Consider the following 72,089-nt stretch of genomic DNA (forward strand, 5'->3'; position numbering starts at 1 on the left):
ATGTGGAATAGAATTAAACAAATTGTACAATTAGTACAACAGAGTGTTGTGATGCAGGGTTACTATAGCAACAGAGTGTTGTGATGCAGGGTCACTATAGCAACAGAGTGTTGTAATGCAGGGTGACTATAGCAACAGAGTGTTGTGATGCAGGATCACTATAGCAACATATTGTTGTGATGATGTCACGTTCTGACCTTAATTCTTTTGTATTTTTCTTTGTTTAAGTATGGTCAGGGAGTTGGCTGGGTTATCTATGTTTTGTTTAAGTATGGTCAGGGCGTGAGTTGGCTGGGTTATCTATGTTTTGTTTAAGTATGGTCAGGGAGTTGGCTGGGTTATCTATGTTTTGTGTTTCTATGTTGGGTTTTCATTTGGCCTGATATGGTTGTCAATCAGAGGCAGTGTTAGTCATTGTCTCTGATTTGGAACCATATTTAGGTAGCCTGTTTTCTGTTGGGTTTTGTGGGTGGTTGGAGGAGGAGGTGTCTGTGTGTTCCACATGGAACTGTTTCGGTTTTCGTTCGTTCAGTTTATTGTTCTGTATTTCAGTGTTCAGTTTATTGTTCTGTGTTCAGTGTTCAGTTTATTGTTCTGTATTTCAGTGTTCAGTTTATTGTTCTGTATTTCAGTGTTCAGTTTATTGTTCTGTGTTCAGTGTTCAGTTTATTGTTCTGTATTTCAGTGTTCAGTTTATTGTTCTGTGTTCAGTGTTCAGTTTGTTCTATTAAAGTTTCATCATGAACACTTACCACGCTGCGCTTTGGTCCTCCTCTCTTTCTCCCAAAGAAGATCGTTACAGATGAAGGGTCACTATAGCAACAGAGTGTTGTGATGCAGGGTCACTATAGCAACAGAGTGTTGTGATGCAGGGTCACTGTAGCAACAGAGTGTTGTGATGCAGGGTCACTATAGCAACAGAGTGGTGTAATGCAGGGCCCCGGTGGAATCTCTCCAGACCAGAGGAACCCTGTGACGTCATCAACAGAGAGGGAGATTCTAGACACACAGATCTCTCTCTGCTCTCTGCTCACTGCTGAATCTGCTCTCTCTGCTCAATTCAATTCAAGGGCTTTATTGGCATGGGAAACATGTGTTAACATGGCCAAAGCAAGTGAGGTAGATAATATATAAAGTGAATATATAAAGTGAAATAAACAATAAAAATTAACAGTAAACATTACACATACAGAAGTTTCAAAACAATAAAGACAAATGTCATATTATATATACAGTGTTTTAACAATGTACAGATGGTTAAAGGACACAAGATAAATAAATAAGCATAAATATGGGTTGTATTTACAATGGTGTTTGTTCTTCACTGGTTGCCCTTTTCTCGTGGCAACAGGTCACAAATGTTGCTGCTGTGATGTCACACTGTGGAATTTCACCCAGTAGATATGGGAGTTGATCAAAATTGGATTTGTTTTAAAATTCTTTGTGGATCTGTGTCACCTGAGAGAAATATGTCTCTCTAATATGGTCATACATTGGGCAGGAGGTTAGGAAGTGCAGCTCAGTTTCCACCTCATTTTGTGGGCAGTGAGCACATAGCCTGTCATCTCTTGAGAGCCATGTCTGCCTACGGCGGCCTTTCTCAATAGCAAGGCTATGCTCACTGAGTCTGTACATAGTCAAAGCTTTCCTTAATGTTGGGTCAGTCACAGTGGTCAGGTATTCTGCCGCTGTGTACTCTCTGTTTAGGGCCAAATAGCATTCCAGTTTGCTCTGTTTTTTTAAATTCTTTCCAACGTGTCAAGTATTTATCTTTTTGTTTTCTCATGATTTGGTTGGGTCTAATTGTGCTGCTGTCCTGGGGCTCTGTAGGGTGTGTTTGTGTTTGTGAACAGAGCCCCAGGACCAGCTTGCTTAGGGGACTCTTCTCCAGGTTCACCTCTCTGTAGGTGATGGCTTTGTTATGGAAGGTTTGGGAATCGTTTCCTTTTAGTTGGTTATAGAATTTAACGGCTCTTTTCTCGATTTTGATAATTAGTGGGTATCGGCCTAATTCTGCTCTGCATGCATTATTCGGTGCTCTCTTTCTCTGATCTCTCTCTCTGCTCTCTGCTCCCTCTCTCTGCTCTCTCTCTATTCTATCTGCTTTCTTCTCACTCTGCTGAATCTGCTCTCTCTCTCTTTCTCTCTCTGCTGTCTCGGCTCTCTCTCTCTGCCCTCTGCGCCCTCTCTCTGCTCTCTCTGGTATCTCTCTGCTCTGCTCTCTCTCTCTGCTCTGCTCTCTCTGCTCTCTGCTCTCTCTGGTTTCTCTCTCTCTGCTTTCTCTGCTCTCTCTGCTCTTCTCGCTCTCTCTGCTATCCCTGCTCTCTCTGTTATCTGGTCTCTCTGGTATCTGTCTCTCTGCTCTCTCTCTCTACTCTCTCTCTGCTCTCTCTCTACTCTCACTCTGATCTCTCTTCTCGCTGCTCTCTCTCTCTGCTCCCTCTCTCTGATTTCTGCTCTCTCTCTCTCTACTATCTCTGCCTGCTCTCTGTTCTCTCTCTGCTCTCTACTGTCTCTGCTCTCTCTCAGCTCTCTCTGCTATCTCGCTCTACTATCTCTCTGCTCTCTCTCTCTCTGATGTCTCTGCTCTCTCTCTCTCTGCATTCTCTCTCTGCTGTCTCTGCTCTCTGATCTCTCAGCTCTCTCTGCTCCATCTCTCTACTCTCTCTGCTTTGCCAGCTCTCTGCTCTCTCTGGTATCTTTCTGCTCTCTCTGCTTTTCTCGCTCTCTCTGCTTTCCCTGCTCTCTCTGGCAACTCTATCTCTGCTCTCTCTGCTTTCCCTGCTCTCTGCTCTCTCTGGTATCTGTCTATCTGCTCTCTCTGCTCTCTCTCTGCTCTCTCTTCTCTCTCTCTGCTCTCTTTCTGATTTCCCTGCTCTCTCTGCTCTCTCTGGTATCTCTCTGCTCTCTGCTCTTCTCTCTCTGCTCTCTGCTTTCCGTGCTCAATCTGGTCTCTCTGGTACCGCTCTCTCTGCTCTCTCTCTGCTTTCCCTGCTCAATCTGGTATCTCTCTCTTTACTCTCTGCTTTCCCTGTTCTCTCTGCTCTCTCTGGTATCTCGCTCTCTGCTCTCTCTCTCGACTCTCTCCGCTCTCTCTCTGTTCTCTCTCTCGACTCTCTCCGCTCTCTCTCTGTTCTCTCTCTGATCTCTGCTGCTGTCTCTGCTCTCTCTCTGCACTCTCAGCTCTCTCTGCTCTCTCTCTGCTCATTCTCTGCTCTCTCTGCTCTTTCTCTGCTCTCTCTACTCTCTCTCTGCTCTTTCTGCTCACTCTCTCTGATCTCTAACTCTCTCTGCACTCAGCTCTCTGCCTCTGCTCTCTCTCTCTCTCTGTCCTTGCTCTCTCTCTGTCCTCTGCTCTCTCGCTCTGCTCTCTCTGCTCTGCTCTTCTGCTCTATCTGCTTTCCCTGCTCTCTGCTCTCTCTCTGGCATCTCTATCTCTGCTCTCTCTGCTCTCTCTGCTTTCCTGCTCTCTCTGGTAACTCTCTGCTCTCTCTGGTATCTGTCTCTCTCTCTCTCTCTCTCTCTCTCTGCTCTCTCTCTCTGCTCTCTCTCTCTGCTCTCTCTCTCTGCTCTCTCTCTGCTCTCTCTCTACTCTCTCTGCTCGCTCTCTCTGATCTCTGTTTTCTCTCTGCTCACTCTCTCTCTCTGCTCACTCTCTCGCTCTCTCTCGCTCTCTCTGCTCTCTCTGCACTCTCTGTTCTCTCTCTGCTCTCTATGTTCTCTCTGCTCTCTCTCTGCTGGCTCTCTGCTGTCTCTGCTGTCTGCTGTCTCTCTGCTCTCTCTGTTCTCTCTGCTCTCTCTCTGTTCACTCTCTGCTCTCTCTCTCTGCTGTCTCTTCGCTCTGGTCTCTCTCTCTGCTCTCTCTGCTTGCCCTCTGCTCTTTCTGCTCTCTGTTCTCTCTGCTGTCTCACTCTCTGCTCTCTTTCTTCTCTCTCTGCTCTCTCTGTTCTCTCTGTTTTCTCTCTGCTCTCTGTTCTCTCTGCTGTCTCTCTGCTGTCTCTCTGCTCTCTGTTCTCTCGGTTCACTCTCTGCTCTCTCTGTTCTCTCTGCTCTCTCTGTTCACTCTCTGCTCGCTCTGGTCTCTCTCTCTGCCCTCTCTGCTTGCTCTCTCTGCTCTCTCTGTTCTCTCTGCTGTCTCACTCTCTGCTCTCTCTCTTCTCTCTCTGCTCTCTCTCTGCTGTCTCTGTTCTCTGCTGTCTCTCGCTCTGCTCTCTCTCTCTGCTCGCTCTCTCTGATCTATCTGCTCTCTGTTCTCTCTCTGCCCTCTCTCTGCTCTCTCTCTTTCTGCTCTCTGCTCTTGCTCTGCTATCTTGCTCCCTCTCTTCTCTCTGCTCTCTGCTGTCTTTCTCTGCTCTAGTCTCTCTCTGGTCTCTCTGCTTTCCCTGCTCACTCTGCTCTCTACTTTCCCTGCTCTCTGCTGTCTTTCTCTGCTCTAGTCTCTCTGATCTGCTCTCTCTGGTCTCTCTGCTTTCCCTGCTCTCTCTGCTGTTTCCATCTCTCTCCCCCCAATCTCTCTCTTTTTATATCTGAACAAGGGTGCATTTTGGACAATCTCCACTTGATGGCAGTGTTAAACCAGAAGTGATGAAAACAACATCACTGGATCGAGACAGAGAGAGAGAGAGTCTAATATACTGATATACAGGGCATTCAGAAAGTATTCAGACCCCTTGACTTTTTCCACATTTTGTCATGTCACGCTACAGCCTTATTCTAAAATGGATTAAATTGTTTTTTTCCCCCTCAATCTACACACAATACCCCATAATTACAAAGCAAAAACTGTTTATTTTATGTGAGAGAGAATAAAGTAGACGAGGCACGTCAAACGTTTGATTTATGGCCCTATGTCATGATGACGTGTGCGTGCCCATATTTGGGCATACGGTCAGGACAAATCAAATGTTATTGGTCACATACACATGGTTAGCAGATGTTAATGCGAGTGTAGCGAAATGCTTGTGGTTCTAGTTCCGACTATGCAGTAATAACTAACATCCCTTTCCTGGCGGGAAGGGATCACGTGGTTATGCCCTTATATGGGCATCCTTTTCCTGTTCTCACGCCTTAGAGTGAGTGCTATGTTAGCGTTATGCCCTTATATGGGCATCCTCTTCCTGTTCTCACGCCTTAGAGTGAGTGCTATGTTAGCGTTATGCCCTTATATGGGCATCCTCTTCCTGTTCTCACGCCTTAGAGTGAGTGCTATGGAGTTTCCTTCTCTGACCACCACCACATATTATTTGCACTACAAGCTCGAGGTTCCTATCGGCTCTGACGGAAACATTTGACTGAACAAGTCGTTCTAGCAGGGCTATAAATTGTTCCAGATCTGCTTCATCGTTGGGTAAAATAAGAGATACCGTGCTATGCATGTCTCCACAAATTTCCAACTGTAAGACATCATGTGGTTCGCCATAATCTCTAGCCCTGTCTAACAGTTCGTTCAAAGTGTCCAAAATCATTACGTAAAACACAGCAGAGTCAAGATTCTGATTCACCCATGCGAAATTGAAAAACTGTTGAATCTCTGTATTGTTGAATTGATTTCGGTACACAACACGTACACTTCTATCAAGACTGTACCCCTCCTGATTGGTTAGACAATTTTCCAACTGCTCAAAAACATCGTATTGCATTTCAGACTCTTCAGACATGGCTTAGAGGTGTTGCAGCATTAGACCTTTGGCTCTCGTTCATCTGGGTAATATGAGGGTGTTACGGTTTTCTTCCTTCGAAAGAGAGTCGGACCAAAATGCAGCGTGGTTAATACGATACATGTTTAATGGCGAATAAAGACGACAATACAAAAACAACAAACGGAACGTGAAAACCTATGCAGCCTATCTGGTGACAACTAACACAAAGACAGGAACAATCACCCACGAAACACTCAAAGAATATGGCTGCCGAAATATGGTTCCCAATCAGAGACAACGAGAATCACCTGCCTCTGATTGAGAACCGCCTCAGGCAACCATAGACTTTGCTAGACAACCCCACTAAGCCACAATCCCAAAACCTACGAAAAACCCCCATACATAAACACACCACATAATAAACCCATGTCACACCCTGGCCTGACCAAATAAATATAGACAACATAATAAACCCATGTCACACCTGGCCTGACCAAATAAATATAGACACCACATAATAAACCCATGTCACACCCTGGCCTGACCTATAGACAACACATAATAAAAACACCCTGGCCTGACCAGACACCACATAATAAACCCATGTCACACCCTGGCCTGACCAAATAAATATAGACACCACATAATAAACCCATGTCACACCCTGGCCTGACCAAATAAATATAGACACCACATAATAAACCCATGTCACACCCTGGCCTGACCAAATAAATATAGACACCACATAATAAACCCATGTCACACCCTGGCCTGACCAAATAAATATAGACACACATAATAAACCCATGTCACCCTGGCCTGACCAAATAAATATAGACACCACATAATAAACCCATGTCACACCTGGCCTGACCAAATAAATATAGACACCACATAATAAACCCATGTCACACCCTGGCCTGACCAAATAAATATAGACACCACATAATAAACCCATGTCACACCCTGGCCTGACCAAATAAATATAGACACCACATAATAAACCCATGTCACACCCTGGCCTGACCAAATAAATAAAGAAAACACATAATAAACCCATGTCACACCCTGGCCTGACCAAATAAATAAAGACAACACAAAATACTAAGACCAGGGCGTGACAGGGGCGGCAGGGTAGCCTAGTGGTTAGAGCGTTGGACTAGTAACCGGAAGGTTGCGAGTTCAAACCCCCGAGCTGACAAGGTACAAATCTGTCGTTCTGCCCCTGAACAGGCAGTTAACCCACTGTTCCTAGGCCGTCATTGAAAATAAGAATTTGTTCTTAACTGACTTGCCTGGTTAAATAAAGGTAAAAAAAAAAAAAAACAGAGGCCTTCTGGAATCTGTGATAACAGGTTTTCATCGGACGGCCCTGACTCATTCATACGATGAATCATTTCTAAGAGTTCGGGGAATCTGTGATAATATGTTTTCATCTATCGGCATTATGTCTGTTACCCCCGCATCATATGGCTTGGAGTTCTGGCGGTATCTGGGATAAGAGGTCTTCAACTGTCTCCTAAGTCTTGGAGTTCTGGCGGTATCTGGGATAAGAGGTTTTTAACTGTCTCCTAGGTCTTGGAGTTCTGGCGGTATCTGGGATAAGAGGTCTTCAACTGTCTCCTAGGTCTTGGAGTTCTGGCGGTATCTGGGATAAGAGGTCTTCAACTGTCTCCTAGGTCTTGGAGTTCTGGCGGTATCTGGGATAAGAGGTCTTCAACTGTCTCCTAGGTCTTGGAGTTCTGGCGGTATCTGGGATAAGAGGTCTTCAACTGTCTCCTAGGTCTATTGGATCCGCCATTTGGATTATTAAGGATGTGTTGTGTTATTCTGGAAGGATCCGTGTTACATAGATGCTTTTAACGCCTGTATTTGCGCTGTTTAATCTGATTGTTGTTTAACCTACGTGGAATCGCTCTACGACAGAATGATATATCCTGACGGTTTTGACGCTCCAGTAAAAACACCCGTCTGTGGAGCAAAACACTTCGGGATTTTAAACCCTTTGAAAAGGCTTGTTCTATTTCAGAACCGTCTGTTGCCTCCACGAAATTGGCAGAATCAAGAAGGTTGGCCGCTTCACATCACATCAAATCGTCTACCTCGGAAATGTCATTTAAAACTTTGAAATCATCCGGCTTCGTTGTTTTATTGGTGATGTCCTGGGCGCTGAAATACTCTGCGTGCTCTCTGTGTGTGGTCTTCTGTGCCGTTATACACCAGAGAGGAGTCTGAAATACTGCTCTGCTGTGGTCTTCTGTGCCGTTATACACCAGAGAGGAGTCTGAAATACTCTGCTGTGGTCTTCTGTGCCGTTATACACCAGAGAGGAGTCTGAAATACTCTGCTGTGGTCTTCTGTGCCGTTATACACCAGAGAGGAGTCTGAAATACTCTGCTGTGGTCTTCTGTGCCGTTATACACCAGAGAGGAGTCTGAAATACTCTGCTGTGGTCTTCTGTGCCGTTATACACCAGAGAGGAGTCTGAAATACTCTGCTGTGGTCTTCTGTGCCGTTATACACCAGAGAGGAGTCTGAAATACTCTGCTGTGGTCTTCTGTGCCGTTATACACCAGAGAGGAGTCTGAAATACTCTGCTGTGGTCTTCTGTGCCGTTATACACCAGAGAGGAGTCTGAAATACTCTGCTGTGGTCTTCTGTGCCGTTATACACCAGAGAGGAGTCTGAAATACTCTGCTGTGGTCTTCTGTGCCGTTATACACCAGAGAGGAGTCTGAAATACTCTGCTGTGGTCTTCTGTGCCGTTATACACCAGAGAGGAGTCTGAAATACTCTGCTGTGGTCTTCTGTGCCGTTATACACCAGAGAGGAGTCTGAAATACTCTGCTGTGGTCTTCTGTGCCGTTATACACCAGAGAGGAGTCTGAAATACTCTGCTGTGGTCTTCTGTGCCGTTATACACCAGAGAGGAGTCTGAAATACTCTGCTGTGGTCTTCTGTGCCGTTATACACCAGAGAGGAGTCTGAAATACTCTGCTGTGGTCTTCTGTGCCGTTATACACCAGAGAGGAGTGAAATACTCTGCTGTGGTCTTCTGTGCCGTTATACACCAGAGAGGAGTCTGAAATACTCTGCTGTGGTCTTCTGTGCCGTTATACACCAGAGAGGAGTCTGAAATACTCTGCTGTGGTCTTCTGTGCCGTTATACACCAGAGAGGAGTCTGAAATACTCTGCTGTGGTCTTCTGTGCCGTTATACACCAGAGAGGAGTCTGAAATACTCTGCTGTGGTCTTCTGTGCCGTTATACACCAGAGAGGAGTCTGAAATACTCTGCTGTGGTCTTCTGTGCCGTTATACACCAGAGAGGAGTCTGAAATACTCTGCTGTGGTCTTCTGTGCCGTTATACACCAGAGAGGAGTCTGAAATACTCTGCTGTGGTCTTCTGTGCCGTTATACACCAGAGAGGAGTCTGAAATACTCTGCTGTGGTCTTCTGTGCCGTTATACACCAGAGAGGAGTCTGAAATACTCTGCTGTGGTCTTCTGTGCCGTTATACACCAGAGAGGAGTCTGAAATACTCTGCTGTGGTCTTCTGTGCCGTTATACACCAGAGAGGAGTCTGAAATACTCTGCTGTGGTCTTCTGTGCCGTTATACACCAGAGAGGAGTCTGAAATACTCTGCTGTGGTCTTCTGTGCCGTTATACACCAGAGAGGAGTCTGAAATACTCTGCTGTGGTCTTCTGTGCCGTTATACACCAGAGAGGAGTCTGAAATACTCTGCTGTGGTCTTCTGTGCCGTTATACACCAGAGAGGAGTCTGAAATACTCTGCTGTGGTCTTCTGTGCCGTTATACACCAGAGAGGAGTCTGAAATACTCTGCTGTGGTCTTCTGTGCCGTTATACACCAGAGAGGAGTCTGAAATACTCTGCTGTGGTCTTCTGTGCCGTTATACACCAGAGAGGAGTCTGAAATACTCTGCTGTGGTCTTCTGTGCCGTTATACACCAGAGAGGAGTCTGAAATACTCTGCTGTGGTCTTCTGTGCCGTTATACACCAGAGAGGAGTCTGAAATACTCTGCTGTGGTCTTCTGTGCCGTTATACACCAGAGAGGAGTCTGAAATACTCTGCTGTGGTCTTCTGTGCCGTTATACACCAGAGAGGAGTCTGAAATACTCTGCTGTGGTCTTCTGTGCCGTTATACACCAGAGAGGAGTCTGAAATACTCTGCTGTGGTCTTCTGTGCCGTTATACACCAGAGAGGAGTCTGAAATACTCTGCTGTGGTCTTCTGTGCCGTTATACACCAGAGAGGAGTCTGAAATACTCTGCTGTGGTCTTCTGTGCCGTTATACACCAGAGAGAGTCTGAAATACTCTGCTGTGGTCTTCTGTGCCGTTATACACCAGAGAGGAGTCTGAAATACTCTGCTGTGGTCTTCTGTGCCGTTATACACCAGAGAGGAGTCTGAAATACTCTGCTGTGGTCTTCTGTGCCGTTATACACCAGAGAGGAGTCTGAAATACTCTGCTGTGGTCTTCTGTGCCGTTATACACCAGAGAGGAGTCTGAAATACTCTGCTGTGGTCTTCTGTGCCGTTATACACCAGAGAGGAGTCTGAAATACTCTGCTGTGGTCTTCTGTGCCGTTATACACCAGAGAGGAGTCTGAAATACTCTGCTGTGGTCTTCTGTGCCGTTATACACCAGAGAGGAGTCTGAAATACTCTGCTGTGGTCTTCTGTGCCGTTATACACCAGAGAGGAGTCTGAAATACTCTGCTGTGGTCTTCTGTGCCGTTATACACCAGAGAGGAGTCTGAAATACTCTGCTGTGGTCTTCTGTGCCGTTATACACCAGAGAGGAGTCTGAAATACTCTGCTGTGGTCTTCTGTGCCGTTATACACCAGAGAGGAGTCTGAAATACTCTGCTGTGGTCTTCTGTGCCGTTATACACCAGAGAGGAGTCTGAAATACTCTGCTGTGGTCTTCTGTGCCGTTATACACCAGAGAGGAGTCTGAAATACTCTGCTGTGGTCTTCTGTGCCGTTATACACCAGAGAGGAGTCTGAAATACTCTGCTGTGGTCTTCTGTGCCGTTATACACCAGAGAGGAGTCTGAAATACTCTGCTGTGGTCTTCTGTGCCGTTATACACCAGAGAGGAGTCTGAAATACTCTGCTGTGGTCTTCTGTGCCGTTATACACCAGAGAGGAGTCTGAAATACTCTGCTGTGGTCTTCTGTGCCGTTATACACCAGAGAGGAGTCTGAAATACTCTGCTGTGGTCTTCTGTGCCGTTATACACCAGAGAGGAGTCTGAAATACTCTGCTGTGGTCTTCTGTGCCGTTATACACCAGAGAGGAGTCTGAAATACTCTGCTGTGGTCTTCTGTGCCGTTATACACCAGAGAGGAGTCTGAAATACTCTGCTGTGGTCTTCTGTGCCGTTATACACCAGAGAGGAGTCTGAAATACTCTGCTGTGGTCTTCTGTGCCGTTATACACCAGAGAGGAGTCTGAAATACTCTGCTGTGGTCTTCTGTGCCGTTATACACCAGAGAGGAGTCTGAAATACTCTGCTGTGGTCTTCTGTGCCGTTATACACCAGAGAGGAGTCTGAAATACTCTGCTGTGGTCTTCTGTGCCGTTATACACCAGAGAGGAGTCTGAAATACTCTGCTGTGGTCTTCTGTGCCGTTATACACCAGAGAGGAGTCTGAAATACTCTGCTGTGGTCTTCTGTGCCGTTATACACCAGAGAGGAGTCTGAAATACTCTGCTGTGGTCTTCTGTGCCGTTATACACCAGAGGAGTCTTAAATACTCTGCTGTGGTCTTCTGTGCCGTTATACACCAGAGAGGAGTCTGAAATACTCTGCTGTGGTCTTCTGTGCCGTTATACACCAGAGAGGAGTCTGAAATACTCTGCTGTGGTCTTCTGTGCCGTTATACACCAGAGAGGAGTCTGAAATACTCTGCTGTGGTCTTCTGTGCCGTTATACACCAGAGAGGAGTCTGAAATACTCTGCTGTGGTCTTCTGTGCCGTTATACACCAGAGAGGAGTCTGAAATACTCTGCTGTGGTCTTCTGTGCCGTTATACACCAGAGAGGAGTCTGAAATACTCTGCTGTGGTCTTCTGTGCCGTTATACACCAGAGAGGAGTCTGAAATACTCTGCTGTGGTCTTCTGTGCCGTTATACACCAGAGAGGAGTCTGAAATACTCTGCTGTGGTCTTCTGTGCCGTTATACACCAGAGAGGAGTCTGAAATACTCTGCTGTGGTCTTCTGTGCCGTTATACACCAGAGAGGAGTCTGAAATACTCTGCTGTGGTCTTCTGTGCCGTTATACACCAGAGAGGAGTCTGAAATACTCTGCTGTGGTCTTCTGTGCCGTTATACACCAGAGAGGAGTCTGAAATACTCTGCTGTGGTCTTCTGTGCCGTTATACACCAGAGAGGAGTCTGAAATACTCTGCTGTGGTCTTCTGTGCCGTTATACACCAGAGAGGAGTCTGAAATACTCTGCTGTGGTCTTCTGTGCCGTTATACACCAGAGAGGAGTCTGAAATACTCTGCTGTGGTCTTCTGTGCCGTTATACACCAGAGAGGAGTCTGAAATACTCTGCTGTGGTCTTCTGTGCCGTTATACACCAGAGAGGAGTCTGAAATACTCTGCTGTGGTCTTCTGTGCCGTTATACACCAGAGAGGAGTCTGAAATACTCTGCTGTGGTCTTCTGTGCCGTTATACACCAGAGAGGTGTCTGAAATACTCTGCTGTGGTCTTCTGTGCCGTTATACACCAGAGAGGAGTCTGAAATACTCTGCTGTGGTCTTCTGTGCCGTTATACACCAGAGAGGAGTCTGAAATACTCTGCTGTGGTCTTCTGTGCCGTTATACACCAGAGAGGAGTCTGAAATACTCTGCTGTGGTCTTCTGTGCCGTTATACACCAGAGAGGAGTCTGAAATACTCTGCTGTGGTCTTCTGTGCCGTTATACACCAGAGAGGAGTCTGAAATACTCTGCTGTGGTCTTCTGTGCCGTTATACACCAGAGAGGAGTCTGAAATACTCTGCTGTGGTCTTCTGTGCCGTTATACACCAGAGAGGAGTCTGAAATACTCTGCTGTGGTCTTCTGTGCCGTTATACACCAGAGAGGAGTCTGAAATACTCTGCTGTGGTCTTCTGTGCCGTTATACACCAGAGAGTCTTAAATACTCTGCTGTGGTCTTCTGTGCCGTTATACACCAGAGAGGAGTCTGAAATACTCTGCTGTGGTCTTCTGTGCCGTTATACACCAGAGAGGAGTCTGAAATACTCTGCTGTGGTCTTCTGTGCCGTTATACACCAGAGAGGAGTCTGAAATACTCTGCTGTGGTCTTCTGTGCCGTTATACACCAGAGAGGAGTCTGAAATACTCTGCTGTGGTCTTCTGTGCCGTTATACACCAGAGAGGAGTCTGAAATACTCTGCTGTGGTCTTCTGTGCCGTTATACACCAGAGAGGAGTCTGAAATACTCTGCTGTGGTCTTCTGTGCCGTTATACACCAGAGAGTCTGAAATACTCTGCTGTGGTCTTCTGTGCCGTTATACACCAGAGAGGAGTCTGAAATACTCTGCTGTGGTCTTCTGTGCCGTTATACACCAGAGAGGAGTCTGAAATACTCTGCTGTGGTCTTCTGTGCCGTTATACACCAGAGAGGAGTCTGAAATACTCTGCTGTGGTCTTCTGTGCCGTTATACACCAGAGAGGAGTCTGAAATACTCTGCTGTGGTCTTCTGTGCCGTTATACACCAGAGAGTCTGAAATAAAATAATACATACAAAATAGGTTATTAACCCTAAAATATGTCAGATAACAAATGTCAAATACATTTCAGATATAATCCTATATATTAACATAAATAAAATACCTCTGCTTTTTTAACGAGGGCTGTTCTGACGAATCGCTGAAACCGGAGGAGGTTGTCTTTTGTCATCAAGAATGACTGATTCTGCCTGGCCTGTAGTGCTGGAGCCTTGTTTTAACATGTTCAAGCCTACAAATGTATAAATAATAAAATATGTCTAAATAATAATATATATATAATGGCTTCATACCATGTCCATGGAGCACCGTGTCGTGAAGCCGTAAGGTCCCTATCAGGGAGAACTGTTCTGGTTGGTTCTGAGCAATGTATTTGTGTGTCACGCCCTGGCCTTAGTATTCTGTGTTCTCTTTATTATTGTGGTTAGGCCAGGGTGTGACATGGGTGATTATGTGTTTGTCTTGTCTAGGGGTTTTGTAGATTTATGGGGTTGTGTTCAGTGTAGTATTCTAGGTAAGTCTATGGTTGCCTAGAGTGGTTCTCAATCAGAGGCAGGTGTTTATCGTTGTCTCTGATTGGGAACCATATTTAGGCAGACATATGCTTTGGGTATTTCGTGGGTGATTGTTTCCTGTCTCTGTGTTTTGCACCAGTTAGGACTGTTTAGGTTTTTCCACGTTTTCTTGTTTTGTATATGTATATTGTTCACGTTATCATCTTTATTAAAGATGTTCAACCATAACCACGCTGCATTTTGGTCCTCCTCTCCTTCGACGGAAGAATCCCGTAACATTGTGCCCTAATTGTACGTTGTTTGCTGGGGTTAGGAATGTGGTGCGAGCTGGTGGATGTTCCCGGGGGAGTTGACCAGCCGTTTAAATCCTCTGTTCTCGGTGTGTTTGAAAAAACATTCGTACAGAAAGGTAGAATTCCTCTGATGTCCTCTGATGTGTCCTCAGATGTGTCCTCTGATGTGTCCTCAGATGTGTCCTCTGATGTGTCCTCAGATGTGTCCTCTGATGTGTCCTCAGATGTGTCCTCAGAGATGTGTCCTCTGATGTGTCCTCTGATGTGTCCTCTGATGTGTCCTCTGATGTGTCCTCAGATGTGTCCTCTGATGTGTCCTCTGATGTGTCCTCAGATGTGTCCTCTGATGTGTCCTCTGATGTCCTCTGATGTGTCCTCTGATGTGTCCTCTGATGTGTCCTCAGATGTGTCCTCAGATGTGTCCTCAGATGTGTCCTCTGATGTGTCCTCAGATGTGTCCTCTGATGTGTCCTCAGATGTGTCCTCAGATGTGTCCTCTGATGTGTCCTCAGATGTGTCCTCTGATGTGTCCTCTGATGTGTCCTCAGATGTGTCCTCTGATGTGTCCTCTGATGTGTCCTCCTCAGATGTGTCCTCTGATGTGTCCTCTGATGTGTCCTCAGATGTGTCCTCTGATGTGTCCTCTGATGTGTCCTCAGATGTGTCCTCAGATGTGTCCTCTGATGTGTCCTCAGATGTGTCCTCAGATGTGTCCTCAGATGTGTCCTCTGCTCTTCTGAAGCCGTTCAGGGTCCATATGGAGCCCGTTATCCTTCTTGGCTGTATGTCAGCTGTAAACACATCAAATAACTGTTAATATAAGGTGCACACATTTCTGTTTTTAATGTATAAATAATCTTGTGTCTGGATTATTGTACTTACGTCTACAATAATGTGACGGGGTTCGGCTGCATGCGATTTGCTCCAGAGAACCAACATCTAAGGAGGTCTGTTCCAGATCGTTTATCCCTCTGAGGAGTAAATGTTGGAGACCCTACAGACGTTCGATAATAATCACGTTAGATAATATTAACTTTAGATAATAGTAACATTTTATACGTTAAGAATATAAGCATTGACCCACGTTTAAAACACATATAACTCGTGTTTAATATTACAATAATATCCTTAATGTTCAAACAATTTATGCATCCAAATCTAATATATATATTACTGTTTTTTCACGAACTCACCTTCAGAAAGATCCATTAGGAGGGATTCCCAGATGATATTTTAACTGTTCAGTAACTATTCGGGGCTGCTGTCCTGCAGGTGTTAAAACAGTGCAAACAGAGTGGACCGGTTCTCAATAGACTCGTTGAGAAGTTCGCAGCTCAAAAGTAGTTTTACAGGGTGACATCCGGGTGATAGTATATTTGATTTAGATACAAGGTAGTGGTTTCAAACAACATGGCCCCTTTTGATATCCTACATCCTCAGGGATATAACACCTAGATGCTGTGTCATATGTAAACCTATAGACAGTGATTCACTGTCTGATATCCTGACATCCTCAGGGATATAACATGAGTTTAGATGCTGTGTCATATGTAAATGAGTTTAGACAGTATTCACTGTCTGATATCCTACATCCTCAGGGATATAACACCTAGATGCTGTGTCATATGTAAACCTATAGACCGAGACAGTATTCACTGTCTGATATCCTGAATGAGTTTCAGGGATATAACACCTAGATGCTGTGTCATATGTAAACGGAATGAGACAGTATTCACTAGTCTGATATTTACAGATCCTCAGGGATATAACAATGAGATGCTGTGTCATATGATAAACCTATAGACAGTATTCACTGTCTGATATCCTACATCCTCAGGGATATAACAGTTTCTAGATGCTGTGTCATATGTAAATGAGTTTAGACAGTATTCATGTCTGATGATTTACATCCTCAGGGATATAACACCTGAGATGCAGTGTCATATGTAAACCTATGAGACAGAGACAGTATTCACTGTCTGATATCCTACATCCTCAGGGATATAACACCTAGATGCTGTGTCATATGTAAACCTAGTTGACAGAGACAGTATTCAATGAGTCTGATATCCTACAGACATCCTCAGGGATATAACACCTAGATGCTGTGTCATATGTAAACCTATAGACAGTATTCACTGTCTGATATCCTACATCCTCAGGGATATAACACCTAGATGCTGTGTCATATGTAAACCTATAGACAGTATTCACTGTTTATCCTACATCCTCAGGGATATAACACCTAGATGCTGTGTCATATGTAATCCTATTTACAGAGACAGTATTCACTGTCTGATATCCTACATCCTCAGGGGATATAACAGTTTAGATGCTGTGTCATATGTAAACCTATAGACAGTATTCACAGTCTGATATCCTAATCCTCAGGGATATAACACGGGGTGATAGTACGGAATGAGTTTACAGAGGCACGGGGTGATAGTACAGAATGAGTTTAATATAACACCTAGATGGGGTTATAGCACCTAGATGCTGTGTCATATGTAAACCTATAGACAGTATTCACTGTCTGATATCCTACATCCTCAGGGATATAACACCTAGATGCTGTGTCATATGTAAACCTATAGACAGTATTCACTGTCTGATATCCTACATCCTCAGGGATATAACACCTAGATGCTGTGTCATATGTAAACCTATAGACCGAGACAGTATTCACTGTCTGATATCCTACATCCTCAGGGATATAACACCTAGATGCTGTGTCATATGTAAACCTATAGACAGTATTCACTGTCTGATATCCTACATCCTCAGGGATATAACACCTAGATGCTGTGTCATATGTAAACCTATAGACAGTATTCACTGTCTGATATCCTACATCCTCAGGGATATAACACCTAGATGCTGTGTCATATGTAAACCTATAGACAGTATTCACTGTCTGATATCCTACATCCTCAGGGATATAACACCTAGATGCTGTGTCATATGTAAACCTATAGACAGTATTCACTGTCTGATATCCTACATCCTCAGGGATATAACACCTAGATGCTGTGTCATATGTAAACCTATAGACAGTATTCACTGTCTGATATCCTACATCCTCAGGGATATAACACCTAGATGCTGTGTCATATGTAAACCTATAGACAGTATTCACTGTCTGATATCCTACATCCTCAGGGATATAACACCTAGATGCTGTGTCATATGTAAACCTATAGACCGAGACAGTATTCACTGTCTGATATCCTACATCCTCAGGGATATAACACCTAGATGCTGTGTCATATGTAAACCTATAGACAGTATTCACTGTCTGATATCCTACATCCTCAGGGATATAACACCTAGATGCTGTGTCATATGTAAACCTATAGACAGTATTCACTGTCTGATATCCTACATCCTCAGGGATATAACACCTAGATGCTGTGTCATATGTAAACCTATAGACAGTATTCACTGTCTGATATCCTACATCCTCAGGGATATAACACCTAGATGCTGTGTCATATGTAAACCTATAGACAGTATTCACTGTCTGATATCCTACATCCTCAGGGATATAGCACCTAGATGCTGTGTTTTATGTTAAGACACTGACGGATTCTCGGCCCTCACTAGCATGAAAACGAAATCCAGGCACAGACTGTGGAAAATGAGGATGTGGAAAATGATTTAAGACTGAGACTCTCTCCAATACAACCCAACATTGCATAGTTATGTGCATCATTTCATGCACAGCTTTCCCATTAACCTGTGGTGAGTTATTCACAATTTTCGATGAACTAATTAGATGTTGTATGAAAGATGGTTAAATAAAGAGCAACATTATTGATTATTATGATATTATTATCTGTGCCCTGGTCCTATAAGAGCTCTTTGTCACTTCCCACAAACCGGGTTGTGACAAAAACTCACACTCATTGTTATGTTTAATAAATGTATCATATAGTGTGTGTATGTGTGGCAGGCTTACAATGATGGCAAAAGACAACATTTGAGAGTGTTGGTCACCCTGGTGCTAGAGGGGGTACAGGGTACGCAGCTGCAGGTTGAATGTCCCAAAAGACAACATTAGAGAGTGTTGGTCACCCTGGTGCTAGAGGGGGTACAGGGTACGCAGCTGCAGGTTGAATGTCCCAAAAGACAACATTTGAGAGTGTTGGTCACCCTGGTGCTAGAGGGGGTACAGGGTACGCAGCTGCAGGTTGAATGTCCCAAAAGACAACATTTGAGAGTGTTGGTCACCCTGGTGCTAGGGGGTACAGGGTACGCAGCTACAGGGACAACGTCACAGCTGCAGGTTGAATGTCCCAAAAAAGTTTGGGAACCACTGCCATAGACAAAAGGATTAATTTTGACTATTAAAACGGCAAGGATGAACCAAGCTAGCATACAGGCAAAGACTTAGAAGGGAGGATTTGTCACGCCCTGACCTTAGAGAGCCTTTTTATGTCTCTATTTGGTTTGGTCAGGGGGGGATTTGGGTTCATTCTATGTTTTGGCCGGGTTCTCAGTCAGGGACAGCTGTCTATCATTGTCTCATACTTAGGTAGCCCTTTTTCCCTCCTTTGATTGTGGGTAGTTGACTTTTGTTAGTGGCACTTAGCCCTGTGAGCCTCACGGTCGTTTTGTATCGTTTCTTGTTGATGTTGGCGACATTTTAATAGAAAGGAATATGTACGCTCACCACGCTGCACTTTGGTCCACTTCCTTTAACGACGGCCGTGACAGGATTAAAGTTCCCTAACATGTAATTATATCAAGAAGACTTTATAACTGCCCTGATAGGCTCTTTACCTACAACTCTAATAGGACAATTATATCAAGAAGACTTTATAACTGCCCTGATAGGCTCTTTATTGACAACTCTAATAGGACAATTATATCAAGAAGACTTTATAACTGCCCTGATTGGCTCTTTATTGACAACTCTAATAGGACAATTATATCAAGAAGACTATAACTGCCCTGATAGGCTCTTTATTGACAACTCTAATAGGACAATTATATCAAGAAGACTTTATAACTGCCCTGATAGGCTCTTTATTGACAACTCTAATAGGACAATTATATCAAGAAGACTTTATAACTGTCCTGATAGGCTCTTTTACTGACAACTCTAACAGGACAATTTGGGTCGACATGGAAGAAGAACTTAATGCCCCATTTGGAGCATCATATTATCTGAGTCAACACTTAAATGTGGGACTGCATAATCCCATAATGTCCCAAACCAAGAAATATGGAGTCAGATAAATAAGAGACAGACATCTTCACCTTTCCTGACAAGCTCTGCTTCGTTATGGAACAACCATGAATACTAATTAGGAGGAAAGGTGGTTGTCTGGAGAGAGTGGGATAGGTTTTGTTTTAGCCTCAACACTAATACATTTCACTTCTGCTTTTAGTGTCAACTTGAATTAGAGTGTGGCTGTGGAAGACTGGTCCCTTGATGATGTCTGCAAGTGTCTGAGTACCAATGATCTCCATGATTCCGTCCCATCATTCCAAGGTTCACAATCTTTCTGAAGAATGCCAACTCTATTCAATTGTCCACTTTGCCACGAGCAAACTTTCTCTGTGTCCAGACTACTCACACATATTGGCCTCTACCACCAGCATGAACCACATTTTCTAACTACCTGTGGAGTTAATGGGTGTGGGAAAACAAATAGATGTTTCAGCGTCTATCGGTCACACATCTACCAAAACCACACAGAGCTTTTAAGAGCCAACTTAGATGAGAATTGCCCTCATGATGAATTTGAGACTGGGACTGATCCCATTGAAGATGACATGAGACTGGGACTGATCCCATTGAAGATGACATGAGACTGGGACTGATCCCATTGAAGATGACATGAGACTGGGACTGATCCCATTGAAGATGACATGAGACTGGGACTGATCCCATTGAAGATGACATGAGACTGGGACTGATCCCATTGAAGATGACATGAGACTGGGACTGATCCCATTGAAGATGACATGAGACTGGGACTGATCCCATTGAAGATGACATGAGACTGGGACTGATCCCATTGAAGATGACATGAGACTGGGACTGATCCCATTGAAGATGACATGAGACTGGGACTGATCCCATTGAAGATGACATGAGACTGGGACTGATCCCATTGAAGATGACATGAGACTGGGACTGATCCCATTGAAGATGACATGAGACTGGGACTGATCCCATTGAAGATGACATGAGACTGGGACTGATCCCATTGAAGATGACATGAGACTGGGACCGATCCCATTGAAGATGACATGAGACTGGGACTGATCCCATTGAAGATGACATGAGACTGGGACTGATCCCATTGAAGATGACATGAGCGATGTAGAGAGTCTGCCAGAGGCTGAATATGTTCAAGACACAGAGATCAACACTGAGCAGCTAATTGAACGTCTCCAAAACAATATCTGTCTTGTTATTTAGTAAACCAGGAAAGAACACTGCATCCCAGCTACGGTACAGAATAACATTGTTGAGGACCTCAGAACCATGTTGATGCATTATGACCCACTACAGTCCCCTCAGGTTTCATCTGACAAATAAACTAATAAATGTGGTTGAACAGGACGATCTCAGGGACAGGGGGAGCTGATCCTAGATTATAATGAATCAGATTACATGGAGAGGTGGACCTGATCCTAGATTATAATGAATCAGATTAGATGGAGAGGGGGAGCTGATCCTAGATCATAATGAATCAGATTACATGGAGAGGGGGGACCTGATCCTATATCATAATGAATCAGATTACATGGAGAGGGGGGACCTGATCCTAGATCATAATGAATCAGATTAGATGGAGAGGTGGACCTGATCCTAGATCATAATGAATCAGATTACATGGAGAGGGGGAACTGATCCTAGAGCAACGCTCCTCCTCTGGGACACTGCCTGTATGAAACAGAACACATAGTTGTAAAGTCTAGTTACAGCAGGTGTTTACTGCCATCTAGTGGAAGATACCAATATAACACTTTATTATCAGGGTGGGGAGGCGGCTGAGCTGAAACAGAAAGTAAAGTTGTTCTTTTGTTCAGGATCCATTTTGAGACGACAGAGCAGAAAATACTATATGGAGATTATTGAAAAATAAAGTAAGTATTTCTGAACAATAATCTATTCTAATGGACAGAGTACGTGCATGAATACCTGGAATGAGATATTACTAGTTAGTAGAACTGCTACTTGAGCTGAGTTGCTGACAGACAGCAGTTTTCAAAGTGTAAACTAATCAGTAGTCCTACATGTTATCAGTAACACGTCTGGTAAAGATGGTGGAGGAGCTTTTCAATGATATGGTTTTATGTTTATCTCAGGGTTTCTCCATCCTTTTGTTCTTACCAGCACTTACACACCTGATTCAACTAATCATCATATATTTTAAGACAGTTTAATATTTGAGGCAAACAATTGAACCTTCTCAAATTAAAACCTGTTTGGTTTGTAGGCCTGTTTACAATTATTAAAGTCCTACAGTAACTCACATCTTGGAGAAAAAAAACACAGCTAAACTTGGTTTCGAGTAAATTATATGTTTATCAACAATAATGTAAGAGAGATGTCTTGAAGAAACGCGTCTGGGATTCTAACTCTGTGTCTCAGTGCCCTGCTACAGTGGGAGTGCCCTGCTATCGTTTTGCATGGCCCGGTGCTACAGGTGGGTGGACATATATTTTATGGACCAATGGAATGGTGTAAAATGCTCAAACTCTGCTCCCCCGGGGAGCCGGGCAATGCACAACTAATTCACCCAGTGACCGTTACTTTATTTCCTCATATGAAATTGAAAGTAATTTTGTAGCCGACGCAGTTCCAGAATGTCTGTTGAAACTGTGTCTCATATGGAACGTGAGAACAGTGGTGGAAACAGAACTCAGTTCCAGAATGTCTGTTGAAACTGTGTCTCATATGGAACGTTAGAACAGTGGTGGAAACAGAACTCAGTTCCAGAATGTCTGTTGAAACTGTGACTCATATGGAACGTTAGAACAGTGGTGGAAACAGAACTCAGTTCTCAAACTGGAGTAAAAGTAAAGATTCCTTCATAGAAAATTACTCAATTAAAAGTGAAAGTCACACAGTAAAATAATACTTCAGGAAAAGTCTAAAAGTATTTGGTTTGAAATATAATTAAGTATCAAAAGTAAATGTAATTGTTAAAATATACTTAAGCATCAAAAGTAAAACTAAAGTAGTAATAATTTAAAATTCCTTTTATTAAGCAAACCAGACAGCACAATGTTCTTGTTATTTTAATTCATGGATTGCCAGGGTCACATTCCAACACTCAGACATCATTTAAAAACAAAGCATTTGTGTTTAGTGAGTCTGCCAGATAAGATGCAGTAGGGATGACCAGGGATGTTCTCTTGACAATTTTCTGTCCTGCTAAGCATTCAAAATGTAACGAGTACTTTTGGGTGTCAGGGAAAATGTTCGGAGTAAAAAGTACATCATTTTCTTTATGAATGTAGTGAAGTAAAAGTAAAAGTTGTTAAAAATATAAATAGTAAAGTACAGATTCCCCCAAAAAACTACTTAAGTAGTACTTTAAAGTATTTTACTGAAGTACTTTACACCACTGTATTAGAAGACAGATAAATGTGTTGATTTGAAGGAAAGACGGGCAGATTCTGGTAGGTCGGCTACGAACTATTATAAAGTTAGGTCGTCGTCAGACATTCAACAGTCACAGTAGGTTTGAGATACAGTATGATCACTAATCATGCCGACCAACCTGATGGTCTCTGTTGGAAATGTTGTGAAAAGAATCTGGCCTCAGCTATAAATATCTGGCATTACTCATCTCATATGTATATACTGTATTCTATACAATTCTACTGTATCTTAGTCTATGCATTACTCATCTCATATGTATATACTGTATTCTATACTATTCTACTGTATCTTAGTCTATGCATTACTCATCTCATATGTATATACTGTCATCTCATATGTATATACTGTATTCTATACTATTCTACTGTATCTTAGTCTATGCATTACTCATCTCATATGTATATACTGTATTCTATACTATTCTACTGTATCTTAGTCTATGCATTACTCATCTCATATGTATATACTGTATTCTATACTATTCTACTGTATCTTAGTCTATGCATTACTCATCTCATATGTATATACTGTATTCTATACTATTCTACTGTATCTTAGTCTATGCATTACTCATCTCATATGTATATACTGTATTCTATACTATTATACTGTATCTTAGTCTATGCATTACATCTCATCTCATATGTATATACTGTATCTTATTCTATACATTCTATGTATGTACTTAGTCTATACATTATGTCTAACATCTCATATGTATATACTCTATTCTATACTATTCTACTGTATTTTAGTCTATGCATTACTCATCGCATATGTATATACTGTATTCTATACTATTCTACTGTATCTTAGTCTATGCATTACTCATCTCATATGTATATACTGTATTCTATACTATTCTACTGTATCTTAGTCTATGCATTACTCATCTCATATGTATATACTCTATTCTATACTATTCTACTGTATTTTAGTCTATGCATTACTCATCTCATATGTATATACTGTATTCTATACTATTCTACTGTATCTTAGTCTATGCATTACTCATCTCATATGTATATACTGTATTCTATACTATTCTACTGTATCTTAGTCTATGCCGCTCTGACATTGTGACCAATAACATTTGATTTGATTTAGATTAGGCTACATACACTACATGACCAAAAGTATGTGGACACCTGGTAGTCTAACATCTATGGTGGAGAATCGTATCAGAAATATAACACTCTTACAAGAACTTATGAATTCAATATACACTTTAATACAAAGTAGCAAAACTGAGCCTTTCCATGGAAGGACCTTATCACTAACATAACAGGCCCTCCATGGAAGGACCTTATCACTAACATAACAGGGCTGAGCCCCTCCATGGAAGGACCTTATCACTAACATAACAGGGCTGAGCCCCTCCATGGAGGGACCTTATCACTAACATAACAGGGCTGAGCCCTCCATGGAAGGACCTTATCACTAACATAACAGGGCTGAGCCCTCCATGGAAGGACCTTATCACTAACATAACAGGGCTGAGCCCCTCCATGGAAGGACCTTATCACTAACATAACAGGGCTGAGCCCCTCCATGGAAGGACCTTATCACTAACATAACAGGGCTGAGCCCCTCCATGGAAGGACCTTATCACTAACATAACAGGGGGCCCTCCATGGAAGGACCTTATCACTAACATAACAGCCCTCCATGGAAGGACCTTATCACTAACATAACAGGGCTGAGCCCCTCCATGGAAGGACCTTATCACTAACATAACAGGGCTGAGCCCCTCCATGGAAGGACCTTATCACTAACATAACAGGGCTGAGCCCCTCCATGGAAGGACCTTATCACTAACATAACAGGGCTGAGCCCCTCCATGGAAGGACCTTATCACTAACATAACAGGGCTGAGCCCCTCCATGGAAGGACCTTATCACTAACATAACAGGGCTGAGCCCCTCCATGGAAGGACCTTATCACTAACATAACAGGGCTGAGCCCCTCCATGGAAGGACCTTATCACTAACATAACAGGGCTGAGCCCCTCCATGGAAGGACCTTATCACTAACATAACAGGGCCCTCCATGGAAGGACCTTATCACTAACATAACAGGGCTGAGCCCCTCCATGGAAGGACCTTATCACTAACATAACAGGGCTGAGTCCCTCCATGGAAGGACCTTATCACTAACATAACAGGGCTGAGTCCCTCCATGGAAGGACCTTATCACTAACATAACAGGGCCTCCATGGAAGGACCTTATCACTAACATAACAGGGCTGAGCCCCTCCATGGAAGGACCTTATCACTAACATAACAGGGCTGAGCCCCTCCATGGAAGGACCTTATCACTAACATAACAGGGCTGAGCCCCTCCATGGAAGGACCTTATCACTAACATAACAGGGCTGAGCCCCTCCATGGAAGGACCTTATCACTAACATAACAGGGCTGAGCCCCTCCATGGAAGGACCTTATCACTAACATAACAGGGCTGAGCCCCTCCATGGAAGGACCTTATCACTAACATAACAGGGCTGAGCCCCTCCATGGAAGGACCTTATCACTAACATAACAGGGCTGAGCCCCTCCATGGAAGGACCTTATCACTAACATAACAGGGCTGAGCCCCTCCATGGAAGGACCTTATCACTAACATAACAGGGCTGAGCCCCTCCATGGAAGGACCTTATCACTAACATAACAGGGCTGAGCCCCTCCATGGAAGGACCTTATCACTAACATAACAGGGCTGAGCCCCTCCATGGAAGGACCTTATCACTAACATAACAGGGCTGAGCCCTCCATGGAAGGACCTTATCACTAACATAACAGGGCTGAGCCCTCCATGGAAGGACCTTATCACTAACATAACAGGGCTGAGCCCTCCATGGAAGGACCTTATCACTAACATAACAGGGCTGAGCCCCTCCATGGAAGGACCTTATCACTAACATAACAGGGCTGAGCCCCTCCATGGAAGGACCTTATCACTAACATAACAGGGCTGAGCCCCTCCATGGAAGGACCTTATCACTAACATAACAGGGCTGAGCCCCTCCATGGAAGGACCTTATCACTAACATAACAGGGCTGAGCCCCTCCATGGAAGGACCTTATCACTAACATAACAGGGCTGAGCCCCTCCATGGAAGGACCTTATCACTAACATAACAGGGCTGAGCCCCTCCATGGAAGGACCTTATCACTAACATAACAGGGCTGAGCCCCTCCATGGAAGGACCTTATCACTAACATAACAGGCCCTCCATGGAAGGACCTTATCACTAACATAACAGGGCTGAGCCCCTCCATGGAAGGACCTTATCACTAACATAACAGGGCTGAGCCCCTCCATGGAAGGACCTTATCACTAACATAACAGGAGCCCTCCATGGAAGGACCTTATCACTAACATAACAGGGCTGAGCCCCTCCATGGAAGGACCTTATCACACACATAACAGCCCCTCCATGGAAGGACCTTATCATACACATAACAGGCCCGAGCCCCTCCATGGAAGGACCTTATCACACACATAACAGCCCCTCCATGGAAGGACCTTATCACACACATAACAGGGCTGAGCCCCTCCATGGTAGGACCTTATCACAAACATAACAGGGCCTCCATGGAATGACCCTATCACTAACATAACAGGGCTGAGCCCCTCCATGGAAGGACCTTATCACTAACATAGCAGGGCTGAGCCCCTCCATGGAAGGACCTTATCACTAACATAACAGGGCTGAGCCCCTCCATGGAAGGACCTTATCACTAACATAACAGGGCTGAGCCCCTCCATGGAAGGACCTTATCACTAACATAACAGGGCTGAGCCCCTCCATGGAAGGACCTTATCACAAACATAGCAGGGCTGAGCCCCTCCATGGAAGGACCTTATCACTAACATAACAGGGCCGAGCCCCTCCATGGAAGGACCTTATCACAAACATAACAGGGCTGAGCCCCTCCATGGAAGGACCTTATCACTAACATAACAGGGCCGAGCCCCTCCATGGAAGGACCTTATCACTAACATAACATGGCTGAGCCCCTCCATGGAAAGAGACCAAATTCTTATATTACAGAGTCCTGCCTTTACAGGATTCTGTCTTTGCATAACGTGTAGAGTCCCCTCCCTCTATATGGAGTCCCCTCCTCTATATGGAGGCCCTCCTCCATGGAAGGTCCTTATCCTCTATAACAGAGGCTGAGCCCCTCTATATGGAGTCCCCTCCTCTATATGGAACCCCTCCTCTATATGGAGTCCTCCCTCTATATAGAGTCCCCTCCTCTATATGGAGTCCTTATCCCTAACATAATATGGAGTGAGCCCCTCTATATAGAGTCCCCTCCTAACATATATGGAGTCCCCTCCTCTATATGGAGTCCCTCCCTCTATATAGAGTCCCCTATATGGAGTCCCTCCTCTATATGGAGTCCCCTGAGCCCCTCTATATGGAGTCCCCTCCTCTATATAGAGTCCCCCCCTCTATATGGAGTCCCCTCCTCTATATGGAGTCCCCTCCTCTATATAGAGTCCCCTCCTCTATATGGAGTCCTCCCTCTATATGGAGTCCCCTCCTCTATATGGAGTCCCCCTCCTCTATATAGAGAATCCCTCCCTCTATATAGAGTCCTCCTCTATATGGAGTCCCCTCCCTCTATATAGAGTCCCCTCCTCTATATGGAGTCCCCTCCCTCTATATGGAGTCCCCTCCTCTATATGGAGTCCCCTCCTCTATATAGAGTCCCCTCCCTCTATATGGAGTCCCCCTCCTCTATATGGAGTCCCCTCCCTCTATATGGAGTCCCCTCCTCTATATAGAGTCCCTCCCTCTATATGGAGTCCCCTCCCTCTATATGGAGTCCCCTAACCTCTATATGGAGTCCCCTCCCTCTATATATGGAGTCCCCTCCTCTATATGGAGTCCCTCCTCTATATGGAGTCCCCTCCTCTATATAGAGTCCCCTCCTCTATATGGAGTCCCCTGACCTCTATATAGAGTCCCTCCTCTATATGGAATATAGAGTCCCCTCCCTCTATATAGAGTCCCCTCCCTCAAACATAGAGTCCCCTCCCTCTATATGGAGTCCCTCCTCAAATATAGAGTCCCCTCCTCTATATGGAGTCCCCTCCCTCTATATAGAGTCCCCTCCCTCTATATGGAGTCCCCTCCCTCTATATAGAGTCCCCTCCCTCTATATAGAGTCCCCTCCCTCTATATAGAGTCCCCTCCCTCTATATGGAGTCCCCTCCCTCTATATAGAGTCCCCTCCTCTATATGGAGTCCCCTTTCTATATAGAGTCCCCTCCCTCTATATAGAGTCCCCTCCTCTATATAGAGTCCCCTCCTCTATATGGAGTCCCCTCCCTCTATATGGAGTCCCCTCCCTCTATATAGAGTCCCCTCCCTCTATATAGAGTCCCCTCCCTCTATATGAAAACAGCTTCCCTCCACCTGTTCATTATTTTCTTCTCATCTCAGAGCTAGTTCACGCCCACTAACACTCATATCTGCTTCTGGTTATAATGATGGTAGAACTCCTTCCATGTTCTAAAAATAATGCATGCTTATGTTTCACGTGTTGGTCATCAGTTATCTTGTTTCCATCCTCCTTCCTGTATCCTGCTGACCATAGTACGTCCAGCTGTCATAAATATACGTATGGTCTTATGTACTCTTTCAAAACAGAGTATAGTCTGGGTGTACTCTTTCAAACATAGAGTATATGGTCTGATGTACTCTTTCAAACAGAGTATAGTCTGGGTGTCGTATGGCCTGGGTGTCATCTTCTCTGTGCAGGTCCTTGCTACTTCAGCCTGGCAACTAGACCTATTTATATGTAATGCTTTTGCTCTCCTTAATGGTTTGCTCCTACACCACGAGGCTACCTGCCGCCCCAAAATAAGATGTAGGCCTATCAGGGGCTATTAGTTAGTTTTCAGGCCTTGTGGGCGGGTTTTGAGTCGTCATTGGGCTAGAAAAAGTAATTGAACTAAATCACCTGACTGTTTGGATGTGTCTGTTAGTAAATGTTTTATTTCTAAAAGATAATGAATAAAAGAGAACAATTGACATTCAATAATTATTTGTCACTGTGTTAACCACAACCAACATGTTGGATCTCTGTTTAGTTGTCACTGTGTTAACCACAACCAACATGTTGGATCTCTGTTTAGTTGTCACTGTGTTAACCACAACCAACATGTTGGATCTCTGTTTAGTTGTCACTGTGTTAACCACAACCAACATGTTGGATCTCTGTTTAGTTGTCACTGTGTTAACCACAACCAACATGTTGGATCTCTGTTTAGTTGTCACTGTGTTAACCACAACCAACATGTTGGATCTCTGTTTAGTTGTTACTGTGTTAACCACAACCAACATGTTGGATCTCTGTTTAGTTGTCACTGTGTTAACCACAACCAACATGTTGGATCTCTGTTTAGTTGTCACTGTGTTAACCACAACCAACATGTTGGATCTCTGTTTAGTTGTCACTGTGTTAACCACAACCAACATGTTGGATCTCTGTTTAGTTGTCACTGTGTTAACCACAACCAACATGTTGGATCTCTGTTTAGTTGTCACTGTGTTAACCACAACCAACATGTTGGATCTCTGTTTAGTTGTCACTGTGTTAACCACAACCAACATGTTGGATCTCTGTTTAGTTGTCACTGTGTTAACCACAACCAACATGTTGGATCTCTGTTTAGTTGTTACTGTGTAACCACAACCAACATGATGGATCTCTGTTTAGTTGTCACTGTGTTAACCACAACCAACATGTTGGATCTCTGTTTAGTTGTCACTGTGTTAACCACAACCAACATGTTGGATCTCTGTTTAGTTGTCACTGTGTTAACCACAACCAACATGTTGGATCTCTGTTTAGTTGTCACTGTGTTAACCACAACCAACATGTTGGATCTCTGTTTAGTTGTCACTGTGTTAATAACCACAACCAACATGCTGGATCTCTGTTTAGTTGTCACTGAGTTAACCACAACCAACATGTTGGATCTCTGTTTAGTTGTCACTGTGTTAACCACAACCAACATGTTGGATCTCTGTTTAGTTGTCACTGTGTTAACCACAACCAACATGTTGGATCTCTGTTTAGTTGTCACTGTGTTAACCACAACCAACATGTTGGATCTCTGTTTAGTTGTCACTGTGTTAACCACAACCAACATGTTGGATCTCTGTTTAGTTGTCACTGTGTTAACCACAACCAACATGTTGGATCTCTGTTTAGTTGTCACTGTGTTAACCACAACCAACATGTTGGATCTCTGTTTAGTTGTTACTGTGTTAACCACAACCAACATGTTGGATCTCTGTTTAGTTGTCACTGTGTTAACCACAACCAACATGTTGGATCTCTGGTTAGTTGTCACTGTGTTAACCACAACCAACATGCTGGATCTCTGTTTAGGGGTCAGTGCTCTAAAATGAGTCTCTCTGGGGAGAGAGCGGAGGGGGACCCTGCCTCTAAAATGAGTCTCTCTGGGGAACCTGACACCAAAACCAAAACTAAGAGGTGAGATGACAATATTGTTTCAGAATGTATATTCTAAAACGTGTTTAAATCAGAAAATATTGCTTATGTGTACATTCTATATACTGTAACTATATACTATATACTACATTCTATATACTGTAACTATATACTATATACTGCATTCTATATACTGTAACTATATACTATATACTACATTCTATATACTGTAACTATATACTATATACTGCATTCTATATACTGTAACTATATACTATATACTGCATTCTATATACTGTAACTATATACTATATACTGCATTCTATATACTGTAACTGTATACTATATACTACATTCTATATACTGTAACTATATATTATATACTGCATTCTATATACTGTAACTATATACTATATACTGCATTCTATATACTGTAACTATATACTATATACTACATTCTATATACTGTAACTATATACTATATACTGCATTCTATATACTGTAACTATATACTATATACTACATTCTATATACTGCAACTATATACTATATACTACATTCTATATACTGTAACTATATACTATATACTACATTCTATATACTGTAACTATATACTATATACTGCATTCTATATACTGTAACTATATACTATATACTACATTCTATATACTGCAACTATATACTATATACTACATTCTATATACTGTAACTATATACTATATACTACATTCTATATACTGCAACTATATACTATATACTACATTATATATACTGTAACTATATACTATATAATACATTCTATATACTGTAACTATATACTATATACTACATTCTATATACTGTAACTATATACTATATACTACATTCTATATACTGTAACTATATACTATATACTACATTCTATATACTGTAACTATATACTATATACTACATTCTATATACTGTAACTATATACTATATACTACATTCTATATACTGTAACTATATACTATATACTACATTCTATATATTGTAACTATATACTATATACTACATTCTATATACTGTAACTATATACTATATACTACATTCTATATACTGTAACTATATACTATATACTACATTCTATATACTGTAACTATATACTATATACTACATTTTATATACTGTAACTATATACTATATACTACATTCTATATACTGTAACTATATACTATATACTACATTCTATATACTGTAACTATATACTATATACTACATTCTATATACTGTAACTATATACTATATACTACATTCTATATACTGTAACTATATACTATATACTACATTCTATATACTGTAACTATATACTATATACTACATTCTATATACTGTAACTATATACTATATACTACATTCTATATACTGTAACTATATACTATATACTACATTCTATATACTGTAACTATATACTATATACTACATACTATATACTGTAACTATATACTATATACTACATTCTATATACTGTAACTATATACTATATACTACATTCTATATACTGTAGCTATATACTATATACTACATTCTATATACTGTAACTATATACTACATTCTATATACTGTAACTATATACTATATACTACATTCTATATACTGTAACTATATACTATATACTACATTCTATATACTGTAACTATATACTATATACTACATTCTATATACTGTAACTATATACTATATACTACATTCTATATACTGTAACTATATACTATATACTACATTCTATATACTGTAACTATATACTATATACTATATACTACATTCTATATACTGTAACTATATACTAAATACTACATTCTATATACTGTAACTATATACTATATACTACATTCTATATACTGTAACTATATACTAAATACTACATTCTATATACTGTAACTATATACTATATACTACATTCTATATACTGTAACTGTTCTAGATTTGTTTTGTTTTGTTGTTGATCCATTTTTCATCAAATCAAGTCTGTCTTTTTTAAGTGAAATTTACCCACTTTAGAAGCCTTTATAAAGACTTGAAGTCATTTAATAATTTCTACAAACAATCAAATATAATTTACCAACATTTCTGAAAGTGGACACAGCGTTTGGGAATGAAACTCTTCTTATGTTTCCCCCTCTGAGCTCAGAGTAGATGAGAGATGTAATGTTTGTCTCTGTTGAAGTCCAATCAAGCAGGAGAGACCAGCCTCCCCTGTTCCCAGCTGTGTGTCCATGAAGAGTGACCGGTCTATGGGTCTACCTATACAGTTTAGAGAGGGAGACTTTTCTACTGAACAAAGGTAAGAAGAACTCATGGGTCCTGGTCAGTGAGTTAAACAACACTGTCTCTAGTCATTTCTCCTCCCATTTTCCCATTTATTGTTGTTGTTTTCATAATCCATAGGCTAATAATTTTGTCTATTTTCATAGTCCTAAAACAATATTAAACAAACACAACATGCTGGATCTCTGTTTAGGGGTCAGTTCTCTAAAATGAGTCTCTCTGGGGAGAGAGAGGAGGGGGGCCCTGCTTCTAAAATGAGTCTCTCTGGTGAGAGAGAGGAGGGGGGCCCTGCCTCTAAAATGAGTCTCTCTGGGGAGAGAGAGGAGGGCACTGCCTCTAAAATGAGTCTTTCTGGGGAGAGAGAGGAGGGGGGCCCTGCTTCTAAAATGAGTCTCTCTGGTGAGAGAGAGGAGGGGGGCACTGCCTCTAAAATGAGTCTTTCTGGGGAGAGAGAGGAGGGGGGCCCTGCCTCTAAAATGAGTCTCTCTGGGGAGAGAGAAGGGGGGCCCTGCCTCTAAAATGATTCTCTCTGGGGAGAGAGAGGAGGGCATTGCCTCTAAAATTGGTCTCTCTGGGGAACATGACACCAAAACTAAGAGGTGAGATGACAGTATTGATTAAGAATGTATATTCCAAATAGTACTAGACTATAGTGACATGAACATGACATGAATTTCCCATTTCAATTATTTGTTGTTTTCATAAACCATAGGCTTATTATTTTTTCCATTTTCATAGTCCTAAATATTAAACAAACACAACGTACCCTCCCTGTGTGTGTGTGTGTGTGTGTGTGTGTGTGTGTGTGTGTGTGTGTGCACTCCCTGGATGAGGAGAAGTAATCTCTATCCTGATTGTCTAGTCACTTTTACCTCTACCTACATGTACATATTACCTCAATTATAACCTCATTATTACCTCAACTACCTGGTACCCTGCACATTGACTCAGTACTGGTTCTCCTTATAGTCTCATTATTACCTCAACTACCTGGTACCCTGCACATTGACTCAGTACTGGTACTCCTTATAGTCTCATTATTACCTCAACTACCTGGTACCCTGCACATTGACTCAGGACTGGTTCTCCTTATAGTCTCATTATTACCTCAACTACCTGGTACCCTGCACATTGACTCAGTACTGGTACTCCTTATAGTCTCATTATTACCTCAACTACCTGGTACCCTGCACATTGACTCAGTACTGGTTCTCCTTATAGTCTCATTATTACCTCAACTACCTGGTACCCTGCACATTGACTCAGTACTGGTTCTCCTTATAGTCTCTGTCCCTGAGATATGAATGACGCAGTGACAGAGACTACAACAAAACATGCTAACCTCTCACCATTACCAGTAACAGAGGCTACAACAAAACATGCTAACCTCTCACCATTACCAGTAACAGAGGCTACAACAAAACATGCTAACCTCTCACCATTACCAGTAACAGAGGCTACAACAAAACATGCTAACCTCTCACCATTACCAACAGAGGGGGTTTGATCTTTGTGCCTCCGTAACTTTCTCATTCATCATCATTCACAATTTATTCATGATTATTCATAATTATGGTAGCATCCACATGAATGTAGAAGTGTTCAGAAACATCTTCTATTCTTACTGACAATACAAGTGAAGTGACTCCAAAATGACAGGACATTATTCACCATTCAGTTTCTATTAGGAAAACATCTAAAACACAACCAAGACAAACTGGAAATACATTCAACAAGTTAGTAGAATCACAAGCTTGATGTAATCACTGCAGGCATGGAATATGGGACCAAATACTAAACTTATGACTACTTTAATACACTATAAGTGAATTTGTCCAAATAATTAGGACTTGTTCAAATTGGAGAACTATATACACAAAGTGCTTTCATTTCTAAATGGTTAAACAGATATGATATGTATGAATACCCTGAAATAAAAGGTGACATTCTGTTCTGTCACCTAATATGAAACATGTATGTAGGGTTTATGGCTTTGGTTTATGTTCATATAATGTTCATGTATTCATGGTGGACTTCTCAGGCTCGTTAAGACAAACATTCTGACCACCACTTGGACAAAGTGTGTGTGTGTGTGTGTGTGTGTGTGTGTGTGTGTGTGTGTGTGTGTGTGTGTGTGTGTGTGAGTTCAGGTGCTTCACTCAATGACTGTCTGTTCTTCTGCTTACCGCTACAGTGTGGAACATGGTGGAGAGAACACAATGAAACCTGGACTTAGAAAATGTGAGTATTGACTGCTGTGAAGAATATGACTAAGAATAAGTCTTAATTCAAGTTAAATCAAAGTCAAAGACCACCATCATTACTTACTTGGTCATATTAAATATCAGCTGTAGTTCTACAGAAGCAGAAATCAGAGACACCAAACGTTTACAAAGAGTTGCTTTGACAATGTGTGTGTTGTGTGTTGTGTGTGTGTGTGTGTGTGTGTGTGTGTGTGTGTGTGTGTGTGTGTGTGTGTGTGTGTGTGTGTGTGTGTGTGTGTGTGTGTGTGTGTGTGTGTGTGTGTGTGTGTGTGTGTGTGTGTGTGTGTGTGTGTGTCTTTAATGGGAATAAGTGTGTTTTATATTACCATACAGTACAACACATGACCATTCAACAAGTCTCAAGTGCCCTAGACTTCTCCTTTTGATACCTAGAAACATCTACATTAAATGAATTAGTGAAAAGTGAGTTAACATTCTAATGTGAATGATGAGGATTTCTAATATTGTGTCTGGTTTCATCCATCAGATGCCTGTGATCTCACACTGGACCCAAACACAGTATTCAGATACTGCTTTCTGTCTGAGGGGAACAAAAAGGTGACACATATGGGGAAGTACCATCCGTATCCTGATCACCCAGAGAGATTTGAGCACTGTGGAGAGGTGCTGTGTAGAGAGAGTCTGACTGGGCGCTGTTACTGGGAGGTAGAGTGGAGTGGGGGAGAGGCTGATATAGGAGTGGCATATAAAGGAATCAGCAGGAGAGGAGAGTTTAATGACTGTTATCTTGGATACAATGACAAGTCCTGGAGTCTGCGCTGCTCTGACAACAGTTACATTGCCTGGCACAATAATAACTTCACTACCATAGACATCCCCTCCTCCAGCCCCTACAGAGTAGGAGTGTATCTGGACTGGCCAGCCGGCACTCTGTCCTTCTACATAGTCTCCTCGGACACACTGACCCACCTGTACACATTCCACACCACATTCACTGAACCCCTCTATCCAGGGTTTCATCTTTGGGGTTGTGGCGTCTCAGCGTCCCTTTGTCAGGTGATTCTGAATAACAATGACCTGAAGGATTCAGGAGTGAAGCTGCTCTCTGCTGGACTGGAGAATCCCCACTGTAATCTGGAGACTCTGAGGTCAGTATTCCTGTAGTTGGTCAGCAAGTGATAACTGTTCACCAGATCCACATGTGTTTACCAGACACACATAGTCCTCACAATATGTGTTTGGACAGTGAAGCTTACAGTTTTAAATTTGGTGCTATGCTCCAGCATTTTGGATTTGAGATATAATGTTTCATATTAGGTGACAGTACAGAATGTCACCTTTTATTTGAGGGTATTTTCATACATATCTTTTTAACAGTTTAGAAATGAAAGCACTTTATGTATCTAGTTCTCCCATTTGAAGAAGTCTAAATTATTTGGACAAATTCACTTATAGTGTGTTAAAGTAGTCATAAGTTTAGTGTTTGGTCCCATATTCCATGAATGCAGTGATTACTTCAAGCTTGTGATTCTACTAACTTGTTGAATTAATTAGCAGTTTGTCTTGGTTGTGTTTTAGATGTTTTCCTAATAGAAACTGAAAGGTGAATAATGTCCTGTCATTTTGGAGTCACTTCACTTGTATTGTCAGTAAGAATAGAAGATGTTTCTGAACACTTCTACATTCATGTGGATGCTACTATGATTATTACTCAGTAGTGGTTCTCCTTATAGTCTCATTATTACCTCAACTACCTGCACATTGACTCAGTACTGGTTCTCCTTATAGTCTCATTATTACCTCAACTTGACCCTCATTGACTCAGTACTGGTTCTCCTTATAGTCTCATTATTACCTCAACTACCTGGTACCCTGCACATTGACTCAGTACTGGTACTCCTTATAGTCTCATTATTACCTCAACTACCTGGTACCCTGCACATTGACTCAGTACTGGTTCTCCTTATAGTCTCATTATTACCTCAACTACCTGGTACCCTGCACATTGACTCAGTACTGGTTCTCCTTATAGTCTCATTATTACCTCAACTACCTGGTACCCTGCACATTGACTCAGTACTGGTTCTCCTTATAGTCTCATTATTACCTCAACTACCTGGTACCCTGCACATTGACTCAGTACTGGTTCTCCTTATAGTCTCATTATTACCTCAACTACCTGGTACCCTGCACATTGACTCAGTACTGGTTCTCCTTATAGTCTCTGGCCCTGAGATATGAATGACACAGTTACAGAGGCTATAACAAAACATGCTAACCTCTCACCATTACCAATAACAGAGGCTACAATAACACATGCTAACCTCTCACCATTACCAATAACAGAGACTACAACAAAACATGCTAACCTCTCACCATTACCAATAACAGAGACAACAAAACATACTAACCTCTCACCATTACCAATAACAGAGGCTACAATAACACATGCTAACCTCTCACCATTACCAATAACAGAGGCTACAATAACACATGCTAACCTCTCACCATTACCAATAACAGAGGCTATAACAAAACATACTAACCTCTCACCATTATCATTAACAGAGGCTACAACAAAACATGCTAACCTCTCACCATTACCAATAACAGAGGCTACAACAAAACATACTAACCTCTCACCATTACCAATAACAGAGACTACAACAAAACATGCTAACCTCTCACCATTACCAATAACAGAGGCTACAACAAAATATGCTAACCTCTCACCATTACCAATAACAGAGGCTACAACAAAACATGCTAACCTCTCACCATTACCAATAACAGAGGCTACAACAAAACATGCTAACCTCTAACATTTACCAATAACAGAGGATACAACAAAACATAGTAACCTCTCACCATTACCAGTAACAGAGACTACAACAAAACATACTAACCTCTCACCATTACCAATAACAGAGGCTACAACAAAACATGCTAACCTCTCACCATTACCAATAACAGAGACTACAACAAAACATGCTAACCTCTCACCATTACCAGTAACAGAGGCTACAACAAAACATACTAACCTCTCACCATTACCAATAACAGAGGCTACAACAAAACATGCTAACCTCTCACCATTACCAATACCAGAGGCTACAACAAAACATGCTAACCTCTCACCATTACCAATAACAGAGACTACAACAAAACATGCTAACCTCTCACCATTACCAATAACAGAGCTACAACAAAACATACTAACCTCTCACCATTACCAATAACAGAGACTACAACAAAACATGCTAACCTCTCACCATTACCAATAACAGAGGCTACAACAAAACATGCTAACCTCTCACCATTACCAATAACAGAGGGGGTCTGATCTTTGTGCCTCTGTAACTTTCTCATTCATCATCATTCACAATTTATTCATGATTATTCATAATCATGGTAGCATCCACATAAATGTAGAAGTGTTCAGAAACATCCTCTATTCTTACTGACAATACAAGTGAAGTGACTCCAAAATGACAGGACATTATTCACCATTCAGTTTCTATTAGGAAAAACATCCAAAACACAACCAAGACAAACTGCAAATGAATTCAACAAGTTAGTAGAATCACAATCTTGATGTAATCACTGCAGGCATGGAATATGGGACCAAATACTAAACGTATGACTACTTTAATACACTATAAGTGAATTTGTCCAAATAATTAGGACTTGTTCAAATTGGAGAACTATATACACAAAGTGCTTTCATTTCTAAATGGTTAAACAGATATGATATGTATGAATACCCTGAAATAAAAGGTGACATTCTGTTCTGTCACCTAATATGAAACATGTATGTAGGGTTTATGGCTTTGGTTTATGTTCATATAATGTTCATGTATTCATGGTGGACTTCTCAGGCTAGTTAAGACAAACATTCTGACCACCACTTGGACAAAGGTGTGTGTGTGTGTGTGTGTGTGTGTGTGTGTGTGTGTGTGTGTGAGTTCAGGTGTTTCACTCAATGACTGTCTGTTCTTCTGCTTACCACTACAGTGTGGAACATGGTGGAGAGAACAGAATGAAACCTGGGCTTAGAAAATGTGAGTGTTGACTGCTGTGAAGAATATGACTAAGAATAAGTCTTAATTCAAGTTAAGTCAAAGTCAAAGACCACCATCATTACTTACTTGGTCACATTAAATATCAGCTGTAGTTCTACAGAAGCAGAAATCAGGGATACCAACGTTTACAAAGAGTTGATTTGACAGTGTGTGTGTGTGTGTGTGTGTGTGTGTGTGTGATCATTCAACAAGTCTCAAGTTACCTTAACTTCTCATTTTGATACCTAGAAACATCTACATTAAATGAATTAGTGAAAAGTGAGTTAACATTCTAATGTGAATGATGATGATTTCTAATATTGTGTCTGGTTTCATCCATCAGATGCCTGTGATCTCACATTGGATCCAAACACAGTATTCAGATACTGCTTTCTGTCTAAGGGGAACAAAAAGGTGACACATATGGGGAAGTACCATCCGTATCCTGATCACCCAGAGAGATTTGAGCACTGTGGAGGGGTGCTGTGTAGAGAGAGTCTGACTGGGCGCTGTTACTGGGAGGTAGAGTGGAGTGGGAGGGGAGAGGAAGAGTGGAAAGGGAGAAGGGTTGATATAGGAGTGACATATAAAGGAATCAGCAGGAGAGAAGGGGGTGATGACTGTTGGCTTGGATACAATGACAAGTCCTGGAGTCTGCGCTGCTCTGACAACAGTTACTCTGCCTGGCACAATAAGAATTCCACTACCATAGACATCCACCTCTCCAACTCCCACAGAGTAGGAGTGTATCTGGACTGGCCAGCCGGCACTCTGTCCTTCTACATAGTCTCCTCGGACACACTGACCCACCTGTACACATTCCACACCACATTCACTGAGCCCCTCTATCCAGGGTTTCATCTTTGGGGTCGTGACGCCTCAGTCCCTTTGTCAGGTGGTCCCTGTGTCAAACACAACATGATGTTTCACTCTAATCAGTGTCATGTTCAGTAAGACACACTGGAGCAACAATGTAAATATCTCTCTAGTGTGTTAACCTCTCTATCCAGGGTGTTTGGTATGAATATCTCTCTAGTGTGTAAACCTCTCTATCCAGGGTGTTTGGTATGAATATCTCTCTAGTGTGTTAACTCTCTATCCAGGGTGTTTGGTATGAATATCTCTCTAGTGTGTTAATCTCTATCCAGGGTGTTTGGTGAATACACAGTGAATGTAAATCCAGGGTGTTTTATGAATATCTCTAGTGGTCCAGGGTGAGATGAATATGTTATTAATTATCCAGGGTGTTTCTAAATATTCTAGTTATATCCAGGGTGTTTGGTGAATATTAGTGTGTTAATATCAGGGTGTTTGGTAAATATTCAGTGTGTTAATATCCAGGGTGTTTGTGAATATTATTATATCCTATGAAATATCTATCCAGGGTGTTTTATGAATACACTCTATCCAGGGTGTTTAGTTGAATATCTCATTAGTGTGTTAACCTTCTATCCAGGTGTTTGGTATGAATATCTCTCTAGTGTGTTAACCTCTATCCAGGGTGTTTGTAGAATATCTCTCTGGTTTCCATTATATCTCTCTAGAATGTTAACCTCTCATCCAGGGTGTTTGTATGAATATCTCTAGTGTGTAAACCTTATCCAGGGTGTTTGGTATGAATATCTCTCTAGTGTGTTAACCTCTCTATCCAGGGTGTTTGTATGAATATCTCTAGTATCTTTTCGTGTGTAAACACATGAATGTAAATATTAGAATATCTCTCTGGTCCTGAGATATAATGTTATTAGTATATCTAAATATTCAGATATAATGTTATTATTATATCTAAATATTCAGTTATAATGTTATTATTATATCTAAATATTCAAGGTTATACACCACCTAGTTAATACTCATTAATAGATTGAATCACCACACTGTGTTGTAGAAACTGGTTTCATTAATAGAATGAATCACCACACTGTGTTGTAGAAACTGGTTTCATTAGTAGAATCACCACACTGTGTTGTAGAAACTGGTTTCATTAGTAGAATGAATCACCACACTGTGTTGTAGAAACTGGTTTCATTAATAGAATGAATCACCACACTGTATTGTAGAAACTGGTTTCATTAATAGAATGAATCACCACACTGTGATGTAGAAACTGGTTTCATTTAGAAATCATTGATCTTGTTGTTATTGGGCTTCTTGGTGATTGTAAATATTGTTGTCTGTAGATTGTACATGTGACTAATAAAGGATCACCAACCAGATGGAAGAAGAGAGGTGGAAATGTTTTAATATTGATCACAATATGACAGTACAGGAATAGATGGAAGAAGAGAGGTGGAAAAGTTTTAGTATTGATCACAATATGACAGTACAGTAATAGATGGAAGAAGAGAGGTGGAAATGTTTTAATATTGATGTCACGTTCTGACCTTTATTTCCTTTTGTTTTGTATTCATTATTTAGTATGGTCAGGGCGTGAGTTGGGGTGGGCAGTCTATGTTTGATTTTCTATGATTTGGGGATTTCTATGTTTCGGCCTAGTATGGTTCTCAATCAGAGGCAGGTGTCATTAGTTGTCTCTGATTGAGAATCATACTTAGGTAGCCTGGGTTGCACTGTTTGTTTGTGGGTGATTGTCTATGTTGATTGCTTGTTTCAGCACAGTTCGCATTAGCTTCACGGTTGTTATTTCGTTTATTGTTTTTGTATAGTGTTTCAGTGTTCAGTGTTTTCTTTATTAAAATTAATGATGAACACGCCGCATTTTGGTCCTCCAATCCTTCTCGCCTCTCCTCTTCAGATGAAGAGGAGGACGACCGTGACAATTGATCACAATATGACAGTACAGTAATAGATGGAAGAAGAGAGGTGGACATGTTGTAATATTGATCACAATATGACAGTACAGTAATAGATGGAAGAAGAGAGGTGGAAATGTTTTAATATTGATCACAATATGACAGTACAGTAATAGATGGAAGAAGAGAGGTGGAAATGTTTTAATATTGATCAATATGGCAGTACAGTAATAGGGTTTGTGTTCAGTACATAGAAATGGGTGGTATTCAGTTGAAGAGGAAGTCTTTATGTCACTTCTACCCTCCATGTTTGGTGCTCGACATCGTGGGTCTACTAACCAAGAAGGCAACCTTCATTACACACACCTGCTCCTCATCATTACACACACCTGCTCCTCATCATCAGACACACCTGCTCCTCATCATTACACACACCTGCTCCTCATCATCAGACACCCCTGCTCCTCATCATTACACACACCTGCTCCCCGTCATTACACACCTGCTCCTCATCATTACACACACCTGCTCCTCATCATTACACACACCTGCTCCTCATAATTACACACCCCTGCTCCTCATCATCAGACACAACCTTCTCCCCATCATTACACACACCTGCTCCTCATCATTACACACACCTACTCCTCATCATTACACACACCTGCTCCTAATCATTACACACACCTGTTCCTCATCATTCCACACAGCTGCTCCTCATAATTACACACACCTGCTCCTCATCATTACACACACCTGCTCCCCATCATTACACACACCTGCTCCTCATCATTACACACACCTGCTCCCCATCATTACACACACCTGCTCCTCATCATTACACACACCTGGCAACCTTCATTACTCACACCTGCTCCACATCATTACACACACCTGGCAACCTTCATTACTCACCTGCTCCTCATCATTACACACACCTGGCAACCTTCATTACTCACCTGCTCCTCATCATTACACACACCTGGCAACCTTCATTACTCACCTGCTCCACATCATTACACACACCTGGCAACCTTCATTACTCACCTGCTCCTCATCATTAGACACCTGGACTTCATCCCCTCTCTGATTTGTTCCTCTTCATATTGAAATCTCCCATCAGTCAGTACTGGTTATGTTTCTATGTTAGACTGTTGTTATCTCCCATCAGTCAGTACTGGTTATGTTTCTATGTTAGACACTCTGTTGTTATCTCCCATCAGTCAGTACTGGTTATGTTTCTATGTTAGACACTCTGTTGTTATCTCCCATCAGTCAGTACTGGTTATGTTTCTATGTTAGACACTCCGTTGTTATCTCCCATCAGTCAGTACTGGTTATGTTTCTATGTTAGACTGTTGTTATCTCCCATCAGTCAGTACTGGTTATGTTTCTATGTTAGACTGTTGTTATCTCCCATCAGTCAGTACTGGTTATGTTTCTATGTTAGACTGTTGTTATCTCCTATCAGTCAGTACTGGTTATGTTTCTATGTTAGACTGTTGTTATCTCACATCAGTCAGTACTGGTTATGTTTCTATGTTAGACTGTTGTTATCTCCCATCAGTCAGTACTGGTTATGTTTCTATGTTAGACTGTTGTTATCTCCCATCAGTCAGTACTGGTTATGTTTCTATGTTAGACTGTTGTTATCTCCCATCAGTCAATACTGGTTATGTTTCTATGTTAGACTGTTGTTATCTCCCATCAGTCAGTACTGGTTATGTTTCTATGTTAGACTGTTGTTATCTCCCATCAGTCAGTACTGGTTATGTTTCTATGTTAGACTGTTGTTATCTCCCATCAGTCAGTACTGGTTATGTTTCTATGTTAGACTGTTGTTATCTCCCATCAGTCAGTACTGGTTATGTTTCTATGTTAGACTGTAGTTATCTCTCATCAGTCAGTACTGGTTATGTTTCTATATTAGACTGTTGTTATCTCCCATCAGTCAGTACTGGTTATGTTTCTATGTTAGACACTCTGTTGTTATCTCCCATCAGTCAGTACTGGTTATGTTTCTATGTTAGACTGTTGTTATCTCCCATCAGTCAGTACTGGTTATGTTTCTATATTAGACTGTTGTTATCTCCCATCAGTCGGTACTGGTTATGTTTCTATGTTAGACTGTTGTTATCTCCCATCAGTCAGTACTGGTTATGTTTCTTCTCTTGTTTTGTATCGTTCCATGTTCTTCATCATTAAACTCACTAACTGCACTTGCTTCCTGACACCCTGCATCTATGTTTCACTTTATGATCAGACACTAATCATTCTGTTGTTACTACTGTATGATACTGAGAGAACAGGACACTAATCATTCTGTTGTTACTACTGTATGATACTGAGAGAACAGGACACTAATCATTCTGTTGTTACTACTGTATGATACTGAGAGAACAGGACACTAATCATTCTGTTGTTACTACTGTATGATACTGAGAGAACAGGACACTAATCATTCTGTTGTTACTACTGTATGATACTGAGAGAACAGGACACTACTTAGTCTGTTGTTACTACTGTATGATACTGAGAGAACAGGACACTAATCATTCTGTTGTTACTACTGTATGATACTGAGAGAACAGGACACTAATCATTCTGTTGTTACTACTGTAAGATACTGAGAGAACAGGACACTAATCATTATATGTTGTTACTACTGTATGATACTGAGAGAACAGGACACTAATCATTCTGTTGTTACTACTGTATGATACTGAGAGAACAGGACACTAATCATTATGTTGTTACTACTGTAAGATACTGAGAGAACAGGACACTAATCATTCTGTTGTTACTACTGTATGATATTGAGAGAACAGGACACTAATCATTATGTTGTTACTACTGTATGATACTGAGAGAACAGGACACTAATCATTCTGTTGTAACTACTGTATGATACTGAGAGAACAGGACACTAATCATTATGTTGTTACTACTGTATGATACTGAGAGAACAGGACACTAATCATTATGTTGTTACTACTGTATGATACTGAGAGAACAGGACACTGGGTGCATCTCAATAGTCTAAAGTGGCCTCCTCTCCTTTTCTCCTCTCTTCATCTCCTCTCCTTTATCTGGACTCATCTGAGAACACAATAGAGGTCAAAGTAAGATGGTGGCCTCCTCTCCTTATCTCCTCTCCTTAATCTGGATTCATCTGAAAACACAATAGAGGTCAAAGTAACATGGTGGCCTCCTCTCCTCATCTCCTCTCCTTATCTCCTCTCCTTTATCTGGACTCATCTGAGGAACACAATAGAGGTCAAAGTAACATGGTGGCTTCCTACCTGGACTTTCACCTGTCCAGTTCTCTCATGTCAGTTGAGGTGAAGGAAGTTAGACAGAAATCCACTGGAATGGTTATTAGTGGGAGACTCATCTATCAATCCACTGGAATGGTTATTAGTGGGAGACTCATCTATCAATCCACTGGAACGCCCCTCCACCTGGTTATTAGTGGGAGACTCATCTATCAATCCACTGGAACGCCCCTCCACCTGGTTATTAGTGGGAGACTCATCTATCAATCAACTGGAATGGTTATTAGTGGGAGATTCATCTATCAATCCACTGGAATGGTTATTAGTGGGAGACTCATCTATCAATCCACTGGAATGGTTATTAGTGGGAGACTCATCTATCAATCCACTGGAATGGTTATTAGTGGGAGACTCATCTATCAATCCACTGGAACGCCCCTCCACCTGGTTATTAGTGGGAGACTCATCTATCAATCCACTGGAACGCCCCTCCACCTGGTTATTAGTGGGAGATTCATCTATCAATCCACTGAAATGGTTATTAGTGGGGAACTCATCTATCAATCCACTGGAACGCCCCTCCACCTGGTTATTAGTGGGAGACTCATCTATCAATCCACTAGAATGGTTATTAGTGCGAAACTCATCTATCAATCCACTGGAATGGTTATTAGTGGGAGACTCATCTATCAATCCACTGGAATGGTTATTAGTGGGAGACTCATCTATCAATCCACTGGAATGGATATTAGTGGGAGACTCATCTATCAATCCACTGGAACGCCCCTCCACCTGGTTATTAGTGGGAGACTCATCTATCAATCCACTAGAATGGTTATTAGTGCGAAACTCATCTATCAATCCACTGGAATGGTTATTAGTGGGAGACTCATCTATCAATCCACTGGAACGCCCCTCCACCTGGTTATTAGTGGGAGACTCCTCTATCAATCCACTGGAATGGTTATTAGTGGGAGACTCATCTATCAATCCACTGGAACGCCCCTCCACCTGGTTATTAGTGGGAGACTCCTCTATCAATCCACTGGAATGGTTATTAGTGGGAGACTCATCTATCAATCCACTGGAATGGTTATTAGTGGGAGACTCATCTATCAATCCACTGGAACGCCCCTCCACCTGGTTATTAGTGGGAGACTCATCTATCAATCCACTGGAATGGTTATTAGTGGGAGACTCATCTATCAATCCACTGGAACGCCCCTCCACCTGGTTATTAGTGGGAGACTCCTCTATCAATCCACTGGAATGGTTATTAGTGGGAGACTCATCTATCAATCCACTGGAATGGTTATTAGTGGGAGACTCATCTATCAATCCACTGGAACGCCCCTCCACCTGGTTATTAGTGGGCGACTCATCTATCAATCCACTGGAACGCCCCTCCACCTGGTTATTAGTGGGAGACTCATCTATCAATCCACTGGAATGGTTATTGGTGGGAGACTCATCTATCAATCCACTGGAACGCCCCTCCACCTGGTTATTAGTGGGAAACTCATCTATCAATCCACTGGAACGCCCCTCCAACTGGTTATTAGTGGGAGACTCATCTATCAATCCACTGGAATGGTTATTAGTGGGAGACTCATCTATCAATCCACTGGAATGGTTATTAGTGGGAGACTCATCTATCAATCCACTGGAATGGTTATTAGTGGGAGACTCATCTATCAATCCACTGGAACGCCTCTCCACCTGGTTATTAGTGGGAGACTCATCTATCAATCCACTGGAACGCCCCTCCACCTGGTTATTGCTCTGGATAAGAGCGTCTGCTAAATGACTTAAATGTAAATGTAAATGTTATTAGTGGGAGACTCATCTATCAATCCACTGGAATGGTTATTAGTGGGAGACTCATCTATCAATCCACTGGAATGGTTATTAGTGGGAGACTCATCTATCAATCCACTGGAACGCCTCTCCACCTGGTTATTAGTGGGAGACTCATTTATCAATCCACTGGAATGGTTATTAGTGGGAGACTCATCTATCAATCCACTGGAATGGTTATTAGTGGGAGACTCATCTATCAATCCACTGGAATGGTTATTAGTGGGAGACTCATCTATCAATCCACTGGAATGGTTATTAGTGGGAGACTCATCTATCAATCCACTGGAATGGTTATTAGTGGGAGACTCATCTATCAATCCACTGGAATGGTTATTAGTGGGAGACTCATCTATCAATCCACTGGAACGCCTCTCCACCTGGTTATTAGTGGGAGACTCATCTATCAATCCACTGGAACGCCCCTCCACCTGGTTATTAGTGGGAGACTCATCTATCAATCCACTGGAATGGTTATTAGTGGGAGACTCATCTATCAATCCACTGGAATGGTTATTAGTGGGAGACTCATCTATCAATCCACTGGAACGCCCCTCCACCTGGTTATTAGTGGGAGACTCATTTATCAATCCACTGGAATGGTTATTAGTGGGAGACTCATCTATCAATCCACTGGAATGGTTATTAGTGGGAGACTCATCTATCAATCCACTGGAATGCCCCTCCACCTGGTTATTAGTGGGAGACTTGTCCGTCATCTCTGATCTCTGACTCCTCCCACATGCTGAACTCTGACTTTACAAACTAAAGAATTTACCTCCATAACAGCATTGTCATCAGCTAAATACAACAACAAAACCATTTTTATATAAAACCGTCTATTAATATGGTTGTTGAACACTATAATGTGTTAAGCAGCATGACAGCTGTACCTTCAGGTTATGGTTGTTGAACACTATAATGCAGCATGACAGCTGTACCTTCAGGTTATGGTTGTTGAACACTATAATGCAGCATGACAGCTGTACCTTCAGGTTATGGTTGTTGAACACTATAATGTGTTAAGCAGCATGACAGCTGTACCTTCAGGTTATGGTTGTTGAACACTATAATGCAGCATGACAGCTGTACCTTCAGGTTATGGTTGTTGAACACTATAATGCAGCATGACAGCTGTACCTTCAGGTTATGGTTGTTGAACACTATAATGTGTTAAGCAGCATGACAGCTGTACCTTCAGGTTATGGTTGTTGAACACTATAATGCAGCATGACAGCTGTACCTTCAGGTTATGGTTGTTGAACACTATAATGCAGCATGACAGCTGTACCTTCAGGTTATGGTTGTTGAACACTATAATGCAGCATGACAGCTGTACCTTCAGGTTATGGTTGTTGAACACTATAATGTGTTAAGCAGCATGACAGCTGTACTTTCAGGTTATGGTTGTTGAACACTATAATGTGTTAAGCAACATGACAGCTGTACTTTCAGGTTATGGTTGATGCAGCTTGTTTGCCATTAGCCAATCAGTGTTCTCAACTACATCAAAACACACAACTCGTTGCTCCCAGTTTACAAGTGGTATTATCTGAGCTTCCTACTTGTTATGAACGCAGCATCAGTAACAGGTTGGGCCAGTTCCTCTGCTCAGACGTTCCTGACTCCTGCCAGATCATTCAACACCTGGATAGGCGTTTTACGTATCAGCTTACCACATCATATGTTATAACAATCTGGTGCCTGACTGCACGGAACCATTGGTTGATGCAACGTGTTGTGGAACATCTAATCAAAGGAAGAGAGACTGCAGATTCTTTCAAACAACACTTACAACAGAATATCCAGTCAACAGTGCATAGTTGAAAAGCTCAATGAACAGTGCATAGTTGAAAAGCTCAACGAACAGTGCATAGTTGAAAAGCTCAACGAACAGTGCATAGTTGAAAAGCTCAACGAACAGTGCATAGTTGAAAAGCTCAATGAACAGTGCATAGTTGAAAAGCTCAACGAACAGTGCATAGTTGAAAAGCTCAATGAACAGTGCATAGTTGAAAAGCTCAACGAACAGTGCATAGTTGAAAAGCTCACCGAACAGTGCATAGTTGAAAAGCTCACCGAACAGTGCATAGTTGAAAAGCTCACCGAACAGTGCATAGTTGAAAAGCTCACCGAACAGTGCATAGTTGAAAAGCTCACCGAACAGTGCATAGTTGAAAAGCTCAACGAACAGTGCATAGTTGAAAAGCTCACCGAACAGTGCATAGTTGAAAAGCTCAACGAACAGTGCATAGTTGAAAAGCTCACCGAACAGTGCATAGTTGAAAAGCTCACCGAACAGTGCATAGTTGAAAAGCTCACCGAACAGTGCATAGTTGAAAAGCTCACCGAACAGTGCATAGTTGAAAAGCTCAATGAACAGTGCATAGTTGAAAATCTCACCGAACAGTGCATAGTTGAAAAGCTCAATGAACAGTGCATAGTTGAAAAGCTCACCGAACAGTGCATAGTTGAAAAGCTCAATGAACAGTGCATAGTTGAAAAGCTCAATGAACAGTGCATAGTTGAAAAGCTCACCGAACAGTGCATAGTTGAAAAGCTCAATGAACAGTGCATAGTTGAAAAGCTCACCGAACAGTGCATAGTTGAAAAGCTCAATGAACAGTGCATAGTTGAAAAGCTCACCGAACAGTGCATAGTTGAAAAGCTCAATGAACAGTGCATAGTTGAAAAGCTCACCGAACAGTGCATAGTTGAAAAGCTCACCGAACAGTGCATAGTTGAAAAGCTCACCGAACAGTGCATAGTTGAAAAGCTCACCGAACAGTGCATAGTTGAAAAGCTCACCGAACAGTGCATAGTTGAAAAGCTCACCGAACAGTGCATAGTTGAAAAGCTCAATGAACAGTGCATAGTTGAAAAGCTCAATGAACAGTGCATAGTTGAAAAGCTCAATGAACAGTGCATAGTTGAAAAGCTCAATGAACAGTGCATAGTTGAAAAGCTCAATGAACAGTGCATAGTTGAAAAGCTCAATGAACAGTGCATAGTTGAAAAGCTCAATGAACAGTGCATAGTTGAAAAGCTCAATGAACAGTGCATAGTTGAAAAGCTCAACGAACAGTGCATAGTTGAAAAGCTCACCGAACAGTGCATAGTTGAAAAGCTCAACGAACAGTGCATAGTTGAAAAGCTCACCGAACAGTGCATAGTTGAAAAGCTCACCGAACAGTGCATAGTTGAAAAGCTCACCGAACAGTGCATAGTTGAAAAGCTCACCGAACAGTGCATAGTTGAAAAGCTCACCGAACAGTGCATAGTTGAAAAGCTCACCGAACAGTGCATAGTTGAAAAGCTCACCGAACAGTGCATAGTTGAAAAGCTCACCGAACAGTGCATAGTTGAAAAGCTCAATGAACAGTGCATAGTTGAAAAGCTCACCGAACAGTGCATAGTTGAAAAGCTCACCGAACAGTGCATAGTTGAAAAGCTCACCGAACAGTGCATAGTTGAAAAGCTCAATGAACAGTGCATAGTTGAAAAGCTCAATGAACAGTGCATAGTTGAAAAGCTCAATGAACAGTGCATAGTTGAAAAGCTCAATGAACAGTGCATAGTTGAAAAGCTCAATGAACAGTGCATAGTTGAAAAGCTCAATGAACAGTGCATAGTTGAAAAGCTCAATGAACAGTGCATAGTTGAAAAGCTCAATGAACAGTGCATAGTTGAAAAGCTCAATGAACAGTGCATAGTTGAAAAGCTCACCGAACAGTGCATAGTTGAAAAGCTCAACGAACAGTGCATAGTTGAAAAGCTCACCGAACAGTGCATAGTTGAAAAGCTCACCGAACAGTGCATAGTTGAAAAGCTCAATGAACAGTGCATAGTTGAAAAGCTCAATGAACAGTGCATAGTTGAAAAGCTCAATGAACAGTGCATAGTTGAAAAGCTCACCGAACAGTGCATAGTTGAAAAGCTCAACGAACAGTGCATAGTTGAAAAGCTCACCGAACAGTGCATAGTTGAAAAGCTCACCGAACAGTGCATAGTTGAAAAGCTCACCGAACAGTGCTGGTTCAAAGCTTTTATAGAGAAGCACATCCTTCTGCATATGTGGGAGTCAGCAGTTAGTGTGTAAAAGGTCATTAGTTGTCTGTGCGGACTTAAGGTAGCACGAGGTTGATAGCCCGAGAGCTCAACCATCTAACTGCATTCACAACAACAAGCACTATAATTTTTCCTTTCTGCAAGTGTCGTGGAAAATCGGTTCAAATATGACGCTTTCAAGAACTTTGTGAAATCAATAGGCTTTTAATAAAAAAAGTATCGCAAGCCGGAGTGGTCCGCGGAACACACACCTTTTTCAGAGCACTCGCTCTGATTTATACACACAAAACATATGAGTCCATCCCTCATGCAAATGAAGTTACATCCCAATCCGTGCATCCTGCTTGTTCAGCCCAATAACGCCCACATCTGCTTTCCATTAGATCCTAATGATGACAAGACCCTTGCTTTGACCTAAAGATAATATACGTCCCTATATGCTTTGACCCTGTAATTAGCTCCATCTGTTCCTTTGTATGTGTGTCTTTATTTCGGATCAGCAGACTGTGTGTCTCCTCTAGGTTTAGTGTGTCCAGCTGTCCTGGCGCCTATGTGTCGCCTTCTCTTCATGTGGTTGTCTAATATCAGCAGACTATGTGTCTCCATTTTTTGTGTTTCCAGCTGTCCTGGCGCCTATGTGTCTCCTCTAGTTCTCCTCTCACAAGAGAGAGATACACATATAGAGTGCATTTGCCATTCTGGTAAAATGCATTGTCTATTGTATATGTTACAGTATTTATGTTCCTCCATATGTGTACATAATTTCTCCCATACATGTTTCCATACATCTGTAGATAGTAAACCCACAGGATGTCACATGTTGCGGCCGCACCCAAGCGGACCTTAGCTATACACCCAGTCTTATGACTCAGTCCCACAAAGACAAGTTGTTATCAGTTTAGAAAACCAGTGCAATAAAACAAGAGGCAATTCTTTAAACAGTAAAACACGGGCTAGCATGACTAATTATGTTATTTCCCATGATATTTCCTCCCTTTTGAGACTAAGTCTCAACCTAATAGAAATTACTTACAATAATTTCCATTAAGCAAGCATTAACATCAGGATAAAGAGAGGAAAGCACTTCCATTAACCCCTACCCTAAACCCTAACATTAACCCCTATCCTAAACCCTAACTTTAACCCCTACCCTAAACCCTAGCCTTAACCCCTACCCTAAACCCTAACTTTAACCCCTACCCTAAACCCTAACATTAACCCCTACACTAACCATAACTTTAACCCCTACCCTAAACCCTAACATTAACCCCTATCTTAAACCCTACCTTTAACCTCTACCCTAAACCCTAACTTTAACCCCTACCCTAAACCCTAACATTAACCCCTACACTAAACCATAACTTTAACCCCTACCCTAAACCCTAAACCCTAACATTAACCCCTATCCTAAACCCTAACTTTAATCCCTACCCTAACCCCTAGCTTTAAACAACTACACTAAACCCTAACTTTAACCCCTACCCTAAACCCTAACTTTAACCCCTACCCTAAACCCTAACATTAACCCCTATCCTAAACCCTACCTTTAACCTCTACCCTAAACCCTAACTTTAACCCCTACCCTAAACCCTAACATTAACCCCTACACTAAACCATAACTTTAACCCCTACGCTAAACCCTAAACCCTAACATTAACCGCTATCCTAAACCCTAACTTTAATCCCTACCCTAACCCCTAGCTTTAATCCCTACCCTAAACCCTAACATTAACCCCTACCCTAAACCCTAGCCTTAACCCCTACCCTAAACGCTAACATTAACCCCTACCCTAAACCCTAACCTTAAACCCTACCCTAAACCCTAACTTCAACTTTAACTTTAACCCCTACCCTAAACCCTAACATTAACCCCTATCCTAAACCCTAACATGAACCCCTACCCTAAAACCTAACTTTAACCCCTACCATAAACCCTAGCCTTAACCCCTACCCTAAACCCTAACCCCTACACTAAACCCTAAATTTAACCCCTACCCTAAACCCTAACATTAACCCCTACCCTAAACCTTAGACTTAACCCTTAATAGGGAAAGACTGGGACAGAGCTGCTGTCTAAGTCCCAAACCAGACCTAAGGTAGCTTGCAAACTTCCATTTACGGATGATATCTTCTATCCACCTTCTAGGCTCACTGTGTTGTAGACACAGATGTCATCACAGCCATGAAAGATTTACCTGTAAAACAACGATTGGCTTCACAAGAGATGTTGCAACACAGTCTCACACTCAATACGTGCAATTATTTACAAAAACTATTGCAGCAGATTTTGTGCGTTTTTGTGCAAATTAATTTGAGGGAAAATACACGTTTCTGTGCAACTTCGTTTATAGGAAACTTTCAGCAAACTTCAGAACAATCAATTGAAAGTTGAACCAAAGCATGATGGACAATGGTGTTCTACACTGCCGTTGTTTGTGTCCCACATTACTATCAACAATCACACGTGTTTTCCTAATATGGTTAATCAAATAGGTCATTTTCTACAAGACTACATCGGAGATGGGTCTCACATCTTGAGTGTTGCCAGATTGTAGAAAAACTCCAGATTGGTCTGTTTCTTTGTTGTTGATGGTGGTATAAACTATAAGGAGTCTGTGGTCGATTGGGCCTAAGCCTTATCAACACTCAATTCCTGTAATAACATGCTGAAGGTTTGTAGCAGATTTTGTGAATATTTGTGTCCCACATATATTTCTCATTATTTAGATATTTCTTATTTGAATTTGTTTTGAAGTATAGGTTTACAGTACAGTGATTCATCATAGAGGGAGAGTAGCCATCATCAACATCATTACAGTCCAGCTCCCCTACCCATTCCCTAAGGAGTCATGCTGAGTTCACCTGCTGGTCAGAACAATGTGTGTCTGTTCCCCTACCCATTCCCTAAGGAGTCATGCTGAGTTCACCTGCTGGTCAGAACAATGTGTGTCAGTTCCCCTACCCATTCCCTAAGGACCTTGAGTCATGCTGAGTTCACCTGCTGGTCAGAACAATGTGTGTCTGTTCCCCTACCCATTCCCTAAGGACCTTGAGTCATGCTGAGTTCACCTGCTAGTCAGAACAATGTGTGTCTGTTCCCCTACCCATTCCCTAAGGACCTTGAGACATGCTGAGTTCACCTGCTGGTCAGAACAATGTGTGTCTGTTCCCCTACCCATTCTCTAAGGACCTTGAGTCATGCTGAGTTCACCTGCTGGTCAGAACAATGTGTGTCTGTTCCCCTACCCATTCCCTAAGGACCTTGAGTCATGCTGAGTTCACCTGCTGGTCAGAACAATGTGTGTCTGTTCCCCTACCCATTCCCTAAGGAGTCATGCTGAGTCATGCTGAGTTCACCTGCTGGTCAGAACAATGTGTGTCTGTTCCCCTACCCACTCCCTAAGGACCTTGAGTCATGCTGAGTTCACCTGCTGGTCAGAACAATGTGAGTCTGCTCCCCTACCCATTCCCTAAGGAGTCATGCTGAGTTCACCTGCTGGTCAGAACAATGTGTGTCTGTTCCCCTACCCATTCCCTAAGGACCGTGAGTCATGCTGAGTTCACCTGCTGGTCAGAACAATGTGTGTCTGTTCCCCTACCCATTCCCTAAGGAGTCATGCTGAGTTCACCTGCTGGTCAGAACAATGTGTGTCTGTTCCCCTACCCATTCCCTAAGGAGTCATGCTGAGTTCACCTGCTGGTCAGAACAATGTGAGTCTGTGCCCCTACCCATTCCCTAAGGACCTTGAGTCATGCTGAGTTCACCTGCTGGTCAGAACAATGTGTGTCTGTTCCCCTACCCATTCCCTAAGGACCTTGAGTCATGCTCAGTTCACCTGCTGGTCAGAACAATGTGTGTCTGTTCCCCTACCCATTCTCCAAGGACCTTGAGTCATGCTGAGTTCACCTGCTGGTCAGAACAATGTGTGTCTGTTCCCCTACCCATTCCCTAAGGACCTTGAGTCATGCTCAGTTCACCTGCTGGTCAGAACAATGTGTGTCTGTTCCCCTACCCATTCCCTAAGGAGTCATGCTGAGTTCACCTGCTGGTCAGAACAATGTGTGTCAGTTCCCCTACCCATTCCCTAAGGACCTTGAGTCATGCTGAGTTCACCTGCTGGTCAGAACAATGTGTGTCTGTTCCCCTACCCATTCCCTAAGGACCTTGAGTCATGCTGAGTTCACCTGCTAGTCAGAACAATGTGTGTCTGTTCCCCTACCCATTCCCTAAGGACCTTGAGTCATGCTCAGTTCACCTGCTGGTCAGAACAATGTGTGTCTGTTCCCCTACCCATTCTCTAAGGACCTTGAGTCATGCTGAGTTCACCTGCTGGTCAGAACAATGTGTGTCTGTTCCCCTACCCATTCCCTAAGGACCTTGAGTCATGCTGAGTTCACCTGCTGGTCAGAACAATGTGTGTATGTTCCCCTACCCATTCTCTAAGGAGTCATGCTGAGTTCACCTGCTGGTCAGAACAATGTGTGTCTGTTCCCCTACCCATTCCCTAAGGAGTCATGCTGAGTTCACCTGCTGGTCAGAACAATGTGTGTCTGTTCCCCTACCCATTCCCTAAGGAGTCATGCTGAGTTCACCTGCTGGTCAGAACAATGTGTGTCTGTTCCCCTACCCATTCCCTAAGGAGTCATGCTGAGTTCACCTGCTGGTCAGAACAATGTGTGTCTGTTCCCCTACCCATTCCCTAAGGACCTTGAGTCATGCTGAGTTCACCTGCTGGTCAGAACAATGTGAATCTGCTCCCCTACCCATTCCCTAAGGACCGTGAGTCATGCTGAGTTCACCTGCTGGTCAGAACAATGTGTGTCTGTTCCCCTACCCATTCCCTAAGGAGTCATGCTGAGTTCACCTGCTGGTCAGAACAATGTGTGTCTGTTCCCCTACCCATTCCCTAAGGAGTCATGCTGAGTTCACCTGCTGGTCAGAACAATGTGTGTCTGTTCCCCTACCCATTCCCTAAGGACCTTGAGTCATGCTGAGTTTACCTGCTGGTCAGAACTAGGAAACGCTGACATTTTCCACTTGCTAACTGATAATAGTTATACATGACAACAGAAGGGCCTGTTCCCTTCTTTTTTCACATATATTATTTTACGGGTGATCTTTTCCATTAAATACTTTTCTTTTACTCTACAAATCCACTCTTCCATAGTAGGAATGTCCCAATGCTTTGTATCACATGTACTTGCTGTAGACAAGAGGATATTCAACAGTTTGTCAGCATTTCACCTGCGATAACATCGGCAAATATGTGTACGTGTACGTGATTGTTTGTATGTAAAACATTTACTTTGAATTAAGGTCATCATTAGAACCTTAGTAGGAGCCTTGTTATATCTCCAAGCTCTCGTAGTGGACATCTAGGTGCATCACCTTATACACAGAAGATCTCCACTAAACATAGAGTCATGTGAATTTCTGCCGAAAACTTCAAAACAAACTTGATGACACAGCCGTCTTCCTGGAAGGAATAAGTGGACCAAAGCGCAGCGTGGAGAGCGTACATTTTATTTTATAGAAATGTAGCCAGCAAAACAACCGTGAAGCTTAACAGGGCTATGATGCCTCTAACAAAGTTAACTACCCACAAACTGTAAAGGAAAAAAAGGCTGCCTAAGTATGATTCCCAATCATAGACAACGATAGACAGCTGTCCCTGATTGAGAACCATAACCGGCCAAAACATAGAAACAGAAAACATAGAAATAAAGAAACTAGAATACCCACCCTAGTCACACCCTGGCCTAACCAAAATAGAGAATAAAAGCCTCTCTATGGCGTGACACTTGACTAGAAATACATAGTTGCCAATGTTTTTTGCAATTTATACAAAGAAGTGACTTGACTGGGAGATGACAGTAGCCTTTTGGATTCTCTCCCTCTAAAAACAGAAATAAATCATTCTCATAAACAAACTGGATTTATTAACAAATTAATAACAATGTCTCACCCCATGTTCAGGAATTTCTCGCTCATTTTACTTTATTTGAAAACAAAATCTTCTCCAGGTTGTAAATCCCAAACTTTAAAAGTAATTGGAAAGGTAGATACAAATGATTTGTGACATTGTACTTACAATAAAGAATGCAAACCAGATGCTGTGTTTTTATTTACAGTAGTGATTGACAGCTGGATGCATTTTGTATTTCTTCATCAATGTCTTTATGCTTTCGTTAATAAAATAACAAGAAAAAATAAATTAAAAATGAAAGAATATACTATATGTGGTCCCAGAAACACCTCTCTGACATAGGGTCTCCTGATGATTTCTTCCTCAAAGGAACATGATCCTTGAAAAAGGAGGCAACAGTGAATTATTGTGTAAAAACCATTGCAGTCCGTGAGGTGTGGGCTACATTTTTTTATGTACCTTTTGCTTTGTAAATAGCCAAACTAAATTATTTATATATATAACATGTCTTACTGAGCCTTTCCATGAGTCCACTCCAGTTTATATGTATATATATATGTATAACATGTCTTTCTGAGCCTTTCCATGAGTCCACTCCAGTTTATATATATATATATAACATGTCTTACTGAGCCTTTCCATGAGTCCACTCCAGTTTATATATATATATATAACATGTCTTTCTGAGCCTTTCCATAAGTCTACTCCAGTTTATATATATATATATATATATAACATGTCTTACTAAGCCTTTCCATAAGTCCTCTCCAGTTTATATATATATATATATGTATAACATGTCAGCCTTTTATTCCACTATATATATATATATTACTGAGCCTTTCCATGAGTCCACTCCAGTTTATATATATATATAACATGTCTTACTGAGCCTTTCCATGAGTCCACTCCAGTTTATATATATATATAACATGTCTTACTGAGCCTTTCCATGAGTCCACTCCAGTTTATATATATATATATAACATGTCTTACTGAGCCTTTCCATAAGTCCACTCCAGTTATATATATATATATAACATGTCTTACTGAACCTTTCCATGAGTCCACTTTCCAGTTTATATATATATATAACATGTCTTACTGAGCCTTTCCATAAGTCCACTCCAGTTTATATATATATATATATAACATGTCTTACTGAACCTTTCCATGAGTCCACTCCAGTTTATATATATATATATAACATGTTTTACTAAGCCTTTCCATAAGTCCACTCCAGTTTATATATATATATATAACATGTCTTACTAAGCCTTTCCATAAGTCCACTCCAGTTTATATATAACATGTCTTACTGAACCTTTCCATAAGTCCACTCCAGTTTATATATATATATATATATATAACATGTCTTACTGAGCCTTTCCATAAGTCCACTCCAGTTTATATATATATATATAACATGTCTTACTAAGCCTTTCCATGAGTCCACTCCAGTTTCTCTCTCTCTCTATATATATAACATGTCTTACTGAGCCTTTCCATGAGTCCACTCCAGTTTATATATATATATAACATGTCTTACTGAGCCTTTCCATAAGTCCACTCCAGTTTATATATATATATATAACATGTCTTACTAAGCCTTTCCATAAGTCCACTCCAGTTTATATATATATATATATATATATAACATGTCTTACTGAACCTTTCCATAAGTCCACTCCAGTTTATATATATATATATATAACATGTCTTACTGAGCCTTTCCATGAGTCCACTCCAGTTTCTCTCTCTCTCTATATATATAACATGTCTTACTGAGCCTTTCCATGAGTCCACTCCAGTTTATATATATATATAACATGTCTTACTGAGCCTTTCCATAAGTCCACTCCAGTTTACTCTCTCTCTCTATATATATAACATGTCTTACTGAGCCTTTCCATGAGTCCACTCCAGTTTCTCTCTCTCTCTATATATATAACATGTCTTACTGAGCCTTTCCATGAGTCCACTCCAGTTTATATATATATATAACATGTCTTACTGAGCCTTTCCATAAGTCCACTCCAGTATTACTGAGCCTTTCCATAAGTCCACTCCAGTTTATATATATATATATAACATGTCTTACTACTGAGCCTTTCCATAAGTCCACTCCATATATAACATGTTTATATATATATATAACATGTCTTACTGAGCCTTTCCATAGTCCACTCCAGTTTGAGCCTTTATATCTCAGTTTTATATATATATATATATATAACATGTCTTACTGAGCCTTTCCATGAGTCCACTCCAGTTTTATATATATATATATAACATGTCTTACTGAGCCTTTCCATAAGTCCACTCCAGTTTATATATATATATAACATGTCTTACTGAGCCTTTCCATAAGTCCACTCCAGTTTATATATATATATATAACATGTCTTACTGAGCCTTTCCATAAGTCCACTCCAGTTTTTATATATATATATATAACATGTCTTACTGAGCCTTTCCATAAGTCCACTCCAGTTTATATATATATATATAACATGTCTTACTGAGCCTTTCCATAAGTCCACTCCAGTTTTTATATATATATATAACATGTCTTACTGAGCCTTTCCATAAGTCCACTCCAGTTTTTATATATATATATATATTTCCATAACATGTCTTACTGAGCCTTTCCATGAGTCCACTCCAGTTTTATATATATATATAACATGTCTTACTGAGCCTTTCCATAAGTCCACTCCATATATATAACATGTCTTACTGAGCCTTTCCATGAGTCCACTCCAGTTTTTATCTATATATATAACATGTCTTACTGAGCCTTTCCATAAGTCCACTCCAGTTTATATATATATATATATATATAACATGTCTTACTGAGCCTTTCCATAAGTCCACTCCAGTTTATATATATATATAACATGTCTTACTGAGCCTTTCCATGAGTCCACTCCAGTTTATATATATATATATAACATGTCTTACTGAGCCTTTCCATGATCCAGTTTATTATATATATATATAACATGTCTTACTGAGCCTTTCCATGAGTCCACTCCAGTTATATATATATATATATAACATGTCTTACTGAACCTTTCCATGAGTCCACTCCAGTTTATATATATATAACATGTCTATATATAACATGAGCCTTTCCATAAGTCCACTCCAGTTTATATATATATATATATAACATGTCTTACTGAGCCTTTCCATAAGTCCACTCCAGTTTATATATATATATAACATGTCTTACTAAGCCTTTCCATAGTATCCAGTTTATATATATATATATATAACATGTCTTACTGAGCCTTTCCATCCACATGAGTCACTCCAGTTTATATATATATATATATGTCTTACTGAGCCTTTATATATATATAACATGTCTTACTGAGCCTTTCCATGAGTCCATCAGTTTATATATATATATATATAACATGTCTTACTGAGCCTTTCCATAAGTCCACTCCAGTTTATTATATATATATATATAACATGTCTTACTGAGCCTTTCCATAAGTCCTCCTCCAGTTTATTTATATATATATATATAACATGTCTTACTGAGCCTTTCCATAAGTCCACTCCAGTTTTATATATATATATAACATGTCTTACTGAGCCTTTCCATAAGTCCACTCCAGTTTATATATATATATATAACATGTCTTACTAAGCCTTTCCATAAGTCCACTCCAGTTTATATATATAACATGTCTTACTGAACCTTTCCATAAGTCCACTCCAGTTTATATATATATATATATAACATGTCTTACTGAGCCTTTCCATGAGTCCACTCCAGTTTATATATATATATAACATGTCTTACTGAGCCTTTCCATAAGTCCACTCCAGTTTATATATATATATATAACATGTCTTACTGAGCCTTTCCATGAGTCCATATATATATATAACATGTCTTACTGAGCCTTTCCATGAGTCCACTCCAGTTTATATATATATATAACATGTCTTACTGAGCCTTTCCATAAGTCCACTCCAGTTTCTCTCTCTCTCTATATATATAACATGTCTTACTGAGCCTTTCCATAAGTCCACTCCAGTTTTTTATTATATATATATATATATATAATAACATGTCTTACTGAGCCTTTCCATAAGTCCACTCCAGTTTTATATATGTATAACATGTCTTACTGAGCCTTTCCATGAGTCCACTCCAGTTTTATATATATATAACATGTCTTACTGAGCCTTTCCATGAGTCCACTCCAGTTTATATATATATATATATATGTATATATATATAACATGTCTTACTGAGCCTTTCCATGAGTCCATTCCAGTTTATATATATGTATAACATGTCTTACTGAGCCTTTCCATGAGTCCATTCCAGTTTATATATATATATAACATGTCTTACTGAGCCTTTCCATAAGTCCACTCCAGTTTATATATATATATAACATGTCTTACTGAGCCTTTCCATAAGTCCACTCCAGTTTATATATATATATAACATGTCTTACTGAGCCTTTCCATAAGTCCACTCCAGTTTCTCTCTCTCTCTCTATATATAACATGTCTTACTGAGCCTTTCCATAAGTCCACTCCAGTTTATATATATATATGTATATATGTATAACATGTCTTACTGAGCCTTTCCATGAGTCCACTCCAGTTTATATATATATATGTATATATGTATAACATGTCTTACTGAGCCTTTCCATGAGTCCACTCCAGTTTATATATGTATAACATGTCTTACTGAGCCTTTCCATGAGTCCACTCCAGTTTTTATATATATATATAACATGTCTTACTGAGCCTTTCCATGAGTCCACTCCAGTTTATATATATATATATGTATATATGTATAACATGTCTTACTGAGCCTTTCCATGAGTCCACTCCAGTTTATATATATATATAACATGTCTTTCTGAGCCTTTCCATAAGTCCCTCCAGTTTATATATATATATATAACATGTCTTTCTGAGCCTTTCCATAAGTCCCTCCAGTTTATATATATATATATAACATGTCTTACTGAGCCTTTCCATAAGTCCACTCCAGTTTATATATATATATATATATAACATGTCTTACTGAGCCTTTCCATAAGTCCACTCCAGTTTATATATATATATATGTATATATGTATAACATGTCTTACTGAGCCTTTCCATAAGTCCACTCCAGTTTATATATATATATATAACATGTCTTACTGAGCCTTTCCATAAGTCCACTCCAGTTTATATATATATATATAACATGTCTTACTGAGCCTTTCCATAAGTCCACTCCAGTTTATATATATATATATGTCTTACTGAGCCTTTATGAGTACTCCAGTTTATATATATATATAACATGTCTTACTGAGCCTTTCCATGAGTCCACTCCAGTTATATATATGTATATATATATAACATGTCTTACTGAGCCTTTCCATGAGTCCATTCCAGTTTATATATATGTATATGTCTTAACATGTCTTACTGAGCCTTTCCATGAGTCCACTCCAGTTTATATATATATATGTATATATGTATAACATGTCTTACTGAGCCTTTCCATGAGTCCACTCCAGTTTATATATATATATGTATATATGTATAACATGTCTTACTGAGCCTTTCCATGAGTCCACTCCAGTTTATATATATATATAACATGTCTTACTGAGCCTTTCCATAAGTCCACTCCAGTTTATATATATATATATATGTATATATGTATAACATGTCTTACTGAGCCTTTCCATGAGTCCACTCCAGTTTATTTATATATATATATAACATGTCTTACTGAGCCTTTCCATAAGTCCACTCCAGTTTATATATATATATATATAACATGTCTTTACTGAGCCTTTCCATAAGTCCACTCCAGTTTATATATATATATATAACATGTCTTACTGAGCCTTTCCATAAGTCCACTCCAGTTTATATTATATATATATATATAACATGTCTTACTGAGCCTTTCCATAAGTCCACTCCAGTTTTATATATATATATGTATATATATAACATGTCTTACTGAGCCTTTCCATGAGTCCACTCCAGTTATATATATATATATAACATGTCTTACTGAGCCTTTCCATAAGTCCTCCAGTTTATATATATATATATAACATGTCTTACTGAGCCTTTCCATAAGTCCACTCCAGTTTTATATATATATGTATAACATGTCTTACTGAGCCTTTCCATGAGTCCACTCCAGTTTATATATATATATAACATGTCTTACTGAGCCTTTCCATGAGTCCACTCCAGTTTATATATATAACATGTCTTACTGAGCCTTTCCATAAGTCCATTCCAGTTTATATATATATAACATGTCTTACTGAGCCTTTCCATAAGTCCACTCCAGTTATATATATATATATAACATGTCTTACTGAGCCTTTCCATAAGTCCACTCCAGTTTATATATATATATAACATGTCTTACTAAGCCTTTCCATGAGTCCACTCCAGTTTTTATATATATATATATAACAGTCTTACTGAGCCTTTCCATAAGTCCACTCCAGTTTATATATATATATAACATGTCTTACTGAGCCTTTCCATAAGTCCACTCCAGTTTATATATATATATATATAACATGTCTTACTGAGCCTTTCCATAAGTCCACTCCAGTTTATATATATATATGTATATATGTATAACATGTCTTACTGAGCCTTTCCATGAGTCCACTCCAGTTTATATATATATATGTATATATGTATAACATGTCTTACTGAGCCTTTCCATGAGTCCACTCCAGTTTATATATATATATAACATGTCTTACTGAGCCTTTCCATGAGTCCACTCCAGTTTATATATATATATAACATGTCTTACTGAGCCTTTCCATAAGTCCACTCCAGTTTTTATATATATATATATGTATATATGTATAACATGTCTTACTGAGCCTTTCCATGAGTCCACTCCAGTTTATATATATATATAACATGTCTTTCTGAGCCTTTCCATAAGTCCCTCCAGTTTATATATATATATATAACATGTCTTTCTGAGCCTTTCCATAAGTCCCTCCAGTTTATATATATATATATAACATGTCTTACTGAGCCTTTCCATAAGTCCACTCCAGTTTATATATATATATATATATATAACATGTCTTTCTGAGCCTTTCCATGAGTCCTCTCCAGTTTATATATATATATGTATATATGTATAACATGTCTTACTGAGCCTTTCCATAAGTCCACTCCAGTTTATATATATATATAACATGTCTTTCTGAGCCTTTCCATAAGTCCACTCCAGTTTATATATATATATATATATAACATGTCTTACTGAGCCTTTCCATGAGTCCACTCCAGTTTATATATATATATATATAACATGTCTTTCTGAGCCTTTCCATGAGTCCTCTCCAGTTTATATATATATATGTATATATGTATAACATGTCTTACTGAGCCTTTCCATGAGTCCACTCCAGGTTTATATATACAAATGTATATATATATAACATGTCTTACTGAGCCTTTCCATGAGTCCTCTCCAGTTTATATATATATATATATATATATAACATGTCTTACTGAGCCTTTCCATAAGTCCTCTCCAGTTTATATCTATATATATAACATGTCTTACTAAGCCTTTCCATAAGTCCACTCCAGTTTATATATATATATAACATGTCTTACTGAGCCTTTCCATGAGTCCACTCCAGTTTATATATATATATATATAACATGTCTTACTGAGCCTTTCCATGAGTCCACTCCAGTATATATATATATATATATATAACATGTCTTACTGAGCCTTTCCATGAGTCCACTCCAGTTTATATATATATATATATAACATGTCTTTCTGAGCCTTTCCATGAGTTCACTCCAGTTTATATATATATATATAACATGTCTTACTAAGCCTTTCCATAAGTCCACTCCAGTTTATATATATATATATATGTATATATGTATAACATGTCTTACTAAGCCTTTCCATGAGTCCACTCCAGTTTATATATATATATATGTATATATATAACATGTCTTACTGAGCCTTTCCATAAGTCCCCTCCAGTTTATATATATATATATATAACATGTCTTACTGAGCCTTTCCATAAGTCCACTCCAGTTTATATATATATATATATAACATGTCTTACTGAGCCTTTCCATAAGTCCACTCCAGTTTATATATATACATAACATGTCTTACTGAGCCTTTCCATAAGTCCACTCCAGTTTATATATATATATAACATGTCTTACTGAGCCTTTCCATGAGTCCACTCCAGTTTATATATATATATATGTATAACATGTCTTACTGAGCCTTTCCATGAGTCCACTCCAATTTATATATATATAACATGTCTTACTAAGCCTTTCCATAAGTCCATTCCAGTTTATATATATATATATGTATAACATGTCTTACTGAGCCTTTCCATAAGTCCACTCCAGTTTATATATATATATATGTATATATGTATAACATGTCTTACTGAGCCTTTCCATGAGTCCTCTCCAGTTTATATATATATATATGTATATATGTATAACATGTCTTACTGAGCCTTTCCATAAGTCCACTCCAGTTTATATATATATATAACATGTCTTTCTGAGCCTTTCCATAAGTCCACTCCAGTTTATATATATATATATATATATAACATGTCTTACTGAGCCTTTCCATGAGTCCACTCCAGTTTATATATATATATATATATAACATGTCTTCTGAGCCTTTCCATGAGTCCAGTTTATATATAGTATGTATATATGTATAACATGTCTTACTGAGCCTTTCCATGAGTCCACTCCAGTTTTATATACAAATTTATATATATATAACATGTCTTACTGAGCCTTTCCATGAGTCCACTCCAGTTTATATATATATATATATATATAACATGTCTTACTGAGCCTTTCCATAAGTCCTCTCCAGTTTATATATATATATAACATGTCTTACTGAGCCTTTCCATAAGTCCACTCCAGTTTATATATATATAACATGTCTTACTGAGCCTTTCCATGAGTCCACTCCAGTTTATATATATATATATAACATGTCTTACTGAGCCTTTCCATGAGTCCACTCCAGTTATATATATATATATATATAACATGTCTTACTGAGCCTTTCCATGAGTCCACTCCAGCCTTTTTTATATATATATATATAACATGTCTTACTGAGCCTTTCCATAAGTCCACTCCAGTTTATATATATATATATGTATATATATATATATAACATGTCTTACTGAGCCTTTCCATGAGTCCACTCCAGTTTATATATATATATATAACATGTCTTACTGAGCCTTTCCATGAGTCCACTCCAGTTTATATATATATAACATGTCTTACTGAGCCTTTCCATGAGTCCACTCCAGTTTATATATATATATAACATGTCTTACTGAGCCTTTCCATAAGTCCACTCCAGTTTATATATATATATAACATGTCTTACTGAGCCTTTCCATGAGTCCACTCCAGTTTATATATATAACATGTCTTACTGAGCCTTTCCATAAGTCCACTCCAGTTTATATATATATATAACATGTCTTACTAAGCCTTTCCATAAGTTCCACTCCAGTTTATATATATATATAACATGTCTTACTGAGCCTTTCCATAAGTCCACTCCAGTTTATATATATATATAACATGTCTTACTAAGCCTTTCCATGAGTCCACTCCAGTTTCTCTCTCTCTATATATATATAACATGTCTTACTGAGCCTTTCCATAAGTCCACTCCAGTTTATATATATATATAAAACATGTCTTACTGAGCCTTTCCATGAGTCCACTCCAGTTTATATATATATAACATGTCTTTCTGAGCCTTTCCATAAGTCCCTCCAGTTTATATATATATAACATGTCTTTCTGAGCCTTTCCATAAGTCCCTCCAGTTTATATATACATATGTATATATGTATAACATGTCTTACTGAGCCTTTCCATGAGTCCACTCCAGTTTATATATATATATATATAACATGTCTTACTGAGCCTTTCCATAAGTCCACTCCAGTTTATATATATATATATAACATGTCTTACTGAGCCTTTCCATAAGTCCACTCCAGTTTATATATATATATAACATGTCTTACTGAGCCTTTCCATAAGTCCACTCCAGTTTATATATATATATAACATGTCTTACTGAGCCTTTCCATGAGTCCACTCCAGTTTATATATATATGTATAACATGTCTTACTGAGCCTTTCCATAAGTCCACTCCAGTTTATATATATATATAACATGTCTTACTGAGCCTTTCCATGAGTCCCCTCCAGTTTATATATATATATATAACATGTCTTACTGAGCCTTTCCATAAGTCCATTCCAGTTTATATATATAACATGTCTTACTGAGCCTTTCCATAAAGTCCTGAGCCTTTCCATAAGTCCAGTATTTATATATATAACATGTCTTACTGAGCCTTTCCATGAGTCCACTCCAGTTTATATATATATATATATGTATATATGTATAACATGTCTTACTGAGCCTTTCCATGAGTCCTTCCAGTTTATATATATATATATATATATATATATATAACATGTCTTACTAAGCCTTTCCATGAGTCCACTCCAGTTTATATATATATATATATATATATATATATATATATATCCATATATATATATATATAACATGTCTTACTAAGCCTTTCCATAAGTCCACTCCAGTTTATATATATATATATATAACATGTCTTACCAACCCTTTACATAAGTCCACTCCAGTTTATATATATATATATAACATGTCTTACTGAGCCTTTCCATGAGTCCTCTCCAGTTTATATATATATGTATATATATATAACATGTCTTACTGAGCCTTTCCATGAGTCCACTCCAGTTTATATATATATATAACATGTCTTACTGAGCCTTTCCATAAGTCCACTCCAGTTTATATATATATATGTATATATGTATAACATGTCTTACTGAGCCTTTCCATGAGTCCACTCCAGTTTTATATATATATGTATATATATAACATGTCTTACTGAGCCTTTCCATGAGTCCACTCCAGTTTATATATATATATGTATATATGTATAATATGTATATAACATGTCTTACTGAGCCTTTCCATGAGTCCACTCCAGTTTATATATATATATATGTCTTACTGAGCCTTTCCATAAGTCCACTCCAGTTTATATATATATATATGTATATATGTATAACATGTCTTACTGAGCCTTTCCATGAGTCCACTCCAGTTTATTATATAAATGTATATATATATAACATGTCTTACTGAGCCTTTCCATAAGTCCACATGTCCAGTTTATATATATATAACATGTCTTACTGAGCCTTTCCATGAGTCCACTCCAGTTTATATATATATGTATATATGTATAACATGTCTTACTGAGCCTTTCCATAAGTCCACTCCAGTTTATATATATATATATATAACATGTCTTACTGAGCCTTTCCATAAGTCCACTCCAGTTTTATATATATATATATGTCTTATAGCCTTTATGTATATATGTATAACATGTCTTACTGAGCCTTTCCATAAGTCCACTCCAGTTTATATATATATATATAACATGTCTTACTGATCCTTTCCATAAGTCCACTCCAGTTTATATATATATATATGTATATATGTATAACATGTCTTACTGAGCCTTTCCATGAGTCCATTCCAGTTGATATATATATATATATATATATATAACATGTCTTACTGAGCCTTTCCATGAGTCCACTCCAGTTTATAAATATATATATAACATGTCTTACTGAGCCTTTCCATGAGTCCACTCCAGTTTATATATATATATAACATGTCTTACTGAGCCTTTCCATGAGTCCATTCCAGTTTATATATATATATATATAACATGTCTTACTGAGCCTTTCCATGAGTCCATTCCAGTTGATATATATATATATATATAACATGTCTTACTGAGCCTTTCCATGAGTCCATTCCAGTTGATATATATATATATAACATGTCTTACTGATCCTTTCCATAAGTCCACTCCAGTTTATATATATACATAACATGTCTTACTGAGCCTTTCCATAAGTCCACTCCAGTTTATATATATATATAACATGTCTTACTGAGCCTTTCCATGAGTCCACTCCAGTTTATATATATATAACATGTCTTACTGAGCCTTTCCATAAGTCCACTCCAGTTTATATATATATAACATGTCTTACTGAGCCTTTCCATAAGTCCACTCCAGTTTATATATATATATATGTATATATGTATAACATGTCTTACTGAGCCTTTCCATGAGTCCACTCCAGTTTATATATATATATATGTATATATGTATAACATGTCTTACTGAGCCTTTCCATAAGTCCACTCCTGTTTATATATATATATAACATGTCTTTCTGAGCCTTTCCATAAGTCCACTCCAGTTTATATATATATATATATAACATGTCTTACTGAGCCTTTCCATGAGTCCACTCCAGTTTATATATATATATATATAACATGTCTTACTGAGCCTTTCCATAAGTCCACTCCAGTTTATATATATATATGTATATATGTATAACATGTCTTACTGAGCCTTTCCATGAGTCCACTCCAAGTTTATATATACAAATGTATATATATATAACATGTCTTACTGAGCCTTTCCATGAGTCCACTCCAGTTTATATATATATATATATATATAACATGTCTTACTGAGCCTTTCCATAAGTCCTCTCCAGTTTATATCTATATATATAACATGTCTTACTGAGCCTTTCCATGAGTCCACTCCAGTTTATATATATATATATATATATAACATGTCTTACTGAGCCTTTCCATGAGCCAGTTTATATATATATATATATAACATGTCCTGAGCCTTTCCAGTCCACTCCAGTTTATATATATATATATATAACATGTCTTACTGAGCCTTTCCATGAGTCCACTCCAGTTTATATGTATATATATAACATGTCTTACTGAGCCTTTCCATGAGTCCACTCCAGTTTATATATGTCTTTATATATATATATATAACATGTCTTACTGAGCCTTTCCATAAGTCCCTCCAGTATATATATATATATATAACATGTCTTACTGAGCCTTTCCATAAGTCCACTCCAGTTTATATATATATATATATAACATGTCTTACTGAGCCTTTCCATAAGTCCACTCCAGTTTATATATATATATAACATGTCTTACTGAGCCTTTCCATAAGTCCACTCCAGTTATATATATATATAACATGTCTTACTGAGCCTTTCCATGAGTCCACTCCAGTTTATATATATATATATATGTATAACATGTCTAACTGAGCCTTTCCATGAGTCCACTCCAGTTTATATATATATATAACATGTCTTACTGAGCCTTTCCATAAGTCCACTCCAGTTTTATATATATATATATAACATGTCTTACTGAGCCTTTCCATAAGTCCACTCCAGTTTATATATATATATATGTATATATGTATAACATGTCTTACTGAGCCTTTCCATAAGTCCATTCCAGTTGATATATATATATATATATATATATATATATAACATGTCTTACTGAGCCTTTCCATGAGTCCATTCCAGATATATATATATATATATAACATGTCTTACTGAGCCTTTCCATGAGTCCATTCCAGTTTATATATATATATATAACATGTCTTACTGAGCCTTTCCATAAGTCCACTCCAGTTTATTTTATATATATATATAACATGTCTTACTGAGCCTTTCCATAAGTCCACTCCAGTTTATATATATATATAACATGTCTTACTGAGCCTTTCCATGAGTCCACTCCAGTTTATATATATATAACATGTCTTACTAAGCCTTTCCATAAGTCCACTCCAGTTTATATATATATATATGTATAACATGTCTTACTGAGCCTTTCCATAAGTCCACTCCAGTTTATATATATATATATGTATATATGTATAACATGTCTTACTGAGCCTTTCCATGAGTCCTCTCCAGTTTATATATATATATATGTATATATGTATAACATGTCTTACTGAGCCTTTCCATAAGTCCACTCCTGTTTATATATATATATAACATGTCTTTCTGAGCCTTTCCATAAGTCCACTCCAGTTTATATATATATATATATAACATGTCTTACTGAGCCTTTCCATGAGTCCACTCCAGTTTATATATATATATATATAACATGTCTTTCTGAGCCTTTCCATGAGTCCTCTCCAGTTTATATATATATATGTATATATGTATAACATGTCTTACTGAGCCTTTCCATGAGTCCACTCCAAGTTTATATATACAAATGTATATATATATAACATGTCTTACTGAGCCTTTCCATGAGTCCTCTCCAGTTTATATATATATATATATATAACATGTCTTACTGAGCCTTTCCATAAGTCCTCTCCAGTTTATATCTATATATATAACATGTCTTACTGAGCCTTTCCATGAGTCCACTCCAGTATATATATATATATATATATAACATGTCTTACTGAGCCTTTCCATGAGTCCACTCCAGTTTATATATATATATATATAACATGTCTTTCTGAGCCTTTCCATGAGTTCACTCCAGTTTTTATATATATATATATATAACATGTCTTTCTGAGCCTTTCCATGAGTCCACTCCAGTTTTTATATATATATATATGTATATATGTATAACATGTCTTACTAAGCCTTTCCATGAGTCCACTCCAGTTTATATATATATATATGTATATATATAACATGTCTTACTGAGCCTTTCCATAAGTCCACTCCAGTTTTATATATATATATATATAACATGTAGCCTTTCCATAAGTCCACTCCAGTTATATATATATATATATATAACATGTCTTACTGAGCCTTTCCATAAGTCCACTCCAGTTTATATATATACATAACATGTCTTACTGAGCCTTTCCATAAGTCCACTCCAGTTTATATATATATATAACATGTCTTACTGAGCCTTTCCATGAGTCCACTCCAGTTTATATATATATATATATGTATAACATGTCTTACTGAGCCTTTCCATGAGTCCACTCCAATTTATATATATATAACATGTCTTACTAAGCCTTTCCATAAGTCCACTCCAGTTTATATATATATATATGTATAACATGTCTTACTGAGCCTTTCCATAAGTCCACTCCAGTTTATATATATATATATGTATATATGTATAACATGTCTTACTGAGCCTTTCCATGAGTCCATTCCAGTTTATATATATATATATATAACATGTCTTACTGAGCCTTTCCATAAGTCCACTCCAGT

The 72,089-nt window shown here is 39.8% G+C and overlaps 2 protein-coding genes across 5 annotated transcripts in view; both read left to right on the forward strand.

The window, feature by feature from the left end:
- Window positions 1-751, forward strand: part of LOC135571192 (NLR family CARD domain-containing protein 3-like) — a 133,751-nt gene extending 133,000 nt beyond the window's left edge. For both annotated transcript variants that reach the window (XM_065016976.1, XM_065016977.1), the window contains one exon: window positions 1-751. This exon is cut by the window's left edge and continues 2,694 nt beyond it. The gene's annotated coding sequence lies outside the window, so the exon portion shown is untranslated.
- Window positions 752-21,185: 20,434 nt separating this feature from the next.
- LOC135571195 (uncharacterized) lies at window positions 21,186-40,000 on the forward strand. 3 transcript variants are annotated; one of them, XM_065016987.1, is made up of 7 exons: window positions 21,186-21,325; window positions 30,266-30,370; window positions 32,514-32,630; window positions 34,809-34,855; window positions 35,366-35,987; window positions 38,854-38,900; window positions 39,244-40,000. In XM_065016987.1, the coding sequence occupies exons 2-7, from the start codon at window positions 30,282-30,284 to the stop codon at window positions 39,852-39,854; spliced, it is 1,533 nt and encodes a 510-aa protein (XP_064873059.1). In that variant the 5' UTR covers window positions 21,186-21,325; window positions 30,266-30,281; the 3' UTR covers window positions 39,855-40,000. The 3 variants fall into 3 exon arrangements, with proteins under 3 accessions (XP_064873059.1, XP_064873058.1, XP_064873060.1); XM_065016986.1 differs by lacking the exon at window positions 21,186-21,325 and adding an exon at window positions 21,356-21,888; XM_065016988.1 differs by lacking the exons at window positions 21,186-21,325; window positions 30,266-30,370; window positions 32,514-32,630 and adding an exon at window positions 33,061-33,213.
- Window positions 40,001-72,089: the final 32,089 nt, after the last annotated feature.

The sequence above is a fragment of the Oncorhynchus nerka genome, unplaced genomic scaffold (genome assembly GCF_034236695.1).
Source record: "Oncorhynchus nerka isolate Pitt River unplaced genomic scaffold, Oner_Uvic_2.0 unplaced_scaffold_701, whole genome shotgun sequence".
In the NCBI taxonomy this organism is placed as follows: domain Eukaryota; kingdom Metazoa; phylum Chordata; class Actinopteri; order Salmoniformes; family Salmonidae; genus Oncorhynchus; species Oncorhynchus nerka.

Bases quoted from the DNA above. Each gene is read 5' to 3' on its own strand.
- LOC135571195 (XM_065016986.1), top strand. The intron at 35,988-38,853 runs GTCAGTATTCCT...TTACCACTACAG, and splicing joins TGTAATCTGGAGACTCTGAG to TGTGGAACATGGTGGAGAGA. The intron at 38,901-39,243 runs GTGAGTGTTGAC...TTCATCCATCAG, and splicing joins GAAACCTGGGCTTAGAAAAT to ATGCCTGTGATCTCACATTG.